Raw genomic sequence first — 72,089 nt, forward strand, 5'->3', positions numbered from 1 at the left:
ATGCTTTACTTTTTGAGAAAACATTTAAACAAATATTGATACCTGCGGATACAAGGGAGGCTTTTCCTTTTATTTTCTCCCGAGTCCGATGACCGATTGAGCCTAAATTTCCACAGGTTTGTTATTTCAAATAAAAGTTTGGGTGGCACGGCTGGCTTGTGCGAAAAGCGCTCGCCTCTCACCAAGGTGACCCCGGTTCGATTCCCGCTCGGGGCCATATGTGAGTTGAGTTGTGTGTTGGTTCTCTGCTGTGCCACAAGGGTTTTCCAGACTATATATCCGGTTTTCCTCCCTCAGGAAAAAATCAAACACTTTCGATCTTGGCTGTGCTCCGTGGTTATAATGGGTTGATGTGGCTGGCAGCTGAATGCGCCCTTGCATGCCTGCTTTTCGAACACGTAGCCGCGTCCTTCGCAATTCAGCTCTAGCTGCGAGTAAGGACGATTAGCCCCTCAAATTATTATATTATTATAAGTTGTGATACACGAAGTGTGGGCCTTGGATAATACTGTTTACCGAAAGTGTCCTATGGCTTTAAAAGGTGTGGTTTTGCTTCTTCAAGCAATGTGAAAGAAAACCCAAGGTTTCCAATCGTGGGGATGGGAAATTTCAGACTTATTAATGTCCTGGTTAGAACTAGCTGTTGATTTCTTCCCTACTCATTGATCTACTACCATAGGAATGTACTGCCCTTGCCTTGGTTCCAAGTCTTTGATTGTGGCTTTTTGGTCGTCCTGATAGCCACTACAAACAGCGCCCTCGTGTGATCTTTCTTGTATTTAGCCTACGATCAACGTTAGATTGCGAGTTAGGGCGCGCGATTAGCTAATAATGTGGGGGCGTTTTGGGGAGATGCTGAAGAATAACCGCAATCTAAGACTTGAATCAAGTCTACCCTTGCCCTCTCATAGATCATGGAGCAATAAACTAGATGCAATACTGTCGGAGCCTGAACTTGACACTGGGCCTGAGACACCGCTCTAGAATTGCACCCGAGTAACATGCCTGTGATATTTTTTTCACAGGACTCGGGGAATAGACTGAGTATACAGTGCTAACACACATCGCTGTATGGGTAAAAACCAAAATGAATATAAAACATAGGCATCGAACTGCCTCTAGCTACCGGGCAACCTCGGTAGTCTAGTTGGTAAGACACTGCTCTAGAATTGCAAGGGTCGTGGGTTCAGCAAATTTGTCGGATAGATGAGACACAATGTTGGCAATAAGGTATGCCACATGACAAATAATAATAATAATAATAAACAGTTCTTATATAGCGCATAATACAAAATAAAGTCTCTAAGCGCTTCTGTGATTGAAGAGATGGGTTTTAAGTCGTGATTTAAATTGTTCTAGTGTGGCACAGTCTTTGAGATTGTTGGGAAGAGAGTTCCATAGTTTAGGTGAAGCATATTGGAAGGAACGTAGACCGTAGAACTTCGTGTGAACTGGAGCTGCTATGAGAAGACCTTTTGAACTGGAACGAAGTTCTCGCGGAGGGTGATAGTGTTGAATTAAACCCTGGAGATAGTCTGGTGCTGATCCGTTTTTGCATATGTAGGTGAGTGTTAGGAGTTTGAAAACTATCCGTGATTTAACTGGTAGCCAGTGGAGATTGCGAAGGATCGGAGTGATGGGTTCAAGTGATCGGGTTCTAGTGATGAGTCTGGCTGCTGAATTTTGAACGCGTTGGAGTTTATGAAGTTGACATTCTGGTAATCTGTATGCAACTCATCACAAAAGCATGAATCAATTTTTCCGTTGTCGATTGGTCAAGATATTGTCTGATTTTTCCGATTTTGTGCAAACCAAAAGAAGATGCTCGGCACAAATTACTGACATGCTTTGCCATGGTGAGTTGATCATCGATGATGACACCCAGGTCCCGTGCATGTGAAGTTGGATCAAGAGATGAATCTACTATGGTTATAGGTTGGAGTGAACTCTTGCTTCTGAATTTGGATGAAAGATGGAGAAACTCAGTTTTTGTTGATTTAACTTTAAGCCATTTCTTGAAGATCACACTTTGACGTCATTTAAGCAAGCTTCAAGTTTTGGTATGATAGTCGACTGAGTGTTGTGATTGAGAATGGTGTAAACCTGGGTGTCATCAGCGTACATGGTGTATGACATTCCATGGGACTTGATCACATCTTCCAGGGGTGAGGAATAGAGCGTGCCTGGTAATGCCTGGTAAGGATATTAAATGGAGCGTTGTAAAATTCAGCATATTGACTTTAAGAACACAAGCAAGCAGTTTACGCACGGTAGTTCTCTCTGTGCCCCATTCATTAGGCGCTTACTTTCACATTGGTGAACCTATAGACCGTATTGAATAACCCCTTTTTGCTGTGAAAAGTCTCCATCTTGTAGGGCAAACCGTATGCGCGTCCAAACGCGTACATCATCGAAGCACGCAGTATGCACGATTCCCGGTTTGATTTGCACACACACACACACACGCACAGACGCCATCATATAGGTCAGATATTTGAGCCGTGTGACGTCATATTCAATACGGTCTATACAGATGGCAATTTTGTGTTCAATACTGTAGCGTTAACCGGGGGTTGCAATGCACACAGTTTAATGACACAAGAAGGTACAATTAACTGGCTTTCCTGTCCTCGTTTCAGAGCTTTATTTACACTCCACAATTAGTAACAGAACTTACACAAGAGAGAAGGCCTAAGCTGGAGAGCGCCCTCTCTGGCGAGCAGATTAAGTGATCGGCCTGCCGGGGGGTCACCAGCAGTGCTGGTGCCCCCTACCGGTCGATCGGCATCGCCGCTACAATACCATATCTTTGAAAAAAGTAATTCATTCAGTCGATGCGGGGCAACGGATGATGGCCCTCCAACCTGTTGGTCCTGTACCCAGCTCCACCTGACGCAGTCCAGAGTCGCGGCACAAGGTGTCCATATAGGTGGTTTGTGGTCTACCTCGGAAACAGTGACCTTGAGTAGGGGCCCATAGCATGCACAGCCTGCTCACTGCCAGCTCAGCATGTCTGAGACAGTGACCTGCTTATCTCAGCCTTCTTGCCCTAATCTGGGTGCTAACTCTAGGTAGTCCACCGTAGAGTTCCAGGTTTGTGACATGCCTCTCCCAATGAAGCTGTTCAACACAACGAAGCATTCTTTTGTAGCAGCCATCCAGTCGCTTCTCTAGACGACTGGTTAGTGTCCATGACTCACATCCCTACAGCAGTACTGATTCCACAGTGGCAGTAAAGAACTTCACCTTCAGGGACATCTGACCTGACCATGCTCTTCATGGGGGTCGAGTGCCTTCCAGACAAGAGTGATACGACATTTCACATCTTTCTCGGTGTCGTTAACCTACGAGCCCATGTATTTGAAATCTGTCACCCGGTTCAGCTCTGAACTGATGGTTGTCTTTAAGGGGGTTGTAGTGGTGCAGCTAAATATCATGTACTTTGTCTTCCTGGTATGGAGAAATAGCCCCACTCCGGCACATTCGTTCTCTGTTCTTTGCAGAATCAGCTGAGCTTGCTCAATCTCATTAGATATCAGAACGATGTCATCTGCAAAATCAAGGTCTGTGATCATGACAGGAGCCACTCGTCTGCTCCTCCTCCCGTCAATGGCGAAGCCAAGCTCCTCCTGTCGCCCATCAATTGCCTGTCTGAGTGCTTAGTTAGCACCACAATGAAGAGATATGGTGCCAGAGTATCACCCTGTAACACCCCTGCTGATATTGGGAACTCATCTGTTTCTCCATTTGGTGATTACCTTATCTCTGGTGTTGTTGTAACTAATGCTGAAAAGTAATAACTCGTGTAAAATTTCAAGTACACCGATATGCGATCAGTTACAGGACTGCAATGGCAGACTTTTAGACGGTCCTTTTCTCAGTATTGACAGGCTCAGACCTACGCGCGCAATACTGAGCATGAGCGCGCATGCTCAGAGCCGCAAACAAGAACCGTTATGTCTGCTGCCGCCAGCGTCTCAAAAGTCTCTTATTGGACAGCTGTTGTGACTCTGAGAATGCTTAGGTTGCAGCAGCAATGTCAGGTATATTGCCATAATTAGTTCCCAGCATGTGCACGTTTTTTTCAAACGATGGGTTCCCGGCCAAGTCTGCTGCCACCTTGTGTTTTAAAAAGTCTTCTGTTGGTAATGTAAAAAGACAAAATGAAGCAACAGAAACTGTAATAAATTTATGTTAATGGTGTTAATCCAACCTAAAAAAAAGAAGGAAAAAAACCCCAGAAGTACTCTGTTAGAGCGGAAAACCTAGGTGCAACATATTTTTACAAATTATATACATGTACATATCAAAAATAACAATCCAACAATTGAGACTGGAATCTGGCGTTTCAAATGGTGTTTGGAAATTTGCTTCAGTTTGTCCAACCAATCTTTAATACAAATTTTGGTGTCTGAACAAAAAACCACCAACATATTCTTACCAATTCAAATCAACAGATCTTTATCCAATTGTAATTAAACTGACAGAAATTCTCTGATTTGCAACATTTTCATTGATGGCCAGTTTAAGTTTTAGGCCCAGATTGCAAAGCAATTTTCATCTACACTGATTGGCATAATTTGTAAATGGATTTTTCATTCTGGTTTCAAGTTGGGCAAAACTTGCGTTAAGTTGGGCAAAACTTGCGTTAATCTGCGAAGTTGAACAATGACAACCCCCAAATGGTTTGATGTTGAGACTACGTCCTAACCGTCAGAAATCATAACATTTCAGCTTCACGGTAATCCAGAACTACATTAATTTCATTTAAAATTTAATCACATGTCTGTAAGTTGTTATGTCATACAAACAATTAATGGACATGTTCTAGATTTGTTTTTCTCTGCAAAACCACTTGAAAGCAGGTTGTGATTTTGGTAATTATCACAGACCAGTATCCTCACTTGGTGTATTTAAACATATGCATAAAATATCAACCTGTAAATATTTCGGCTCAATTAGTCATCAAAATTGAAAGAAAACACTGAAAGAAAAAAACACCCTTGTTGCATAGTATTGTCTACTTTAAGATTCACATTTTCAAAGGAAAAATTACCTCATTCCATTCCTTCAAAAGGGGTGATTTATAGGAAATGTTTTATACCATCAACAGCTCTCAACTCTTTACCAAGTAATTTTGTTATGGTAATTAATTTGAGGAGTATATATCAAAAGTAGAACATGCCTTTAAAAGCAGAGGGTAAAAAAAACCTAGTTCTCTCTTTCACATTCATTAAACATATTGGAGCCCCTTCAAAAGAAAACAGGGGACAAAATGGTGATGAAAAAAGTTCAACAAATGGTTAATGTCATGTTGAGAAGGGAATGTGGCAAGCAACTCCATCAACCTTCCCAATAAATAATAAAAATAACAAACTCTTATAAAGCGCATTTCACAATAGTCGATGCATTTTACATTAGTGCCCCGGTCATTGGGCCAATAACATCTCTTTCATCTTTCTCAGCTCCCTGGGGAGTATACAGCCCCGAGCTGCTGCGGCGCTCCGAAGGCTTTTTCATGCACAATATCAACCTTTACTGTTGCAGGTACCAATTTGTACCTGGGTGAAGAGAAGCAATTATATTAAAGCATCTTGCTCAAGTACACAAGTGCCACAACCATGATTCGAACCCACACTCCGGTGACTTAACCACCAGAACTTGAATACCGTTGCAGGTACCAATTTGTACCTGGGTGAAGAGAAGCAATTATATTAAAGCATCTTGCTCAATAACACAAGTTTCATGAAAAGGATTCGAACCCACACTCCGGTGACTTAACCACCAGAACTTGAATTCCATGCTCTCAACCATTACACTCCACAGATAAGCAAATAAATGGATTTAAAAAAACAACAACTATAGCTTCAAATATTCATGTTTCATTAGGGGCACTGTGGATAATGATCTAAGTTTGCAAAATTTAATTTGCCTTTGGTAATGTCCGAAAATTTCATATGGAAATATGTGTGGGTGTCCCATGGATTTCTGTCCAACGAAGATTCCGTCACCCATATAGGAAATTAACACTGGCTGAAAGAGGATGTTTCAGAAGAGGGCGCTATCAAAAGAAGTTGCCACTGTCTCCTGACGATGACTAAAGCAAGCTAGTAGAAACGTCGAGACCAATTCAGAACTGACTCCGCGGTAGTACAGTTAATTACAATCCCTTAAGCTAAAGTAGTAGTCCCAGCCTATTTCTTTACCATCCGCCCAGGTAGTAGTTAATAAGCAGGACAGTTCTTTTCAGAACTGAGAAGTCTCCCGAACACCAGAAAAATCTACTCCGCGGTAGTAGAATTAAGCAAGACATTTCTCTAAGAACAAACTCTACCTGGCAAGTAGATACACAGATGGTGTTACCGCAAACCAAATATATATGAAGTTTGTACACAGTTTGCCATATGGGGGAAACGAATCTGTAAAGGAGGACAGAGTCTCTTGCTAAGGAAAACAATTATCTTTATCTGTGGGAGTTATGTGTCCCTTTCTCATTGCAGAATTTAATATAACACAATCTCTTTAACTTCTGCTATTTTTGTAAATGATATTATCAGGGCAAAACGCATGGTGACAGTTTCCCAAATTAGTCGGAAAAAAAATCAGTAAATGTTAGTATTTTTATTTACATTTTTAAGAAAAAGAAAAAAAAGCCAGGCAGTTATTACATTATTTTTCTCTGATATTAATATGTTTTTTTTTATGAACTTTGCGATTGCTTTCCCAACGAATTCCCTGCAGAATTACTTCTCAGTAATTATAACCATTATTTCATCTTTGTCTGGTTAAATATTAAAAGTTTTTTCATGAAATAGTGGTAACTATAAACATTGTGCAAAAAGATTTTCATCAAAGGTTATTATTTCTTAGTCTCAGCAAACTTTCAGGTTTGCCTTAACCCTCATTAAATGAAATACTTCATTGATAAAAATGTCCAGTGGACTTCTTGCTCATAGGGCCTGGTTCTGATGAAGTTTGCGCAACACTGTGAAGACAAGCTCTCGTAATGTCTGCAGAGTAAGAAGAAAGAAACAAGAAAAAGGAACATAAAAAAGAAGAATCGTGACTCATAAATGGAAATGCAGCTGGGGATTAAGTCTAACATTCAGTGCATAATATAAAAAACATTGAACACTTGGCCCAGATGTTAGAGCACTGGACTCAAGCGTTAGTGTTTCTGATAAAAAAAAAAGAGAGTTTGTGTCCCGGTCGCAAAATTGATATCTTTAAAGGAACATTACAAAATTGATTTTTGCTAGAAACAAGTTGCTGGTAGTGTAAGCACTTTATGTAATCCACCATATACATCAACTGACAAACCTGTAAAAGTTTAAGATCGATCGGCCATCTGGGTCATGAGAGAATAGTGAAAAACTGATTACAAACTTTGCATTTTATCGCTGCCAAAACAAAAATGAATAAAGCGCTCACTGAGCGATAAACTCGAGACGCGAAATTAGATTTTTTTTTTTCTCATCAAGTATGAAAATTCAGACAGAAATATTTCAAGGGATGTTTTCTACTATAGGTTTTCTCGGTCAAATTCAGCAAATGAGCAGTCAATTTCATTTTCATGCTTTCGAATTAAAGCTATTTTGCCTCTTCGGTTGTTACTGCGTTTCAAATTCAGAATTCGGCCAAAATTGACCGAGAAAACCTATATCATCATTATAAGACTGTGTAAGTTTTATGTAAATCTATGGTTTTCACAATTTTTGTTTCTTACCAATTCTGTAACATTCCTTTCAACAAGACACACTTTACCATTTGCAGTGCAAAAGTCAGTCAAACACAAAGGAAATGCATTCAACTACCACATCTGCGGTATGTCTTGTCTTTACTGCACAAACCGCCGCCACTGGCTATAACCGTGCAGACTCTCATGCATGCATGCTCCCTACTCAAATTTTATATTAACAAGGAGGGACTTAAAATTACTTGTCTTGTTGTTGTTGTCATGGTATGCCTACGATCTACGTAAGGCATATTTGGCTTGGCTATCTATTCCTCCAAAAAGAATTTACACAAATTTATGGACAATTATAGACTAGGTATGTCTAGCGTCATCCAATAGTTTACAAATATTGAGTGGCTCCGAGTGAAATGGGAAGAATATTATCGTAAGATAAGATTTTACCTAGCGATAATATCATTCCACGAATTAAAGCCACTCAATATTTGTTTTATATAACTGACATATAGATCCTTGTCATTTGATGTATTTTAAAAGTAAAACATTATGAAAAATCACGAACTTTTACATGACAAGATCGACGTCTGAAACCAAGGCGCTCCAGAGTCGTTCTGAAGGACTGCAACAGTCGATCTTCTGACTTCTAGCATGTCTAGTCACTCCTAACTGTTTCAGACGCCAAACTTTTTATGTATTTTTATGTGGCACGTCTCTAAAACGGTATTTCATCTGATAGATACAATGAAGACTGTAGTAGCCAAGTGTTATTACATCTTTCTTTGTTTTAGCTTCGTCCATTATACAGTTTGATTTTTAAGCACATAGAATTTACATGTACTTATATGCAGTATGACCATAGCAAGCCCAACCTTGTTCTTAACTGACAGGCCTGTGATACTTCATGGAGGCAATGAAGGCGATTGCCTCCATGCCTTCATTGCCTTGTTGCCCTTGAAATGTTCCAGTAGAAGTTTCCTCATAGGGTGCCCTTTACCAAGGAGAACATGCCTTGGTGCCCTTGCCCTTTTAAAAAGGAAGCATACAGGCCTGAACTGAACCTACCTGGGGTTTGCAATACTCCTCCAGCCAGCTGAAGACGCACTTTGATAACTCGGCAAAGTTGGCCACTGAGATAGACTCATTGAAAGACTGGAACTGAGAATCCATGATGGCACGGAACTACAGGTAAAGAAGCATCTCTTAACTTAGTTTGCAGTAAGAGTACTATTTACACAACACTCTAAATTTAGAGTTCTGTCAGCCCGGGCCCAATTTCATAGAGCTGCTAACCACAAAAAAAAATGCTTAGCATGAAATTTCTGTCTTGATGAAAACAGGATTACCAACCATATTATTTACATATGATTTTCTGGATAAGCAAACAACAGCTGATTACCACTAAAAAGCAATATGCAGCAAATTATAATTTGGTTGGTAAGCCTGTTGTTATCAAGGAAATTTGTTCATGCTAAGCAAATTTGTGTGCTTAGCAGCTCTATGAAACTGGGCCCTGATCAGCCAGACTGCACTGCCAATCCTCTGTATACATTGTACACCTCATGATCCACCTCCTTTTGTTGTATGTGCTCTATGATGTAATGAAGGCAAAGCTCGCTAAACAGCGCTTTATTTAATTTGCACAAGGCGCATTATACTTTTGCTGCATTCCTTTCATTACAAAAAGTTTTTGTGGAGAGTAGCAAAAGTACTATAAGTCTGCTGGTATCCGTTAATGTACAATATGGTGCAGTGCGGTAGCTCCCTGTCGGCATATTTTGGCGTATTTGAGGCATAGGGTGGAGAGGCAAATTTGTCCGAATTCATTAGCACCTTATAAAATGGAGATTATCAGCTGCCACAAGGTTAAATCTATTTAATTAAGGCTGGATGGCCTAATATCATGACTGTCCTTTTGTTTAGATTGTGTACATAATTCAATTTGCTGCCAATAAATTAATTAACTGGAACTTCAACCACTGAACTCTGACTACCATTAGTAGCCTACCAACTCGATTCCATACTCACCACATTAAACTTGATCTGATCAGAGACTTGGTTTTGTCCTTGTCCAGGTGTATTCTGATGAGCCTTAACAATTTGCTCGTAATTACTGAAAAAAAAAAAGAGAGAATAATTTGCCATTAAAAGTCTGGCTATTAAAAGGGTACCGTAAAGTTTCTCTCAATGGTATAAATTTTACATTCACTGAACAATATTTGGAATACTCATTTTAACCATTTGAATTTTTTATAACATGCAAGGAAATAATTGGTGGCTCGAAATAAATAACTAAAAATTAACAATAGGGCTAAAATAAAGGAGCAAATGGATGGATTAAAGCACCCTAACAGCCAACCACACAAAAAGTTGGAGATTCAAAATATGAATTAGAGAATACAAGAAGCCCCCCCCCCCCTCCCCCACAATAAATTATTTACAAGCCAACATCCTCGGCAAAACACAGGAGAACGAAGACATAATCAGCCGTTTGCAATAGCAATTTCTATATCTCAATTTATAACATGGCAGACAATGTTCGTCCGATAAATAAAACAAGGAAGGTAGCGGTAACACTTTGAGACTAAATAAATTCTGCCACTACCTTCGTCAATTAATAGATAGATAGATACGGTTATTCAACGTGCAAATAGTGTATAATACAGAGTAATATGGTCAAAATTATAGTAAATATAAAAGAGATATAAAGTGAAAAAAAAGCAACATCTAGGTCAAGGGAGAAGCAGAGCTTTTGTTCCCCAACCTATGAACAGACAGACCATAAAAAAACAGACAGACATTAAAATACAGGACAAAACAAGTGTAAGACAGAAAATAAAAGCGTGTTTTATTTCCACAAACACAAAAAATACATCAGTATCTTAGTATTCATTTAGAAAACGAGTTTTTAGTTTTAAGTTGAGAAAACACAATGATTTAAAAGAGTCGTCCAAACTATTCCATAGTAAAGTGCCATGCTGGACAACACCATTTTTAGACAACGTGATTCTATGATGATTAACATAAAGATTTTTCTAAGCAGTGCTGTGAATTTAAAGGCAGTGGACACCATTGGTAATTACTCAAAATAATTGTTAGCATAAAACTTTACTTGGTAAAGAGTAATGGGAAGAGGTTGGTAGTATAAAACATTGTGAGAAGCGGCTCCCTCTGAAGTGGAGTAGTTTTTGAGAAAGAAGTAATTTTCCACAAATTTGATTTCGAGACCTCAAGTTCAGAATTTGAGGTCTCGAAATCAAGCATCTGAAAGCACACAACTTCGTGTGACAAGGGTGTGTTTTTCTTTCATAGTTATCTCGCCACTCTGACGACTAGGCCTGGGCGAATTATTCGAATATCCGGTTAATGGCGAATAGGTTTTCCTATCCGTAACCGCGAATGCCTTTTTTTTCTTAACCGGATATCCGCAATGGGCGCGAATACCTATTTATAAACCGGATAGTTCTGTAATAACAACCAAGTAACCGGATATTCTTTAATATCCGAATATCCGCGGACGTCGGGCGACAACTGATAGGAATGTTTTGTCCGGTATCCGAATAACAAAATTTCACTATTCGCCCAGCACTAGAGTTGTTTACCCGAGGGCAGCGGAGGGCTTTACCATTTCATAGCTGGAGGGGTGTTGTGTTGAAAGAAATCATTTAACAATTTAATTGTTCCCATTTTTTTGACTTTTTGACCAAAAAAGTGATGATGTTTTTAACCGAACAGGTTTTTATGAATGGGAATCAAAGTGTGTTGAATCGGTTTTCAACTAGTGGTTTAAACCCCCCCCCCCGAGGCCTGGTTCTTGATAATTTACCTCGACTCCGTCTCTGTAAAATTTTCAAGAACCAGGCCTCATTGGGATTAAACCACTAGTTGAAAACCTCTTCACCACACATTGATTCCCTTTCAATAAAAGAACTATCGCCTTTATTGAATGTCTGATTTGGGGTTTTGAGTGATCTACCTTTTCATGATCTCCAGTGCCATGACCTCCTTCCTTAGATTCTTCACTTCCTGTTCTTGCTTCTTCTTCTGCTGCACCAAATATTGGATATAGTCAATAGCTGTTGGCGAGGTAACGTAAAAACACATTCTTTGTAAACCAATAGAATCAATCACAACGAGGAAGATTTTGTTTGGTACACTATGTTCCGGTAAAGGTTCAACAAGAGCGACGTGATATTCCCGCAGGAGTTTAAATCTTTAATTGAAAACTCCTAATGGAAAATAAAGTCACTCCGAAACAGAACATGTTCGTAATAATAGGTTAAGCCCAGTTCATACTTCCCCTGTAGTGCCTGAAGCCTTTTAACAATTTTGTAGGCATCTGAAAGCACACAACTTTGTGCAACAAGGGCTGTTTTTCTTTCATTATTCTCTTGCAACTTTGATGACCAATTGAGTCCAAATTTTCACAGATTTGTTATTTTGTGCATATGTTGAGATACAGCAAGTAAGAAGACTGGTATTTGACAATTACCAATAGTGTCCAGTGTCTTTAAAAGTAGAATCCCACTTACATCTTTGAAGGATGGTGGCTTTACTGAGTTTCTGTGAACCAACGCTGTCAACCTGTTGGCATGTTGGAACAATCATCTGCAACTCCTCATAACCTTTCTGTCATTAATAAAGACAAAGGAAACAATCAGTAATAGCCATCATTCTAAATGTGAGAAGTACATGTAACTTACACGGGAACAATACATAGGTAAACGTAAAAATATAAATGTTCACAGATTTAAACACAACTGATGGTCATGGTGAGAATCTACCCTTGAAATTTGTTTGCTTGAAATGCATTAAAGGGTGGCTGCAATGTTTTTTTTATTCATTAAAACAATGCCCCTTATTTTTGACCGCGCGAGGGCGCTATAAATAGTATTTTGATCACTTCCGGGGGTACACGCGATTCGCCCTGCACAAATTAATAGGCGTTCTGTCACTTTTGTTGCGCTGTAGTTTCAATTTGCTTTAGAGGTGGATTATAACGGCTCCTTTAAAAGTCTTATTGTCTGTGATGGATTAGATGTCTGTGGTTATAATGTGTTCCAATCTTTAAAAACTGTTTTGGGTATGAATGAATATACCCCCGGAAGTGATTGAGAGCGCCCTCACACGGTCAAAAATATGGCCCATTGAACAGGACTTTTTAAACCTAACTTTTTTTAATAATTTTTTTTATTAAATGCGCAAGTATTTTAAAAACGGTTTTAAAGAGATTAGGGGAACCCGCCACGCCCCTAAAAGGGAGCCTTCATTTGCATAAACGTGACGTCATGTCGGTAACCCGAGCTGTACGTCCGTGTGCATAGTACATGTACACCTGTGTGCAGTGTGTGGCCTGGTACCTAGGCACGTGTATAGGGACCAGACTTTTTTGCCGTTGATTTTGTTTGTATTCCCGACATGACGTTGATGGTAGGGGGGGGGGGGGCGGTAACAATCCACAAAACTTTTTCGCTAAGTACACAAGTTAGATATATCGGGAATAAACAAAACACATTTTATTGATGTTCAAAACATATTTCAGAAGTAAATGACAGCAAAATTAACTGTTTTATTTGATTTCACTGCAGCATCCCTTTAAGTTTTGAGAAATCCAATGTTTGAAACTCACAATGTTCTCGCAACTCCAATGACCGATTAAGCTTAAACTTTCACAGGTTTGTGAATTCATGTATATGATGGGTCACATCAAGTGTGGAAACTGGGCCCAATTTCATGGCTCTGCTTACCGCTGAATTCTGCGCTTACGATCAACATTTTCCGCTTTCTGTGCAAGCGCCAAATTTCTGTGCTAGCCTTGTAAGCGTAGAATGCCTAGTCAAGTGGAGTACGTGCGTAGAATGCCTAGTCTAGTGGAGTACGTACGAACAGAAGCCAAATTTCCTGCTAACCCGTAAAATACGCTTGCCCAAAACAGAGAATTTCCCTGCTTACGTAAGCGGAAATTCCTTGCTTATGGAAAGCAGGCTGTGGCATTGTGCTCTGGTCTTTAACAATAACCAATGTGACAGATTTGCTTTAATGGTTGCAGTGATTGCTGGCTGATTGTCAATGTCTAAATTAAAAGACAGTCAATTGGTGCTGCTACTGTAACCAATGTGACAGATTTGCTTAAATGGTTGCAGTGATTGCTGGCTGATTGTCAATGTCTAAATTAAAAGACAGTCAATTGGTGCTGCTAATCAATTCATTCATAAATGGTGATATCCAAACCTATATCAAACTCTGCGTTTTGACACCGTTGGATATGGAACGCAGAAGCGCTATATTTGTCCGTATTCCACTCATGCTTGTGTGATAACTTATAATGTCCACCCTCAAACCATGTTATTATAAGTTATCACACAAGCACGAGTGGAATACAAAAAAATACAGAGCTTTGTATTCCACCCGCAAGAATGTGATATTGAATTTATCTTCCATCTTCATTATAAAGTCAACCTCATAAAGAAACAAACCAACTTTAACAGCATGTAAATTTTGCACTGACCGAATGCGGAGCGTGGCGCATAGACACTCACAATATACAGAGTGAAATATCAAAACGGGGAGTAGGTTATGGCTCAATATCACACTCCGGTTCGAGCATCTGATTGGAGGATTTGCGTGTATTCAAAGTTACAATTTGTATGCTAAGAATCAGTGTTGCGTTATTCCTGACTACATCCTCAGGTTCTATAAAAGTTATAATAATGGGAGACTTTCCAACGCTAGGTGGCAGCAGACATACCGGGTAAATTTCCATTGTTTACGTAGTTCTGAACATGCGCATAATTCTGAGAACAATGGATTTACCCGGTAAGTCTGCTGCCCTCTATCGTCCCAGAAAGTCTCCCATTACAACATTCACAGAGTGCTAAATATGGACATTTCTAAGCGCTCTGACCAGATGGACATGTTTTGGAAGTGTCCAATGAAGGATCTGCTTGAATGTGGGTGGGTAACATGTTCCAAAGTGTTTGAGCTATGATTGAAAGGGCGAGATCGCCATAGCGTGTCATGGTGCAGGGTCCCGGTGAAAGCTGGAAATGAGCGATTGAAGAAGAGCAAAGGCGTCGGGTAGCTGATGAAAGTGAAGAAGAACGAAGGGCTATGAGGTCATGGAGATATACAGGAGCCAAATTATGAAGAACTTTATACACAAGAAGAATAATTTTGGAGTGGATGTGTTGGTGAATTGGATGCCAATGAAGAGGTCGAATGATGGGGTGTTATGTGGGTACATACCTTAATGGCGTCTCTTCTCTTCTGTTCAGCAGCAGTGTGTGCATTCCTTCGTCTATCTTTGTAATTCTTAAATGCATCTTGTGTATCATCATCATCATCTACAAAACAAAACAAAACATTCCAGATTTCAATCATAAAATAAGCAAAGGGCGCTATCATTGGAATATTGATTGTCTAAACTGGAACTTCTTGTAGTGAAAGGTATGGGCAAAGACGTATTGAATATATTATTGGCAGGTATCAATCTTAAAGGCACTGCACACGTTTGGTAATTGTCAAAGACCAGTGTTCTCACTTGGTAGTTGGTGTATCCCATCATAAGCACAGTATAACAAGCCTGTGCAAATTTGGGCTCAATCAGTCATCGAAGTTGCGAGAAAATGATGAAAGAAAAAGCACCCTTGTTGGACGAATTTGTGTGCTTTCAGATAGGAATAAAAGACTTCCACGTGAGAAATTACCTCTTTTTCAAAAAGCTACGTTACTTCAGAGGGAGTCCTTTCCCACAATGTTTTATACTATCAACAGCTCTCCAATGCTTGTTACCAAGTACGCTTTTAAGTTAATATTTGTTTTGAGTAATTACCAATAGTGCACCTTCCATTTAGGAGTTTATCAAGACTGGTTCAATCAATGTAGCACAAAGCAAATGCCTGAACAATTGGAATTAATGATTAATACATGCAATATTGCGGAGACTAAGTGCTTTTGTATTTTTAAAGTAATGTTTAATTTTTAGTGTCCTTCCCTTTATAGATTAACGTTTATATAGTTTTAAAAATAAATGTATTATTTACTGAAATGGATCCTTTTCATTTTTTGTAATTCTTAGGTATCCAAAAATAGCTGTGTTAGTCTGCTAGATACATTTAGTGATAGCACTTAAAAAACTAACTAATTACATTCAAAACTGCATGAGCTTTTCTTCGATAAAATAGTTATTGCTAAGAAAGCTTGTGCATTTTTTAAAAAATGTAATTAGTTAGTATTATAACACACCTCTTGGTTGTTCTGTATTCTGGTTGGATGAAACACGGTCACGTTGGATGAACTATATATATAGTCTAGTGATCCCGAGCGGGCACTAGTCTTTGAAAATAGTGCCTGGTTACAGCGCCCTCTCTTGACTTGAACCGTGAACAGCAACTACAAAACTTCCTTTCTTTTAGTACAGATTTCTGTTCTTATTTCACTTTTATGACTGAGCTGTGTCATAAAACATAATTCGGTAACTGGTGTACGTCTATTCCCCCTCGGGCCTTTGAGTGACCAGAAGAGGGACCTATTTCCCTTGGTCACTCAAAGTCCCCTCAGGGGAATAGATGTACACTAGTTACCTCATTGCCAGTCAATATGTGTATACTATGCCTTACCGGTCAGCTGAAGACCTCCATTAATACCAGGGAGAGAGGATGCACTGTTCTGTCTTGAAGTGGTTCTAGATAGAGGACCATCATCATCTTGAAAACCTTAGTAAGAAATGTATCATTATATTGTAATGAGTAGGGTAGATGGCTTTAGCTTTCGATCGAAACCGGACCTTCTTCAGAAGCATAAACAAGTACAAACAAATACATCCATTTATTATATTGTAATGAGTAGGGTAGATATACTACCCCGGAGTCAGTTCTTAAATTGGTCTCAACGTTACGATTAGCTTGCTGTACTGAGTACTAAATTAATAGCTTACTCTAGTCATCGTCAGGAGACTCATTATTGATATTATTAACATTTAGTAGTTACCTGTTAAATGCTGGGCGAATAGTGAAATTTTGGTATTCGGTAACTGCTGACCAACTATCCGAAATTAACCAGATATTCGAATAGTTTTTTTCTTCGCGAGAGGGCGCTATAAAAATGTTTTAAAAAATTAAAAATAATAACAACAAAAATTTTGCCGCTAGAGGGCGCTGTTCATTTGTGAATGAGATCTTATGGGCGGATTGATATTAGTTTTAGACAGTGGCACTCGGTTCATTCATAAAAATAACCGGATCTAATTTAAAGATGGCGATTTTCTAATTCTTTTGATCGTGATGGACTCTACGTGAAGGAAAACTTTCGTAATCTTTGAACAAAGTACGTCAGAAATGTCATCGTTTTAACTCTTCACGGAGGTGAGCATAGTTAATTACTTAAATACTTAATTTATGCTGTTTTATGCTGTCTTAATAGAAGTTTCTTAAGGATTCAGACAAAACATTCCAATCAGTTGTCGCCCGACGTCTGCGGATATTCGGAAATTAAAGAATATCCGGTTACTTGGTTGTAATTACAGGACTATCCGGTTTATAAATAGGTATTCGCACCCATTGCGGATATCCGGTTAAGAAAAAAAAGGCATTCGCGGTTACGGATAGGAAAACCTACTCGCCATTAACCGGATATTCAAATTATTCGCCCTGGCCTAAACCTGTTTCATTGGGTTATATTTTATACTAAATTCACATAATATAGAATTTGGAAAATCCTATCAAGAAAAGACATACTTTGGTCAAAGCTGGAATCCTCAAAACTGGAAACATTCATATCCGTCATGTCTGTAAGATCGGTAGTTGACATCTTGATGCTAACCTTGCTCTAAGATGCAAGCAAAGCTTCTTTCCTGTGTTCAAATGAGAAATGGTTCATTATTTGAGACTATTTAACTACAACTAAGTTATGAAGACCACTAATGGCGATGGCATATTTACAGCAAGAAACTTACATTGAGACAGTCCCTTAACTATGTGTAGACTGTAGGTCTGCTTTAGAGCTAAAGGTCTGCTTAAAAGATAGCTCTATCGTTATCGTTTGATCTTGTTTGTTGTGATATTCACAACCCTCCATCCTTCCCGATGGGTCTGTGAGCATTGGGAGGATAGAGGGTTACGATATAGCAACTTCTAAGATCCAATGGCCTGATGGTAAGACTGCCAATTGCCTTGCACTAGCAGAGTGCTTCACAAGTGCTTCATACTGCTTATGTGGCTGAACCTTTGGCTACAGTTCGCCACTCTGCTATCTGCACCTGAGGCAAATTTTTATGCCATTGCTCTGGTTGACCGTAACCAAAGGTAAAGAATCAGTGTTTGCGGAAGCAGGGAATTCTGCGCTTACTTAGGCAGGTAGCCATTCAAGGCTTAGCCTTTTGCCCTTACCCTTACCCTTACCATGGCCTTACAACAACAACGGTACACAGCACAGTTGCGATAACGTAACCCTCCTGCCGACGGCGTAGCCCACGGGTTACGAAGCATGCTCGAATGTAAAGGGCGAAATGGTCAAACACGTACAATTTAGACAGCTAGTCAAAAGATTTGCTCTATTTTTACCACTTTCGAAAATCATGACACAAATTATAGAACACGAACTTAACCCTCAATGTCTAATGAATAACACTCAGAAACACCATTGAGAAAATATTTTGAAAAAAAGGACAAAAACTTACCAGATCCCGGAGCTGAACAGTCACAAATGTCCCAGGTTGATATGTCGCATCGCCATTTTGTGACTTCCCGATATGTTCAATGCTTTATTTTTTGGTCAACAAGCGCTGAACTGCAGGGCTTGACAACCTGCCGAGCCGCGGATGTGTTGGACTAAACCATTCTGTTAATGGGGTGTTATAAGGCAGTGCGTGTGTGCTGTCCCTTTACTATGCTTGCCGTTCACTCAAATAGTGCGCACTGCCTTGTAACAGCCCTTTTACAGAATGGTTTAGTCCAACTCAGACGCGGCTCGGCAGTTCGTCAATTCAATTAGTCCTTCAGCGCTTGGTGACCAACAAATAAAGCATTGAACATATCGGGACGTCACAAAATGCCGATGCGACAGGTTCAAAATAGAACCTGGGAAATTTGTGACTGTTTTTTGTCTTTTTTTCCCAAAATATTTTCTCAATTGTGTTTTTGAGTGTTATTCATTAATAGACATCAAGGATCAAGTTCGTGTTCCTAGAATTTGTGTCATGATTTTTGAAAGTGGTAAAAATTGAGCAAATCTGTTGACTAAACTATTTCGCCTTTTTCACTCGAATAAGCTTCATAACCCTCCGGCTCCACCGTCGGCAGGAGGGTTACGTTAGCGCAACTAAGCCATCCATGTCCCATGAAATCGGTCAGCTTTGTTTACCATCAGGCACAAGGCACAAGTCTTACTCTCACCGACAGTGACACTTGACTCTAGACTGCATTGTGACTAAAAGATGACTGAGTGGACTTGGCTATGATTCAGTGACTGCCTGGCCTGCTGAGTAGCCGTAGCGCTTGCCATGCCTGGCCCTGATTATTGACTTGAGCTGAGCTGAGAGAGTGAGGGCAGTGCGTGGGGGTACTGGACACCTCGGCATCTTGCAAACTCGGCACCTGCAAACTTGGCACCTTGCAAACTCGGCACCCACAACCTCGGCACCTTGCAAACTCGGCACCCACAAACTCGGCACATGTACAAATACAAACTCGGCACCCAGTTGAAAAAGCTTGATTTTTACACTGTGTGGTAGGCCTCATTTTATTTTATCAGTCCCACCATCGTAGTCCCATAAAAAGCTTAATTCTGTTGTAAAGTTATTAGTAAAAACATTGCAAATATTATTGGAATAATTTATGATTATCGTAAAAAAAAAATTAGCACTGGAAGGAGTGTGCACACCAAACGATCTAGTGGCGTGTGCGTGCCGTCCATATCACGCACAAGACGGAGCCCTCAGAAAAATTATCCGGCCAGTGCCTTTCCGCAAATCACGCTCTGTTAAAGGATTTGGGCACCTTTTCAAAATGTCCATAGATTTACATTAAACTAATACAGGGTTTGAAGATAATGATAGTGGAAAGCTTCCCTTCAAATTTTACTTACTGAGGTGCTGTAGTTTTTGAGAAATGAGTAAAACAATGTCATGAAAATACGTTTGTAAATGATTAAAATAATTTTCGTCTCATGAGACGACAATTATTTTCACGACATTGTTTACTTATTTCCCAAAAACTACAGCACCCCAGCACGTAATATTTTCAGGGAAGCTTTCTACTATCTGTATCTTCAAACTGTGTAAGTTTAGTGTAAATCTGTGGACTTTGTGTTTTTTGTCCTACAAAAGTTACATAGACCCTTTAAGAGGCAAAAATCCATTGAAAATTATTAACCTAACTAAAACAAACCCTTAAAGCCTTATTAAAATTGTTCAGAGCCAAAATCATAAGAAAATGGCACCGCACTTTCACCGGTATGCATTCTACTTGTTGACTAAACACGGCACATGTGGGCGAGACGGTAAACATCCGGGGGCCCAAATGTTCTCGGAAATTCGGAATTGTCATCACCCATAGAATTAGTGATTTAATATAGTTTATAAAGCTACAATTAAAAATACCAAAACATTTTTTATTGTGTAAGTTCACGCACGTTTACTTTATTTGCAACCACTTGTCTTGACTCTTCGAGGTGATATTATTTTTTTGCTTGGTGCCGAGTTTGTTAGTCAAAAAAAGGCCAGTGCCGAGTTTATATGGTGCCGACATTCTTGGTGCCGAGTGGGTGCCGAGTGTGCAAGGTGCTGAGTGTGCAAGGTGCCAAGTTTGCAAGGTGCCGACTTTGCAGGTGCCGACTTTGCGAATTGTCCGGTATTCGTGCGTGGAGTGCATGCAGTGCATGCCCCGAAACAATTGTAATTAATTTCTGTTATCATAATAATAGTTGGATGCCTAAAAAATGTACGTTTATGTCACTGTAATAGAATGTAAATATATTTAAAACTCAAAACAAAAATGGAAAACAAAATTACACAAATTTTTCATCAAGTAACTCACCTCTGGTTTATGTGCACATCATTCTCTTGTTGTTCCTTCAACCATAGAGTAAGGAATGCTTCAACGCGGCGCTTTACGATCTTGTGCTTCTAATTCAACAATCAAGAGATCGATAAGAAATAGCGCAGTGTTTGTGAGCACGGCTATTAACTGCGCGCATTGTGTCTCAGCAATGTCCCGGATAAAGACGACTCGATTCCTTGCATAAATAATAAGTAAAAATAGTCACAATATTAATTATTAAGTTAGTTTAAACTGACAACTTAATTTTGTTACTAAATACAAAAAAATAATAAATGTGATTCAAAATATCATACTGCTTGTGATTTATGAAAGATTTCTTACCGATATAATATATGAAACTAATTGTAACTTTGAGTTCTCCCCTATTGGAATAATGGCTACACCGGCAGTTTCGTGCAAAATTGCGCACAGTATGTTGCACAAAAGCGCATAGTGATGTTGTTTGCTTTGCGCGAACTCATGATATTACTACATCAAAGAGCCGAACCAGGAGAGGGCGCGCGCGCGAACCCCCAAGTTTTAGTTTTGTAATAAAATATCTGTACGGGACGGGCGACGATAATTATACGACGACAATCTGGATGGGATATATGGGGGACGGGAATGGGATGGGACCGCGGATCGCCAGCTGCGGAAAGAGCGGACGACACATGATGCGTTATTGCTTGACGGAAAAACGATGCATGATGTGATCTGGCAGGTACGTGTGTAGCGGACGGAGTGTTAATGTTATTGTTAGGTACTTTTTGTTTTCGTGTTCAATACGGTGGTCGTGTGATATTCATACGGAATACCCACCGAACGTAACATGTGTACACCCACCCACCACGCACCGGAACATTATCCACCGGAACAACCCAATCTAAACCCATATCTGGCCTTTCATGAAGCGAAGAAATTCCAGTCGTCAGCGGACAAATGGCTGCACAATTAATGGTAAAAACATTATTTCAACAGGACGATAATTGTTAAAAACAACCATACTACTACTAGTTTTACTTTAGTTGTGAGTACTTCTACTCTAGAAACTATAACTCAAGGCTCCCCTGTGGCTCCCCTGTGGCTCCCCTGTGCACAGGGGAGCCTTATAGTTTCTAGAAGTAAGTTGTGACATGGAGGAGAACGTCGTAACCCTCCTTCGCCGTCGCGTCGGGACATATATGGAAGGAGGGTAGCCCACGGTGGGTAGCCCACCTTGTTAAGCTGTTAATGGCTCCGCTTTTAACATCGGTCTCATCACTGTCACCATTACAGTGATGAGACCGATGTTAAAAGCGGAGCCATTAACAGCTCATCACTGTCACCATTACAGTGATGAGACCGATGTTAAAAGCGGAGCCATTAACAGCTCATCACTGTCACCATTACAGTGATGAGACCGATGTTAAAAGCGGAGCCATTAACAGCTCATCACTGTCACCATTACAGTGATGAGACCGATGTTAAAAGCGGAGCCATTAACAGCTTAACAAGGTGGGCTAGGAAGAAGGGTTACCGTGGTTATCGCAAACTAGTTTTACTTTTAACTTGAATTCAAAGGGATGTGTTGACCTTTAAAAATGTTACCGTTTGACACTTGTGACTGGGTTGATGTCAGTTTGTGGTTGTTTTGACTTTTGTATTGCAGTTTGTACACATTACCCGACACTAATAGAGGTTTATTTCACTTTTTTAATTTAAGGTGGTCAGATGGAATAGCATGGACCATTTAAGTTAGTGGAAAGTATCAGTAACAACCATGCCTAAGTCACCCTTTAAAAAGAAGCATGTGAAGTTTGCCACTGAGGACGATTATTTAGCCATCGACGGATCATCCAATAAATCAAATGGAGAATCGAGTGAGTCAAGCCTACAGTCACAAAATCAGTTGCAAACATCTGAGAACCAACGTGGCAAGGCAGAGACTCACCACAATTTACGCAGCAGGCCGCCCGGTTCCCAGACTTCTGATATTGAAATCATTGTTGAGAATGAGGATGGTGTGATGCAACCACGCTATCACCACAATCACCAAGATGGCACATCAGAACACTGCAGTGGATGTCACATGTTAGGTCAGACTACTAAACATCGAGAAATCGTTACGGATGATCTCTCCGATGACAATGATGAGGAGAGTTGTGGATACAGCCCTCAGCAAGGCCCTCACATCATCTTGATGACCATCCTGTGTATTCCATTTGTGTTTGTGGTTGCGTTAGTTGTGGCAGGGTATCTGGGGGTGTTAACCTGGTACAACATCTTCCTTTATTACTACGATGAGAGAGGATGGATCCACCGCATCGTCATCTGCCCTCTTCTCATCCTGTCCTTTCCACCGGTCATCTTGGTTGCCGCTCTCTGCATCGCTGTGTACTCCTCCTTCAATCAGATCTCGTGGTACATGACCTCCTGGAGGACATCAGTGACCGACTTGGAGAAAGGATTTTACGCATGGTTGTGTTTTCGAATCGGACTCCAAGAATGTGCTCCGTATGAGGTGATAACGTTGGATGATGAGGAAGAAGATGGATTCGGGAGGACAGTGTCTCATGCTGTCAGTGCTATGTGATGTATTCAGGGCAAACATGTCTTATAAGCCATTGAGCAGAATATGTTGCTAAGCAAATATCTGCTTTACAGCCCTTAAAGGGGCATATTGCCTTGGATCGGGCGAGTTGGTCCTTGAAAAGCATTTGAAACCGCTTATTATATACGGTTGGAAAGATGTTTTAAAAGTAGAATGTAACGATCCACACTAATATGCCTTGAAATTGCATGGTTTTCCTTATATACGCCATGAACTAACACAGTACGCCATTTTGTGGACTCAAGTTTTTGACTCCATAAAATTGCCAACCGTGTTAGTTAGCAAAGTAACAGGAAAACCACACAATTTCAAGGCATGTTTGTGTGCAACATTATACTATTTTTAACACATCTTTCTAACAAACGGTTTCGAACGCTTTTCATGGACCAACTCGACCGATCCAAGGCAACATGTCCCTTTAAATACGTCCCGTACAATATTGTAATCATTGTTTCAAGGGAAAGTACAAAACATTGATGGTCTTGGAAGTTGGAAGAGTAGAATAATTCCACAATCCGATACTAAAAATCCGATCCTTTATCCGATTGAACGGAAATCCCTGACAAAACATTATTCATTGTTTTTCCACAAAACATGAAATCAAACAAGGTGTTGGGGAAAAACAATGGACAAAGTCTTTATGTTTTGCTAGGGATTTTTGTTCATGTTCATGATGGGATTGTGGGATAATCATCATTATTACGATTGTGACAATTGGAATAAATGAAACAGTGATTGATTTTATGGGGTCTTCAAATGTTATCCTTGACTTTGACAGCATTTAAGACTGAGATATTTCTCTAAAGGATTGATACTGGTACCCGTATGTATTTAAAGCTCAATTATAAGCTCCAGGATTTCAAAGTGAAACCAGTCCAAACAATTTTCTTTTCGACAAATACCACTTGAGGTGTTTTTCCAAAAATTGTCTGTTTATAAAGAAGAATTATGCAGGGAACCAGAACAGTTCAATAAACATTCCAATCGGATTTGGCTGTTTAAAGTTGTAGGATTTGGCTGGTTACCAACTGCCTTAATTTATCAAGTAAAACGTTACTAAGTAATACATGTTTCATAAACTCTCTGAATTTGTACCCAGCTTTTAAAAACCCAGCGAATAATGAAACTTTCAACATAAATTTTTTTTTTGTTTTTTTTTGCAAACTTGTAGAATGCTTTGCACTGAATTCTGTGCTTGCTGTGCTGTGCAAGCACTGAATTTCTGCACTAAATGTGTAAGCGAAGAAAGCCTAGTTTCATGGAGTACGCTTACGCACTTGTAAGCAAAACTGTGAAAACTATGAAATATGGCCGCCATTCTTTGTTAAAATGTCAAATATCCACTGTTTTTTCTACTGCTGAAATACACAAAACATAAATGAAACAATTTAGTCGAGGCATTCAGACAAGACATTCAGATTGTTTTTGCTGAGATCATTTAAAATAACCATATTTAAAATAATAATAAATAAATTAAAAAAAATAAAATAAAAAATAAAATAAACAAGGTGGTGGCCTGTAAAAAGGAAGCAGGCGGGGACGCTACACATGCTTTTTTTTTTTTTGGCCTAATGTTGCTGGTGATTTATACAGGCATCAGTGCGTATATAATTTGTTAGAAATATCAAGGCTGAGAAACCTTGGCTGAGGTGCTCCAAAAGCTGACATTCCTTTTTTTCTCAGTGAATATCATTAAATTATTTACCTTGTATTCATTTAAGTATCAATGCAAATGTCAAGCAGCCCCTGTGTACTATTTGTTCACTTAAAGGCACTGAACACGATTGTTATGGTCAAAGACCAGTATTCTCACTTGGTGTATCTCAACAAGATGCATTAAAGAACAAGCCTGTGAAAATTGGGGCTCAATTGGTTTAGTTGCAAGAAAATGATGACCAAAAATACACCCTTGTTGTACAAATAAAAGTGCTTTCAGATAGGAATAAAAGTATTCTTGCCAACCGCCAGAAGCCTTTTATAATTTTACTGAGAAATTACCTATAGAGGAAATTACCTCTTTCTCAAAAACTACTTCAGATGTCAGAGAGAGTCATTCCTCACAATGTGGGATTATACCATTAACAGCTCTCCATTACTCGTTACCAAGGAAGTTCTTATTATAATATAATTTTGAGTAATTACCAAACATGAACAGTGCCTTTAAGTATGGCTGACTTGTACTACCTTCATGTATATAATTTAAGCATGTTAATTAAAGTGCTGCACTTTTCATCGTCATTCACCCGGAAACAGCAGATTTTGTGACCTTGCGATGCAGAAATTTACACGAATGCTATCATGTACAGCCAATAGACTGTCGGAAAACAATTTCATAATTTTTGCAGATTAGATGTTGCAGAGAAAGTTTGACCCCACAAAATTTACAAATTTCAATTTGTTAAATTTTTTAAATTTTAATTATGTATTTACACTGTTATACCAACAGTATTTTTGTGCACAAGCCTACTACATGTATGTAAAAAGCGTTCAAACTGGATTCCAAGACCATGTCAGTTATGGCATGTCAATTGGTCTGTCTGAGATAGAACTGAAAAGGGTTTCACCTGTCTTGGCTAAAAATTGAACGAGTTATTAGGTAAAATATGTATTTGGTCTACTGGCTGCAGACCACGGTAGGGCAGCAGAGAGTTTTATTATTATTATTTATTCGACCAATACAAGGTACAACAAACAAGTTACAGTGGCACAAGACAGAACATTAACGGAGAAAAAAACAATTATAAAAAAGCAAGAAATAAGGAAAATAAATCTAGAATTAAATAAAAGTATAAGTAAGGTTAAATTAAATTAACTTAAATAAGTTATTTGAAAAAGAAAACAAAAGCAAAAAATAAACACAATAAGAGGGCGGCTGAGGGCGGAGCATGCAGGAGGAAAACAGAACCAAATGGGAACGACAACCAGAAGGGATAAAAAACAAGGACAAATCATGCGGGTCAGGGGTAACAAAAGTAAACCAAATTACTGTTGCTCGGAAGCATGCTGCCCCACGCATGACCAGACCAACAAACACAATGAACTCAGAAACAACAAAAGGGAAGGGAAACCAGACAGGGGATCGTTCACGACCTGCATGCAAACAAATTGAACATCTATTACGCTGTGTGGTTTTAAACCAACAACTATTGAAAAGTAAAAATGAAGTCTTTGTAAAATGAAAAATGGGAATGTTTTAATTGCAAGTTAACTTGTAAGATGTAACTAGTGCCCTTTGTAAAAGTCTCAGAAGTATTTCTCACAGAAGTGTCCTTTTTATCTGAAAAATTGCTGTGCCTCTCAGTGTATTAAGTGAAAAGCCTGAATTTCTTGCAACACTCATTTTTAAACAGAGAAAAATGAAGAATTCATGCATCAACAAACTGTTGATAACAGGGTTTGTTGAATAAGACTTGACATGAGTCAACAATACTTGTTATAACTCGATAACAAACAGTGAAGTTTGATTGGTTGAGAACCAATCATGTGACTCGCAACAAAAACGCATGTTACATGGCTCGACAGGCCGGGTAAACATGAAAAGTGATGTACACCGGTGTACATCACCTTGATCGTTCCCAACGTTGGTCGATTTCCAGCGCTGTGTACGAAACAACCGCGGGTTCGAGGGAATTGTTTCTTGTTATTACACAATGAATAGACCGTCGTAATAATGTTTGAAGATGACAAAAGAACTTCGAGAAGAGGAATAACAATTAAACAAAGGTATATAACAAAACAATTGTTGCACGCTATGACTGGGGTTCATGGGTTTTGTACACCCTTGAGGGGAAATGACACCCTCGGCTTCGCCTCGGGTGCCATTTTCCCCCATCGGTGTACAAAACGCTATGGACCCCAGCACAGCGTGCAATAATTGTATAAATGTAAACTAGGAGTCATTACATTGTGCTATTTTTTTTCTGGAATAGGCCTATCTATTGACACTTTGATTTGGGTGTGTCCATCCCCGGCCCCACAAAAAAAAAATAACACCCAAAACAACAACAAAACAGCAACAAATCCATTCTTGATACAAAATAAAACAAACAAAACGACGGTTTGTATAGTTTGCTGAATGTGTACAATGTACAATTCACTCGAAGGGAAAATACAATGTACCTTTACATGTTGATATGTTTTGCCTTAGGCCTCATACAGGTATGTACAGTTTAAAATTATGCAGCAAGATGTAATCTATATTACATGGTGTACTATTACATGGTGTTCTCTGAAACAAACTTAAATGCCTTGGTAAAGTACAATCAATGAGTTATGAATATTAATTGGTGCAATAACAGATTTAATGAGTGCATTATGTGTACAGAATAATTTAGATGTGCATTTACTTATTAATTATACTTTTAAAGACTGAATCATTGTACTCTGTATTTTTGGCTATAATTATAATATAGTGGCTACTATGTGTGTATATTAATTATTCATAAATACCCCAGATAGTTTCGCTACTCCTATTGGTTGAGAGCGCGTCACTTGGGGTCGTACAGTTGATATTGACCAGCTGGAGCTGTTTATAACTGGCTGGCTTCCACGTATAGGGTACGTACGCCAATATTATCACGCAGAACACGCAATTCATAGCTATTACTAACAGTGCGTAATCTACATGTATTTCTAAGCGCATACACGTACACACAAGCCACGCGCATCAAACAGATTCTTCACAAGATACCTCAGTTTTCAATTGTCAAAGTGTCTATTTAATTGTATTTTTTTAACGTTTTTTAACAAACTAGTGACTCGTTCTATACGCCGTTTAAAACCTTGCAGGGTGGTTGCCGTGCTATAAAGGCCCGAGTCGAATATCACTTGGCAATGACCCTGACGGTTTTAAACGGCCGTTTAAGAACTCGTCGCTACCCTTTTATTCCCTTATTAAACAAACATGTGTGACTTTGGAATGGCAAAATAAAGTGTTCTGCATCCAACGCGACCAAAGCCCATTGTTGATGCAGACGCCCTGTGTTTGCCATATTCCATAAACGCGCGTGTGGTAACAACTTAACCTGAATACAAACTTTGATGAGTACGTATGTAAAATAGCGTGTAATGGAACAGCATTTGATATTGGGTCGCTTTAAATATCACACTCTGGTTGCTATGGATCAACCAATCCAAATCGGGAATCCTGAAAGGTGTCCATGAGTGTCTTTAAAGCCATTGGACACTTTCGGTAAACAGTATTGTCTAAAGGCACTTCGTGTCTTACAACTGATATAAAAAATAACAAACCTGTGAAAATTTTGGCTCAATTGGTCGTTGGAGTCGGGAGAAAATAACGAGGGAAACCCACCCTTGTTTCCGCACGTTTCGCCGTGTCATGACATATGTTAAATAAATCCGTAATTCTCGACAACGAGAATTGATAATTGTTATAATATTTTTCGTAAAAGTAAAGCATTTCATGGACTAATATTTCAAGAGCAGTCTTTCACCATTACCTTCTGTAAACCCTGTAAGTTATTTGTAAATCTGGGAACTTTTTTTTTTCTGTTCCGAAAGTGTATAATGGCTTTAAGACGCTAACCAATGGAATGTAATAATCTAATGGTTTTGTTTATTATTGTGGTCACATGCTTCGCTTCAGCTGCAGAAACTTCACCCTTCAAATGTGCTTAAAATGTTTGTTATTGTTTTATCCATTTGAATGCATTATTGTTGAATGTATTGTGTACAGCAAAATGTAGTGTGGTTGGCGACACACTTTTATGCCTTTAAAGATATTTTAACAGAGTATAATATTATAAATAGTGTATACTTGTCATATGTGACATGAAAACAATAAACAAAATCTGAATTTGACACAAAGTTTCCTTTCCTTAATAATTTTAAAAACAAGTTGGAACAAAACTAAATATTGTTATAATTATCACTGACAATTTTACATGACAAGAATTATGTACGTATATATATGTACATAATGTTCCAAAATTGTCATTGTTAAAATTGCCAACTCATTCAACCTGCCAGCAATAGGGCAGGTGAGGACGGGATAGAGTTTACATGCATTTAACCATGGTGTATAAGTACATGTTGATTTGTGCTTGAACATACTAATGTGTATTTCTGTAGGAACATGTTGTTTGCAAACAATCATAAATATAGCTTCGCCAAATTATTCATAATGAATGGCTATAGCTTCACTAGCACTTCAGAGATAAAATTACACACACTACGGTTGTGCCTGAACGTGCAGCTGTCGAGAGGTATCAAGATTGAACTATAAGTATCCTTTGATCAAAATAGAACGAATCCGCTTTACTCTGCTGTGCTCCTGGCACATCTAGCCAGGGAACTGATTGATGTTATGAAATGCGAGACAATTCATAGACCCCACTCGTAGAATGGAGATTTCAGTTTTTTTTTAAATGATTTGTTTTAAAGCCATTGGACACTTTCGGTAAACAGCATTGTCCAAAGGCCCACACTTCGTGTATCACAACTGATATAAAAAATAACAAACCTGTGAAAATTTAGGCGCAATCGGTCATCGGAGTCGGGAGAAAATAACGGGAAAACCCACCCTTGTTTCCGCACGTTTCACGTGTAATGACATGAGTTTAAAATAAATCCGTAATTCTCGACAACGAGAATTGATAATTGTTTTAATGTTCTCTCGAAAAGTAAAGCATTTCATGGAATAATATTTCAAGAGAAGTCTTTCACCATTACCTTCTGTAAACCCTGTAAGTTATTTGTAAATCTGTGAACCTTTTTTTCTTCTTTCTGTGCCGAAAGTGTACAATGGCTTTGAAGGAACTCTGAGTGTGTATAAAATGTAAAACAAAGACCATCATTATGGATTTAGGGTTTACCCCTGAATCGATAACAACTGCATACTAGATGTTAAACTGTATACTAATAACTTTCCAACGCTGTGAAAAAAAAAAATCACAGGCATATTACTCTGGTGAGACTCGAACCCGCAACCTTTGCAATACAGAGCAGGAGCTAACCAACTAGACTTTCCAGGCTGTCTGGTAGCTAGAGACAGTGTGACTCCTTCAATCAATCAATCAATCAATAAAACATTTATTTCCACATTCACATCACATGGAGGCATCATCCTAAAAGCCGAGGCTTGTGGCGGATGTGCCCGTTACAAGATTACAGAACAAAACAGGAATACAGCACTAAAGAGACGAATAAATAAATACATACCACTACGGTAGATAACTACAAATTGCAAGGGTTGTGGGTTCGAATCCCCACTTAAGTAATATGCCTGTGGTTTGTTTTTTTCACAGAGCTCGGGAAAGTACTTGGTATACAGTGCTAAACACACATCGTTGTAAAACCAAAATGAATATTCTTTAACTCTGGCTGGCTCTAGGATGCTGTAAACCCGGTCTGGCTCTTAAAAAATGGTAACAGTGCACAACCTGCGCCTTGAACACCCAGCAGGGTGGAAATGTGCGCATTACACCTCTTATTATTATTATTATTATTATTATTATTATTATTATTATTATTATTATTATTATTATTATTATTATTATTATTATTATTATTATTATTATTATTATTATTATTATTATTATTATTATTATTATTATTATTAACCCTTTCTTTTTCGTTTTTCTTCGCGACTTGCACCGTCGACCAATGACGTCACCAACGCACTATCCCAGTTTAACTTCCTACGTGAGCTTTTTAGGGATTATGATCTAAGACTCAAGATGCAAATTTCCATAAAAAGACCACCGGTATTGACATACTATGAACAAAATTGTAATCTGCTTTGCTGTAGGTCCCACAAACAGGGCATCATCCTCTGAGGACGTAATAGCTACAGCTTGTGGAAAACCATTACACACAACAAATCTTCTTCATTCCCCACAATTTCCCTGAGGGTGAAACGAACCATATCAACCATGCTGTCTTCCATTTTCCTACTGACACTTGCCAGCCGTGGTGAAGCTTAAAAATCGCTCTAAATATCACTACCGTTGGGGGTTTATGGCTACTCGAAAATAGAGCTCGGATTTAAAGGGTCAAAATGATAGTTAAGCCTCTTTAATATATTTATTTTGATACTACATTGTAGTTCATAACCAAGGGAAGATGATAAATTAGACAGGCCATCAAGGCCTACGTTGTGTTCCAAACAAAAATTTGACACTAACATTTGTTTTATAAGTTAACAAAATAATGTTGATCGTGCAGTTCTTTCTATATTTACAAAGCAACAATGTCGGCCAAAATTTCAACTGTTTTGTTCGTTTGATATGTTTGTTTATATGTACTTCCAGCAGCACAATTTGTGGCAATAACAGAATGAATAGGAAGCAAGAAGAAACGTTCAGTTTTAGATGTGGGAAAGAAAAAGCCCAAGGGGTGATAACCTACATGTAGGCAATCGGGTAGGGACTGATAAAGCTTTGGTCTGAGGTGGGATTCGAACCGGGTCCACAAAGGTGAAAGGCAGGGATGGAAACCACTGAGATAACCTGATCCCTATAATAAAGGAAGTATACATGTAGTATAGTATGGTGTTTGTTAAGGCAAGGTCACACAGACCCCGATAACGAGAACGATTAAAACATCCCCTCGATGGGTTGAAATACTCCACGCAGAATACGCCCACGCTCATTCAACCAATCGAGGGCCTGTGTGACCGGGCCTTAAGTGTGCCATTTGGTGCTTTGGGTAGAAAAAAATTAGCAAAAATGCCTGTTTAAAGTGTTTGTGAAGAGCATTGGTGATTTTTTATTTGATGTCCTTTTCTATGTTAACTTCTACTTGATGTAATTTTTTTAACATATTATGATGTTGACATGTGCAATTCAGTTTTTTAACTGCGAGTCATGTTTTAATAAACCATTTTTGAATTGAATTTAATTCATGAAGGAGGGGTAAGGAAGGGGCCGGGAGGGGGTACTCCCTCTTGTTATCCCAATCATATGTTAAACAAATTATTGGGAGGACATGCACTGACGTCCTTAATTAGGATCTCGGTTATTATACACTAGTCAAGGTTTACATCCAGATGGTTCAGAAATGATGAAGAATTTAAAAGGAAACGTGCGTTCCTCGATGGGCTGTGGGTGGAATAAAGGTTAATAGTCACATCCATGCATTGCAATGGCTAAGGATCATATTGAAGACTTGTCAGGTGGAATGAGGGATTCTCACAAAAATGAATGTCGGCTATTAAGATGGGAAATGCCGTGCCTAAATCATGTGTAAGAAAATGTGTGTCTTGAAGGCAGTGGACACTATTGGTAATTACTCTAAATAATTATGGGCACAAAACCTTACTTGGTTACGAGTAATGGGGAGAGGTTGATTGTATATAACATTGTGAGAAATGGCTGCCTCTGAAGTGACGTAGTTTTCAAGAAAGAAGTAATTTTCATCGAATTTGATTTCGAGACCTCGGATTTAGAACTGGAGGTCTCGAAATCAAGCATCTGACAGCGCACAACTCTGTGTGACAAGGGTGTTTTTTCTTTCATTATTATCTCACAACTTTGATGATCGATTGAACTCAAATTATGTGTTGACCTGAGAACATAAGAATACAAGTCCACATATTTAAAGGGACTTCAAACAATATGTGGACATATATATGTCCACACAGTGATATTGACATTGTTGAAGACAATGATTGATGTACAGAACAAGGGGGTGGCCTCACAGTGACCTCACAGTGACTGCAACACAGAGCAAGGAAGCCTGTAGACTTGATGACAAGTCGTTAGGCGCTGCCTATTTGTCTGCCGTTCATGCAACAGTCACAGTGCGATTATACACATGCAACGGTCATAGGTATCTAGCGCGTGGCACACATACTGGGATCGAGGACGAGTGTACCGTCCCCGCAGCTACACAATTACCGTCTTGACTTCAAGACTAGGAATCCTGCAACCATGGAGGATTCTTCCTCCATGCTGCAACACAGAGCTACAGTGAAGTAGTGAAGTAGCTACTTATAACAGATGAGAGTGTGCATGTATGACCGACCATGGAGGAAGTCCTCCATGGTACAACCATAGAGAAATCAGCGGACTAAAATAATCACAGGCAGGGACGCTTGAATGGGAAAACACCTGGTGTGAAATCCTTCAGATTATTGAATCTGCTACAAAGATCTAGTTTGAAAAATTACGAGTTGGGGTAGTAAATTTATCTGGAAACCTCCCTTTACACTATACATATAAAAATGATATAGGGCAATTCAGAGTGGAAAATTTTGTACATGGAATTCTTGGAAATTGCATACAGTCTGCATTAAACATTCGGCATATATTCTACGCGTCCACTTGGCATGTTACTCAGTAATTAGGGATTTCTTTCTACTGCTTCTCGGTACCCACTAGCAGTTTGCATATCCTGATGAAAAGAAAACAGCGATCTCACTGAAGCCAGAAGTCTATATTGGGTGGCAATGAATTCAGCACTTCATTAGACATGTGTCACATGCAATCTTATCTGCCAGGAAAACACAGTCCTTCTCAGTTTTCACCTAGTCCATGCCACTCAACACATTTTAATGAAGCTATGAACTGACAATGTCGCCAAAAGAATGGAAGTAGGGATCTCGTCTGAGAGGAGGCAAGTGTGGGTGAGGGAGGATGCTCTTCTGTCACGTCTAAGGAGATTATTTTAGCAAAGACTTTCCTAAAGTGAGAGGCCAGGTTCATCAAACTTTTCAACACATAATCACTGCCTCAGACATGCTGAGCTGGCAGTGAGCAGGCTGGTGCTATAGGCCTCTACTCGGGGTGACTGTTGGCAGACCACAAATCTATTTGTTTATACCTCAGTAACAAACTGTGAAGTTTGATTGGTCGAGAACCAATCATGTGACGCGCAACAAAAACGCATGTTACATGGCTCGACGGGCCGGGTTACATGAAAAGTGATGTACACCGGTGTACATCACCTTGATCGTTCCCAGCGTTGGTCGATTTCCAGCGCTGTGTACAAAACAACCGCGGGTACGAGGGAATTATTTCTTGTTCGTCTGCTAATTAAACAATAAATAGTTTGTCGTAAAATGTTTGAAGATGACAACAGGACTTACAGAAGAGGAATAACAATATACAAACGTATAACAAAACAATTGTTGCACGCTGTGACTGGGGTCCATGGGTTTTGTATACCCTCGAGGGGAAATGGCACCCTCGGGTTCCATTTGCCCCCTCGAGTGTAAAAAACGCCATGGACCCGTCACAACGTGCAACAATTGTATAGTGGACACCTTGTGCCGTGACTCTGGCCTGTGACGGGAAGAGCTGTGTACAGCAATGGAGGACCAATGTGTTCTTAGGGCCATCATCTGTGCTACGCATAGACTAAATAAAATGAATGAAACACATCAGAATTGATTAGCACATCAAATCTCACCCCATGACTTACAAACTGTATTGAATAAGGGCAAGAGTTTTTCTTTTTGTTTTGTGTGAAGATAATGCCAATAGATTTGTAGAAGTTTAAACTTTTTGATATCTGGGCCCAATTTCCTGGCTTTGCTTACCGCCAAATTCCGCGGTGACGATCATCATTCTCCGCTAAGTGTGCAAGCGCCGAATTTCTGTGCTAGCTGTGTAAGCCACGAATGCCTATAACATGGAATCAATACACTTACAAACAAAAACTCACTGCCTACCAGTGAAATACGCTTGACGTAAGCCCGAAAGACCACAAGCAATCCCTATAAACTGTGCTTCAAATGTTATGGCTTAAACAACATCATAAGTTCTCTTTGGGAATTTGTGGTGTTTTCCTACACTTGTGTCAAGAGAAAATTAAGACAAAAAAACATTTGAACATTTGCATGTTACAACATCAATAAAAGAATGATATATTCAACCGATTTTAAATGGCAACAACTGTTAGGTACCACTTTATTCCTTCAGTTCCATAGTACGCTTAAAATACAACGTAAATATCCTATGTACAAGATTGTCAACAAATGCAAATATTGCCAGTGTAGATTTAAAACAAGCTATTAAAAAAAAACTCAACAAAAAAACAATTTTTTTTTTTCGCATTTCAGTTAAAGTCGATGGGAGTGCAAACAAGAGTAGAAATAAAATAAAGAAAAACACAAAAAGCATCATAGAGCTATAAACAACATCACCTATGTACAAAGATGTTATAAATACACTTTGAAAAAGGAACACTAATGCACGCATATTAATACACAAAGATCAATATTTATATATCATACAGTGGTTTTGAACCAGACAAGTTATAAAACACAATTGTTATTCCTAGATGAAAAACAAACTAATAATATCCAAAGTTATATTTAATTATTAATTTTGTTTAAAAAGCAGCCAAATCAAATATAGGACAGAAAAAAACCTAAACTCATTTTTTCCATGGATTTTTCCAATTTGTTGTCAAGGGACAGTTATATATGGTGTAGCATGAGAGCAGATGTTTATCATGAATTACATGACGATATTAAAGGCAGTGGACATTATTGGTAATTACTCAAAATAACTATTAGCATAAAACCTTTCTTGATTACGTTTCCTTCACAGGTTTAAGCTGTGGATGTTGTGGGATCCCCCCAAAAAATGTTCTAATTAAACCAACACTCAGTTCATATTTTCCTTTAAATGCGAATGCGATGCAAGTTTGACGTAGATTTGACATTACAACTCTGTTTTCGCTGCGATATATTCGCAGGAGAGTTGAGCACAACTCAACTGTTGCGGATTACTCGTTGCGAATTTGTGACGCCAACATTCGTATCTCATTCGTATTCGCAGGAAGTATATATGGGCTTTGGAATTACATCCATGAATATTTTTTTATTTTTTTCTTGACTCCATAAAGCTTCATGCTTGTACCAAAACTACAAGCAATAAAATGGAATTGACAAAACTCTTAGATTGCATTGCATCTTCTGGGTGGGAACTTTAAATCAAATTAGCACCTTGTTTTGCTGTTCTACATTATTGCTATAGGTGGGAGATTTTGGATGGATTCATGGCTGATTGACTACCGGTGGCGCGGAACGATAATTGTAATTGATACATAGGCAAACCAGCCATGCATGGCAATGGGTAACAAGGCATTCTAGTCTCCTTACATGTACATTGATTAGAGGGACACGTTGCCTTGGATCGGTCGAGTTTGTCCATGAAAAGCTTATAAAACCATCGGTTATGAAATTGAAATGGTTAGAAAGATGTATTAAAAGTAGAATATAATCAATCATGCCTCGAAATTACATGGTTTCCCATATACATCATGAATTAACCCAGCACACCATTTTGTGGAGTCCAAGTTTTAAACTCCATAAAATGGCTGACTGTGTTAGTTCGGAAAACCACACAATTTCGAGCATATTTGTGTGGATAGTTATGTTCTACTATTAAAGAATCTTTCGTACCATTTCCATTTTATAACAAACAGTTTCAAATGCTTTTCATGGACCAACTCGACCGATCCAAGGCAGCGTGTCCCTTATTAAGCTTCCCTCTTAAAAATTCAATTTAGCACTAGTTGGTTCTCTATCACTCCATATCCCCCCCCCCCCCAATCAAGAATACAGCTAGGATATTTAGAGAATTTTCCAATTCCCCTTCAACCTCATGCCAGCGTGACTTCCTGAATGTTAACATCATCTGGAATGATAATATGAGCCCAAGGGTTTGGGATGCACTCGGCTGCAGATTAGTCATGAATGGCCTAGACTTGTGGACAAGTCGCTGACAAGTCGTTAATGGTCTGGCATGGTGAGACAGTCAAGTCGTAGGGGGGGGGGGGGGGGGGGGGGGGGGGGGGGGTAATAAATTAGGATTCCGCCATCAAATACTGCTCTTGCGAGACTACTGCACTCGCGCAAACTGCTGGTTGCCAACTTCTACCCCCCATTAACAGGGACCGTAGTGAGAGCAGTAGTCTCACGGGGCCAGCAGTTGTGCGAGAATACCGCTTGAATTGCGGGGAGAGCTGGAATCGTGCATAGAGAGAGAGTCAGACCGCTATCACTGCGACAGACATTTAACGACTTGTCTACAAGTCTATGAATGGCCAGGATGACATCAAGTGGCTGTGTGATGAAACTAATGGACTAGCGGGGCATTATGCAGTTCACTCTCAGACAATGTGACATTCACCGAGGGCATTATCAGGTTTACTCAGGGCAATATCTGTTTTCCAATTTTATCCAGGGCAATAATATAATCAGTTGCCTACCAACAAGTTTGTATACTACAAATATAAAATGGGTGTTGTTTCAGAAATACATGAATTTTAACAGTCACATAATTGTCTACAAGTATGTTTTGTTTAAAAAGTAATCCTTATAGACCAAGGAATTGTTCTCCCTAGATACTTGACAGATATAATAATAATCTTAAACTATAATAATAATTGGCACAGTTACTTCAAGCACTTCTCTGTCAATATCTTACTACAAATGGAAGACAGTTTTTATGCCATTTGAAAACAGGATTTGATGCTCCATAAATGATGAGAGATGGTTGCTATGGGAGACATTAGGGGGTATTTCTGCTACTGAGGCAATTGTTATTACCTTGTTCTATTCAATAACTGATGTTTTGTCTGAGCGCAAATAACAGTCACATAGTGAGGTTATGGCTTTATATTTTTCTGCAGTCAACCTAGCCTGAACATTTGACGTCACAAATTTGGCGTGAGTTACGCCAGAGATCTGCAGTTTAGGCCTACATCCATAATCACCTTTGACCTCCCACCATTTTACATTACCTTTAATCATTGTTCTAAAGATTCCCAGTTAAATCCAATGTACATGTGTACACATACACAATTACCTGTCTTTATCCTATCCTTGCGGATAATATAGTGCATACAAAATAATTATTTGGCAAATTTATTTTTTGTACAAGTTCTGGACGTAGACGTAGGCCTACTCATTGCTGTGTAAATTTTCAGCAAACATGAGAGGACCAAATACAATAAAATAATCTAGCAAAATCCTGTTTCAGATGACAGAAATTTTGGAAAACCTTGCAAGAACCAATGAGGAATTAATCATCTTATTGGTGTAACAATCATGTGTACAAAATGGAAGCTCTGGGTTTCTGCTCTCTGCATTTCTTAGAGATGGTCTAACATCTTTGTCTCATATATTATGAGTAGGGTGGATGGCCTTAGCTTTCGATCCAAATCGGACCTTCTTCAGAGGCATAAACAAGTATAAACAAATATCCATTTATAGGAAAAAAAGGGGAAAGGAATTAAGGGAAGGATACAGAAAAAAGGGGGGAAACTAGAGCCAGCAATGTTTCTATTTCAGAAACAATTGGTGGCTATGGACCAATAGGAGTTAAGTGGTAGATGAAAGGATGGCTTACTGTACCATAAAAGTGGTACATGCATTGTTTGTATACAAATGCAGGGAAACATGAAAGGGTAGGATTAGAGAGCAAGTTGCATGATGATGCAACTTACAATGGGCAATTAAAGATTGACAAGTTCAAATGTATGATGATATGAAAATATCTGTGTCATATACTATATATTAAAAAAGATTCACTTAGAATGAACCATGATCTGGGCCCAATTTCATGACTCTGCACAGAATCGGCGCTTACAGAAGCAGGGAATTCTGTGCTTACGGCAAGCCTATTTCACGGGTTAGAGACGAATTTTATCGTCTGTCGTGCGTACTCCTCGTTACTAGGCATTCTACACTTACAAGGCTTGTGCAGAAATTCGGCGCTTGCAAGTAAGCGGGGAATCGTGATCGTAAGCGCAGAATTCGGCGGTAAGCAGAGCCATGAAATTGGGCCCAGGAGCCATGGATGATACCAAGCTGCCTACAACTAAATGGAAACGCTTTTAAAACACCATTTTCTCAAAACTTAGGAACCACTTACAAAGTTTTTCCAAGTTAGTTTCCTGGTCTGCATCCTATTGACCCCTTGCACGCACGTCACAAGCAGCGACTGTGCCACGCTCACCATTTGGGTGGGCAATAGGTTTACGTTTAACTGCTGCGTCTCCTAACATGCTCACTTCACTGAATAATGCACAGTGACATTGGCCACCAAATGGAGCATCCAAGATTATAGTGATGATGACGTCAGGTGAATTGGGTAAATATGTTCATTGAAAAATAGATAATTAATGAATGCAATCTACCAATGCTGTTCCTTACTTTAAACATGAGATAGATAACAAACGGTTTGAATTACTGTTTCTTTGGTGTGTCTGTCAGGAATAAAATGGAATACTTCCCTAGTAGAATGCAGGATTTGTGTGCTCAATGATGCACTTTCTGCAGTATTTCTTGAGCATTTTATATGATCGCAGAGTAAGTTCCTCACATTCTTGGATGTTCAATTGCTGCAGCTCAGGGCAGTACTGTGACAGGCATTGCATGGTCTCGTCAGTGATATTTACACAGTCTCTCAGACTCAACTTCCTCAAGCCTGAGCAATTCATCGCGATGCTAGCCACTCCTCTATCCGTTATGGCGGGACACTTTCCAACATCTAAGGACCGCAATCTTGGACACCCTCGCGCCAACACATCCATGGATTTATCAGTGACGTGCGCGCATCCTCGCACGTTGAGATACCGTAGTTTAAAGCACAACTTCGCGATGACGTACACTCCGATATCGGTAACGAGTTCACACTTTGCTATGCTCAGATACCTCAAGTGTGATTCGAGTTTTGCAACTTCCCGGACTCCGCAGTCGGTCACCCTGTAACAATCACTGAGGGAAAGCTCCTTGATCATAAAGCAATGAGCTGAGAGATATTGCACGCCAATATCAGTCACCTGATAGCATCGTCGAAGGTAGAGATTCAGAAGGCCAGGACAGTTTGTGGCTATGATCCGGAGTCCGTTATCATCTAACGATCCGCAGTCTGTCAGGTCTAAATGTCTAAGGAGAATTGTCTGACCCTGCAGGGCACTTGCTCTTAAGGCATTGTAGTCTGATGGAAAGTTCATGAAGTTAACTTGCTGGCATCCTGAAAGACAAGTAAATAAGCAAGTTTTAAAAGCTATGGCGATTGTCAATTCAAAGTGTTGTAGCTTTTAGAAAGGAATAATTTAATCTAAGTCTAATCTTTTAGGAGGCTATCGACAATAATAAAATAATAATAATAAAAATAACAATATAAAAATTTATGTTGCGCCCCTTACATACAAAATGATCAAAGGCACAGAGCACATGTTAAAAAGCACAGAGTGGACGAAAAGGACAAAGAAAAAAGACTGGTCACCAGGCCAGTGCCAAAACAAAAGTATGGGGATATGTCTATCCCGCCAACAGAGAACTAATAGTTACTTATAACATAGGCCTATCCCTGCTGGCATCGGTAATGTTTTGACCTTTTCAGGAGACAGACGCCTCTAACCCTATCTATGCTAAAATTCTAAACTAACTGGCAAGGTAACCTGAGAAGAAGACACACTAAAAAGCGGTTTTAAAAAGGTTGGTTTTTATATTACATTTCAAAGAGATGAGTTTCTGTTCGCTACGTATGTGAAACGGTAGCGCATTCCAAAGCTTAGGGGCTGCCCCCCAAAAGCCCTATCACCAAATGTAGTCAACATTTCAGGCCTGTATGCTGCGCTTTTGAAAGGGCAAGGGCACCAAGGCATTTTCTCCTAGGTTAAGGGCACCCTATGAGGAAATTGTAAATTTGTACTGTAGCTTTTCAAGGGCACCAAGGCAATGACCAGGGGCCACGGAGGCAATCGCCTTCGTTGCCTCCATGAAGTATCAGGCCTGACGTTTTACCAGAAGGACCCAAATCAACTGCCACTAGAGGCATGTTGCCACCTACTCAGTGGGCTGAAACAGGGTTACTACAGTCTGACAAGATGAAGGCACATGTACATTAGGTATCATCCACTAGGAGCCTAGCTGGTAGAGCAGAATTCACTACATTTCTAACTTATCAATATAAACCACAAGGGAAACTGACTGGGTAAATTTAGAAATGATTTTTGGGGTTGAACAAAGAATTGACTAGAGTGGGATTCGAACCAACGACCTCCGGATTAACGTGCCAGCGCTCTACCAACTGAGCTATCTAGCCCTATATTGGCGGTGTCCCTATTTTGTCAATATCTTTGTTCAGGGGTGCCAGTCACAAGCCATACAACTGTTAACTGCCGTGTAGCCAGGGATCACACCCAAATTACGATACAACCTGGGAAGCGGCAGGCATGGGATCACCTGAAGGGGATGCGACTTTTTGTTTCAGATATCAATATAAACCACAAGGGAAACTGACTGGGTAAATTTTGAAATGATTTTTGGGGTTGAAGAATTGACTAGAGTGGGATTCGAACCAACGACCTCCGGATTAACATTTCTAACTTCAAACTTAAAGTGAGGGCTACACTTAAATGAGTAGGACTGTTGACCCTATAAACTGCCACCAGGGGCATGTTGCCACCTACTAATGGGGCTGAAACAAGGTTACTCCCTTCACAGTCTGAACCATGTAGGCATGGGTATCATCCAACATGTGCCTGGCTGTTACGAGCCGAATGGAAAACCTTCCCAACTTAACTGATTTCGACTGTCGACAAAATCAACTGTCACCAGAGGCATGTTGCCACCTACTCCTGGGGCTGAAACAGGGTTACCCCCTTCACAGTCCGTAGGGATGTAGGCATGGGTATCATCCACTAGGAGCCACCTACTCCTGGGGCTGAAACAGGGTTACCCCCTTCACAGTCCGTATGGATGTAGGCATGGGTATCATCCACTAGGAGCCACCTACTCATGGGGCTGAAACAGGGTTATCCCCTTCACAGTCCGTATGGATGTAGGCATGGGTATCATCCACTAGGAGCCTGACTGGTAGAGCAGAATGCTTTTCCCAGCGAAGCAATTAATGGTTAAGTGCCTTTCTCAAGGGCACAAGTGTTATAACCGGGATTTGAACTTCGCTCTGCTGCTGATAACACCAGTTGCTAAAGTTTTTGCCAGTATTTCCATCTTGTTTATTTTGGAACCCTCATGTAAAACATATGGTTGAAAAACATTTCAAAAACGACATTATGTCCAAGGTAAAAGTTGTCAGAGCACTGACATGAATACAAAAGCCATATTTCTAATACTTGCCAAAGTGTTTCCTAAATTTAAAGGCACTGGACACTATTGGTAATTGTCAAAGACCAGTCTTCTCACTTGGTGTATCTGAACATACACTATGCATAAAATAACAAACCTGTGAAAATTTGAGCTCAATTGGCGTTGAAGTTGCGAGATAACTATAAAAGAAGAAAAAACCATGTCACACGAAGTTGTGGTTGATTTTGAGACCTCAAATTCTAAATCTGAGGTCTCGAAATCAAATTCATGTAAAACTACTTCTTTCTCGAAAACTATGTCACTTCAGAGGGAGCCGTTTCTCACAATGTTTTAAAACATCAACCTTTGCAAATTACTCGTTACCAAGTAAGGTTTTATGCTAATAATTATTTTGAGTAAAAATTTTACAAATAGTGTCCACTGCCTTTAAGTCTCACAAAACAAATTAAAAGTTAAAAATCAATGTAAAGAGCATTATCAACTTAAAATATACACCCACCTGAGAGATCCATGTAATCCAAACTCGGACATCTCGACACCAATTCAAACATTCCCTCATTGGTGACATTGCTGCAACCTGCCAACTCAATATGCATCAAATCTTGGCAATGTCTAGCAATCATACCCAATCCCCTGTCAGTCAGTTGCTCACAACCGTTCAACATAATCCTCACGACCGAGAGACAAACGTACGGTGTCTCAAGACACAGTCTTCTGATCAGGCATTTCAAAGCGTAATCAACGTCCTTCTGTCTCTTGGACAACACAATTGAAGTCCATAAACAAGGCTGCCAGGCTAGCCGCTGCCAGCGCTTACACACTTGAGAGCAACGACACAAACGCTTCGCTGTCAAGTACGAGAATATATTTGTGATGACTTTATCGGTGAGTTTGTCAAACGGTGACGATTCTTCTATGGTTCTCGGTGGGGCTAGTTTCTTCTTCATTTTGGCCACAGTGTTCGCTGTGACGGGGTGGGTCTCAATGATGTGAGTGGGGCTAGCAGCTGAGGAGGATGCCCCGGAGCTGGTGGCCGTACTTTTGGATTCCTGGGATGGGGACTTCGGCGTGGCATGCTGGTGAGATCCATTCTGCAGCTTAAGCTTCCTCACCACTTGTAAAGAATCTGGGAGCAAAATCAAAACAACAACAGTTCATCAAAAACACATTCAAAAATTTCAATATGTAATGACAGCAAAATACCCACACGTGCGTTAAAGATGCTACTGTCAGATTTTTGGCCCCAAACATTAAAAAATAGATTTTTTTGAGTGAATGGTACTTCAAAGAGTATCACCCGCTATAACAAAAAAAAGTTTAACTTTTACTTTTATTGGTCAGGAACCATGACAAAAATTTAAAACGTTTCTTATAAAACACATACAAATTGGTCATGTGATATCAAAAACTAATTTTGGCAGCCTTTTTCGAGCAATGGCTCAAATGAAAGCTTGTGACTTTCTCAACCCCCATCAAAATACCTATTGAATTTTAAATCCAAATTTTTGGGTAAAATCGACCGAAAATCTGACATAGCATCTTTAATTGTCTTGGGTCTACAAAAGAGTCAACCAATCACCAGTTTCATCTTTATAGTTAATGAAAATTGAAGTGCACTTTTTAGAAGCTTAAAATATTACACAGGCCAGGAATCGCACAAGCCTTTGGGGCAATTGCTTATTGCCCTGGTCAATGGCCTTGGTGCCCTCTCTTCAAAAGTTTTCCTTAGACTTCCAATGGAAGTGCCAGATTCAAAATGAAAATGACCTTGCCCTCTCAAGGATACAAACTCCATGCCTCTATCTCTGATTTGGTTTTCAATCAAGACACACTATTTGGCGCATCCACAGTTGATATCACGTTCATTGCACATGTTTGTGTAATTTATAAAGTAATGGTCTCCAATTTACACCTTCCATTGTTCAACTCTTTGTTTCATTACAAGTCCTCATCAGTTTGAATGTCACTATACATGGTATACTAAGGAACAATGTATTTCATTGTAATGCCTAACCTTAATGATAATCCATACACAAGTTCCGTAACTTCCATCTATTCAATCGAATTAAGCATATAAAGCCTGGTTCAAGCTTCATGCGAAGCAAATTTGACGTCACAACCCTCCTTTCGCAGCAATATTCGCAAGTGAGTCGAGCAGAGAGCAACAGCTGCGAATTATTCATTGCGAATTTGTGACGTTAACATTCGCTTCGCATTCACATTCGCAGGAAGTATGAACCGGGCTTAACAGAACTACTCATCAGACCTTTATGGACAACTTAATCCTATAAGATCAGCTGAAATGACTACACGTACATTTAGCTTACCATGACTCCTCCAGGAGTATCAGCAATTGGTTGTAAAGTGTTAAATGCAGAAAAGTGGTCATTAAATGCAATGTTTTTTTTACTGCCAATTTCATCAAAATTATGTTAATTTTCAGTATCAAATTTCAAAATTCACTTGTAATTCTATCACACTAAACATAGGGCTTCTTGGTTTATAATTGTTTAAACAGCCAATAAAGGATGATCTCAAATATATAGATATTACAGTTTTCTAACAGCTGCAGTCCATCCAGGAAACATAACAAATATGACGAGTCTCTTACCTCACGTTAAAACATGGTAAAAATGGGTTTTTCTCCAAAACGCTCCAAGCCAAATTTCTGAAAAACGTGGGGTCAAACAAACCCGCGCGACAAAGGAATCGTGACGTCAGTGGCGGCTATTTGGTGTGGAAATGCCAGTGCTGGAGAACTGAGTTCAAAACCAATAGGGGAAAATCGTCACTGGCGTTCAGGGTCATTATAATAGATGAGCCGTTTTTGACTCTCGGCTACAAAAAGCCGCGCGGCCGGGCGCATTTTTGACTTGGGTTATTTATTACTAAATGCAAATTTTGAGAGTAAAATGGTTATTAACCGGTATCTGCGATGTCTATTTGGACATAAAGAGGTAATAGTTTACATATTGAGATCATCCTTTATTGGCTCTTTAATTAATTGTTCTTGCACGTAAACAATTAACAAAATGTTTCCAAGATTGGTTCAGTTGTTCTATTAAATGACATATTATGGTCATTGATATTCGATGTTCTTATGCTGGATTTCTACCATCTACTTCCAATTGAATTGAACAGTCGTCAAAGTACATTGTTATACATCGGTAACAAACTGTGAAGTTTGATTGGTCGAGAACTAATCATGTGACGCGCAACAAAAACGCATGTACCATGGCTCGACAGGCCAGGTAACATGAAAAGTGATGTACACCGGTGACATCACATTGATCATCCCGGCGTTGGTCGATTTCCAGCGCTGTGTACGAAACAACCGCGGGTTCGAGGGAATTGTTTATTGTTCGTCTGCTTATTAAACAATGGATCGTCATAATAATGTTTGAAGATGACAACAGAACTTCAAGAAGAGGAATAACAATTATACAAAGGTAATAACAAAACAATTGTTGCACGCTGTGACTGGGGTCACGCTGTGACTGTGACTGTACACCCTCGAGGGTAAAAGGCACCCTCGGCTTCGCCTCGGGTTTCATTTTCCCTCTCAAGTGTACTAAACGCCATGGACCCCGTCACAGCGTGCAACAATTGTATAATTAATAGTATCATATACTAAGCTTGGGCGATATCGATTTTTTTTATTCACGATATATCGCCGACAATATATCGCGATATTCGATATAATCGCGATTAATTAAATTTGACATCATCAGTCTTCAAACTCCAAGTGAAAGTTGTAGAAGAGACAGTCATAGCATAAGAGTAGGTGTTCTAATGACCTATTTGTCTGGTTTTACTCCAAACCTATGGGGTGCAAGATGTCTCAGCTAGCAAACACATCGCGATATATCGCGATTATCGCGATATATTGCGATATATCGATATTTCGATTAAAACCAAATCCATCCGATATCGAAATCGTTTCCAAATTAATATCGCGATATTCGATAATATCGTGATATCGCCCAAGCTTATCATATACTATCTCCTTCATTTTGTTTAATGGGTAATCGACATGTAGCATTTCACTAAAGCTTTGTTTTAAAGACACTGGACACTATTGGTAATTGTCAAAGACTAGCCTTCACAGTTTGGTGTATCTTAACATATGCATAAAATAACAAACCTGTGAAAATTTGAGCTCAATCAGTCATTGAAGTTGCAAGATAATAATGAAAGACAAAAAAAAACCTTGTCACCTGAAGTTGAGTGCTTTCAGATGCTTGATTTCAAGACCTCAAGTTCTAAATCTGAGGTCTCGAAATCAAATTCGTGGAAAATTACTTCTTTCTCGAAAAGTACTCCACTTCAGACTGTTTTTCACAATGTTTTATACTACCAACCTCTCCCCATTACTCGTTACCAAGTAAGGTTTTATGCTAATAGTTTTTTTGCAAAAAATAGTTAATGGCCTGACGTTTCAACCCTAGCAGAGTCTTTCTCGAATAATTACCAAAAGTGTCCACTGCCTTTAACCCTTTAGTCCCTGCACTGCCCGAGTTTGCTGAAAACCAATATTTCTCAAGATTCTTGCAGTAAATTACTGGAATCGTAGTTCGCATTTTAAAAGATAGCCATGGCTTAATACATGTATGTATGCACATTTTTTTACTCTTTAGGTAATATTTGAATAAAAGTACAAATTCTCATGGGAACAATAAATGCCTCTCGTTAAACGGCTACGGTAATTTTTATGGCGAATATTTTTGTGCACAGATGAAATGGACACAATAGATTTTCAAGGCTTTTATCTGGCTCAATGCTCATACTGATTAAATGCGAAGGCGTTAATTTTCGACAATATCATCATAAATGATGAACAATTTCCTGTTTACTAATGAGCGGTTTTTTCGTAAGAGCTCAATTATTTCATTAGCTTCGACAAGTCAACTGTGAAGGGAGAATTAATAATAATCTATAACAACTAGATATATTAACAAATGCGTAGACCTACTAATAACTATCAAGTTTTCTTTTGATGTTCCTTTTTTTCTACAAACACAAGCTAGCGAGGTTTCCTCGTACTGCGAAGAGGCGGCTGGGCGGTACAGTGGCTAAATGGTTAAAGACACTGGATACTATTGGTAATTACCCAAAATAACTGTTAGCATGAAACTTATGGAGAGCTGTTGGTAGTATAAAACATTGTGAAGAGTTAAGTAATTTGTCACTAAAATATTTTAATTGAAATCTAGACCTCAGCTGAGGTCTCAAATTCAAGGCATCTGAAAGCACACAACTTGTGCGACAAGGGTGGTTTTTTTTCTTCCATTATTCTCTCGTAACTTCAACCACCAATCAAGTCCAAATTTTCACAGGTTTGTTATTTTATGCCTATGTTGAGATACACCAAGTGAGAAGACTGGTCTTTGACAATTACCAAAGGTGTCCAGTGCCTCATCAATGTAACTAACTAATTTGTTTACAATTACAGTTGTCATGGCAGTACAGAAATGTACTCAGAGTTCTCTTGAAGGCAGACTGAGACCCTATATTAGCTGTAAATTTATGAAATAATGATTTCTGTTTAATAGCCTACAAATTTCATACAGGGGAAAAAAGAAAGCATCTCAACTGCTGTACTTGTTAAAATTAACTTTAAGTTAAAATCCACATTGGTAGTACCAATTGGTTCATGTACTGACCTACTCCCTTTGCTTTGCTTGTTTTAGCAAACTTCAGCATGACTATAAGTGTTATACTCTCTGACTGAATAATAAAAACAGTAGAACTCTCCAAGCACACAGACTTGCTGATAGTCCTCAAGAAAACACCCGCAGAAAATACACGGCTCATTCTAACAGCTTTGATCCTGTGTTGTCAAGCTCTTAACAGTGACAGTTTCTCAAGTGATTATAAAGTGTGCTTGTAGACACCTTGTTTGGTAACTTCTAAAGAGGGTTGAATCTCGTTGAGTCTCCAGCAATCCAAAAGAAAACCAGACAAGAACAGTTTTACAAAACACTGACAACCTCGTTGATCTGCTACAATTGAAAGTCAGAGGACTTGACAAGTTGAGTGGTCAGGCTTCAGTACATGCAGATCGACGCTGTTTTGAATCTGCTTCAATCTCCAAGATGTGTTCCAGAAGAAAAATATACCAAAATAGGAGTTGAAGACCCATAGAATGCTCATGGACCAGCTGTAAAGTTCCTTCAAAGAAATGTTCAGAACCGATCAGAACTGATCATGATGCATTGAACAATCTTGTTGAATCCAACGGACAGCAATCCAAAAAAGGAAATCCGCCAAACGAGAAAAAACAATGACAGGGGTGCACGTCAAAGCACCAAGAGGGGTGGTTCACTTACACAGTACAGTAAGCACAGTTACATGTTCATTTTCTAAATAGCACATAACACCAACATGTATTTGTCACTTTGTTTTCACAAAAGAGCTCCGAATGCGGCATTGTTGATTCTGGCGAGCAGGGTTGATTCAGCCTCAGAAAAGTAAGGCCTTGAGGAAAAATACACAGGCAGACCAAACAAGTGCCACTACAAAAGAGTAATGCACAATATTGCATAGTCAATTCAATATTGAACCCATGGAGTATTTTTGTTTTTTTGACTGAAAGCACATCACAATGTCTTGTAGGTGAAGCTTGAATGAGTTCACAACAATAAAAATGCGATAAGGTGACGTAATTTATAATGATTCAAGAAGGTCAGAGTCCAGCTTAACATTCAGAGCCCAGCTTCTAAACAAAGTCTAACACCTAAAAAGAATCTGGACTGCAGTAAATCACTGCAGCTATAAATGCACTAGATAGGGGGGGGCAACATGAATATCAATGAGAAGCAAACAGCTGTACTAACGATTGTTGTTGCCGTGTAACAGTAAAAAAAAACAGCAGCTCTAGGACCAGAACTTGGGAGAGATCAGCAGTGCTCCAAGAGAAAGATTACAAGATCTAGCAACGCCGTTTTCTTTGCCGCTTATTTTGAGCCATGAGATGTTTTCTTTGCAAGCGAACCGGTTGATTTTATTTTTCGCCTCTGAAAGGAATACAGAGAGTGATGTATTGGGGCTCAGAAGGATTGAATGCCGGTGCTTTGATGAAAGCTATGGAGAGGAACTCCCTTTATGGCAAAGAAACCATGTCATCTTGAGGTCAACTTAGAGGGCCAATGTTGGCTCATTTTGAGGGTTTTTGTCTAGGAGTTTTCTGAGAGCTTGAAACAGTGTTTTTTCCCTCTTGATTTCTGAGTTTTGTCCCCTCAAAAAAAGCGGGGATATAAGTTTTTATGCCCCCAAAACTTGAATCTGAGAACCATTGCTGTCAGCTCAGTTACTTTTCACAGATTGTGTATTCCAATTATGGATTATTCTCATAACTTGACACCTTTTTTTAAATGAAGTTTTCACATGTTAGTTTTATCGATGTACAAAAAATAATCAAACAGTTCCAAAAACCAAAGGTTTACTTTGCCTTTTATTACGGTATAGGCGCAATATACATCACCTGGTAGAGCTCATATACATTTTAATGGACCTTTATCGAACCAAAATTGTGTATATAATTTCATTTATTTATATATTTCTCATTTATCCCAGGAGACCTCTCAGTAGAAACACTGTTTTTTTTTTCCGAGGTGCCAAGCAACTACTCATAAAATTGTAGGCAACTACTAACATTAAAGCCATTATACACTTTTGGTAAACAGTATTGTCCAAGTCCCACACTTCGTGTATCACAACTTAAATATAAAACAACAAACCTGTGAAAATTTAGGCTCAATCGGTCATTGGAGTCAATAACGGGAAAACCCGCTCTTGTTTCCGCACGTTTCACCATGTCATGACATGGGTTTAAAATAAATCCGTAACTCTCGCTATTGAGAATTGATATTGTTTTAATGTTTTCTCAAAAAGTAATGCATTTCATGGAACAATATTTCAAGAGAATTATTTGCTTAATATACAATAAAGCGGAGGTTAAAAATCTGGGCCAACCAGAACAAGCACTGCATGCCCCACCTATTAAAAATTTAAATTGAGTAGACAGTGGGTAAATATTGCAAGCTGTAAAAGAGCATTAACGAGAAACCTTATGAGGAAAATCTGTCAAAAGACTGACACTAACTACACTGATCATGTAATTGCATTGCAAATAGGCTTTACTGTATCGAGACACACCTCACCCAAACTTCAGTCTCAGTTTAATAATCTGGTCATATGAAGGTGTTAGTTGTTCCACGGGGGTTAAAGGGACACGTTGCCTTGAATCGGTCGAGTTGGTCCACGAAAAGCATTTAAAACCATTTGTAATGAAATGCATATATGATTAGAAAGATTGTTAAAGTAAAATACAATGATCCACACAAACATGCCTCGAAATTGCTTGGTTTTCATTTTACCAGTCGGTCGGCCATTTTTTTTTTAGTCAAAAACTTGACTCCACAAAATGGCTTGCCATGTTAGTTCACGATGTATGAGAAATGCCACGTAATTTCGAGGCATATTTGTGTTTATATCTACTTTGTGTATTATATTCTACTTAATTAAAACATCTTTCTAACCAACGCCTTTTATAACAAACAGTTTCAAACGCTTTTCATAGACCAACTCGTCTGATCCAAGGCAACGTGTTCCTTTAATAATCGGGTCATATGAAGGTGTCACACTTGTTCCTGGGGGGGAGGGGGGGGGGGGGGTAAACTGTCTAATCTTATTAATGACTGGTCTTGTTGACAGACCTTCCGGTGAACATTTAGCTTGTCAGTTGCCTAGCAATACCTCCCTAGTACCAAGGTCTCTTTTAAGTCCATGAATCAGAGACCTTACATAGTGTTAGGGGCAGACCAAAGTTGCTTTATATGCAACAACATGGAGTTGTAAAAAACTTTGTTTATTTCGTACAAGATGTGAAGAGAACAGCACCTGATTTCACAAAGAGCTAAGGTTGATCAATTGTAACTGCTAAGTGCTTAGCGAAAAAGATTTGCTAATCTGTCACAGAACAAATGAGCATGGTAATACTAACAAGCCATCTTTAAAAGATGAATCTACGTACTTTGTGAAACCAAGCACAAGGAACAAATCTGTAATCATTGTATGGTTTGAGCCGTGTGTATCTACTTGCTGGGTAGATTATGTTCTTTTGAGAACTTATCTTGATATATATATTCTACAACTGCGGAGTAGTTTTTTTCTGGAATTCGGGTGACTTCTAAGTCCTGAAAAGAACTGTGCTGTTTATTAACTGGTCTTAATTAGTCTCACCGCTTCAACTAGCTTGCTCAATATGCCATCGTCAGTCTCATGACGATGACTAAAGCAAGCTAGTTGAAAATTAAGAACTCACTCCGCGGTCGTGAAGTTTTAAATAATAACAAGAAGTCCCCTCGATTTACTGACTGCAAGTAGGATTCCCAGCCAATTTCCGCCCAGGCTGAGGCAGGACAGGACTTTTCAGAACTGAGATGACTCCCGAGTCCCATATCTGTTAACATCCATATCATACATGTAGTGTTTATAATAACAGTTTCTTGACTAAAATTATGTAATTATCCGGGCGGAACGGTAACCTTTTCATGCTACAGTTGAGTGGATGTCAACTTTCACTTTCACTTCCCACAAAAATATACATATGGTAGTGCTAGTGTAACAAGCACAGTCCATGTATACCAAGTAAATCAACACAAAGACAAAAAAGTAATTCGATATTTGTTTACAAGTCTTTGTGAGTTGGTTTGTATGCAGCCTACACCAACACGTCTAAACATTGTAACACCTGGCCTGTAGTACGTCACAATTTGGAAAGGGCAAGGGCACCAAGGCATTTTCTCCTTGAAAAGGGGCACCTATGAGGAAATTGTAAATTTCTACTGGAGCATTTCAAGGGCTTCTGTGAAGTATCATATCTGTCACACAACTTAATGCAGTGTACGTTGGTGTACCATTGAGCAAGGCTCTATGCGTGTACATACATGTATACATGTCCTGGATATTTACATTGCATTTCTTTGTCAAGAGAGGGTGCTGTTTAAGTCCACTGCAAAAAGCCAATATCAAACTTCCAATTAATACAGGTGACCTCATGTACATTGTTCATAACTTGACAACTACTTAATTAAGGGTAAAAGCCAACTATAAATACTTGTCTGAGTTTCTTCTAATTTATCAGAAGCTACTAGTTGAAAGCTTAAACAAAATATTTGTCTGAGTCTGAATCTAGAGTTTAAAAAAATAAACACAAGGGAAACTGAATGAGTGAATTTTAGGAAGTCTTTGGTTGAACATGTTTGGTTAAAGACACTGACTGGACACTATTGGTAACTGTCAAAATCCAGTCTTCTCACTTTGTGTATCTCTACAAACGCATAAAATAACAAACCTGTGAAAACTTGAGCTCAATGGTCGTCGAAGTTGCGAGATAACTAAGAAGAAAAACACCCTTGTCACACGAAGTTGTGTGCTTTCAGATGCTTGATTTTGAGACCTCAAATTCTAAACTTGAGGTCTCGAAATCAAATTTGTGGAAAATTACTTCTTTCTCAAAATTAAATTACATTACTTCAGAGGGAGCCGTTTCTCACAATGTTTTATACTATCTACCTCTCCGTAATACTCATTACCAAGTAAGGTTTTATGCTTTAAATAGTTATTTTGAGTAATTACCAATAGTGTCCACTGCCTTTAAATTGTACACATTGGTACAAGGGTAAAAAGCAATATAATATTTAACTGAAGTGAAACAAAAGAAAACCACAGGTGTTTGTACACAATGGTATTAAGAGTAAAAGCAAAATAATACACTTGACTGAAGATGAAAGTGCATGGCTTACAGGGTGTCTCCTGAACAACAAGGCAACTCACAAAGAGCAAGTTCGACCCTATGGTCTATGGTCTATTCATAATAACCATTATTATGGTTTATCAAAAATTAGGCTTGGGGTAATAAGTTTTCCATTGATTTCTTGGATAATTGTTATGAATATTGTATGTAAAAACCTTCCTGATGGTAGTTAGGTTGGGATTTCAAGTTTCAGTGTTTTCTTCATTCAAGAGTACAGTAAAATGAGAAAGGGTGGTTCAACTAACATTGTTGTACCTCAGTAACACACAGTGAAGTTTGATTGGTCAAGAACCAATCATGTGACGCACAACAAAAACGCATGTTACATCACCTTGGTAGTTCCCAGCGTTGGTTGATTTCCAGCGCTGTGTACGAAACAACCGGGGGTTCGAGGGAATTGATTCTTGTTCGACTGCTTATTAAACAATGAATAGTCCGTCATAATAATGTTTGAAGATGACAACAGAACTTCGAGAAGAGAAATGACAATTATACAAAATATGTATAACAAAACAATTGTTGCACGCTGTGACTGGGGTCCATGGGTTTTGTACACCTCGAGTGCCATTTTTCCCCTCCAGTGTACAAAACGCCATGGACCCCGTCACAGCGTGCAACAATTGTATACTGAACAACTTAGCAACTGTGTCCAGGGAAAGTTAAGACGTAAAGTTTGGAAGAAGTCTTACCCAAGAAATTAAAATAGTGTTTCCTTCATGGTTTCACAAGTAAAATGTCCCTCAATCGGACTTCGCAATATTTTATCTGGATATATACAATTCTACATACAATACTCAAGACAATGGAAGTCAGTGATGCATGACCAGGAAAATGGAGACAAAAGCTTTCTACTCTTAGTTTATAAATAATGATAAATCCCATAAAAATTAAATTATGTAGACTCTTTTTATGGAGACTCGTATAATTTGGTGGGGGTTTTCAGCGACACATGGATTAAACACAGTTTCACTTTAAAAATGTTGTTTCCCTTTTCCCATTTCATAACATTCTAAAAGGTAACAACAGTAACATAGGCCACAACAAATGTTCATATATATACACAAACACACTTTGCACAATGAATAAGAACTTACTTACCGAAAGAAAACCACTTGGAGATGGAATTTGTTTTCCTTTTTAAACTTTGAATGGACTTTTCATTTTCATTTGATTGATTGATAAAATCTGTTTAAATGAATGTTTCTTTGTATAGCAAATATTTACTCATCCAGACCACAGTTTCACAATGAAAGCCCAGACATACGGAACACAATGTAGTGGTCACACATTCACTGTACCGGTATTTGAAAATAAAGCTGCATGGGGCCCCAGCTACTACGGTAGTTCACTGCAGACACTTCAGGTTTTTTATGAATTTGTAGGGGTCGTGGCAAGTGCAATGTGTTTAACTACCACCAAGGGGTCCGTGAGTAATACAGACAACCTACTCAACTCCAACAAATAAATGAAACAAACATGTGGAGAATAGTATTTGCTTTGTACCCCATTAACAAGTGACATTGTGTACACTGCTGAGAGAAAGTTGAAATTAATGAAATCTAAACAAATAATCATATAAACAAAAATAAACAAAAATGCCCAAACATTTTTTTTTTTTTCAAAATTAAAAGAATTGGCGCTGGTGCTGAAAAGCTGAACATTGTCGTGTTTTGTCTCTAAAGAATGTAGATTGAAAGAATAATGACGATAGAATATGCTTACAACAATGACGATAGAATAAATGCTCACCAACACATTCACTGTGTTTCCTTTTTTCATGAAGGCCCTACGTACTGTTTTTAGGTAAACAAGTGCATAGTATTCCCAAATCAGCAAATAGCTAAAATGTGTGAATTTTTCAGATCTGTGTATTGAGAGAGTTGCCGCGGCAAGGAGGGACCATCGCAACTCTTTCAACAGTTCTCCCCAGGATTTTTCTTGGGCCTTCTGGACCCAAATTTTTGAAGGTCTTCTTCGGAACATTATCTTCTTGGCGTTTATGCCCTTCGGTGCATTATAGAGCATTATAAATGGTTTTATCTTGATGATTGTTTTTTGTAAAATTAGCAATGACATTTATTTATGGTGCCCTTTACAATCAGTTCTTATCAGGACATTAAAACATTTATCAGAAAAAAAATTAAATGATTTTTTACACATTGGTGCCATGAACCTGCATCTTTATGTACAATTCACCAAAGCGACCTTTGAGTCCATAGCCAGACTTCTCAGAGGGGAATCTCAGTTCAAAGTCACCCACAAACTTGTTGTAGCCCACTGTATTTACATGTACTGTGTACATGTACATTGCCTGGAAAGGAGAGCAAGATGGCTGCTCCATGATAAACTTACATTTTATTAGAAAATACTTAAATTTCCAAGTTTAAGGCACTATTGGCAATTACTTAAAATAATTGTTAGCATAAAAACTTACTTGTTTAAGAGCAACGGAGAGCAGTTGATAGTATAAAACATTGTGAGAAACGGCTCCCTCTGAAGTAACGCAGTTTTTGAAAAAGAAGTAATTTCTCACTCAAATATTGAAATTAGAATTTGAGACCTCAGCTTAGGTCTCAATTCAAGCATCTGAAAGCACACAACTTGTGCGACACAGGTGTTTTTTCGACAACCAATTGAGTTCAAATTTTCACAGGTTTGTTATTTTATGCTTATGTTGAGATACACTAAGTCAGAAGACTGGCCTTTGACAATATTACCAAAGGAAGGTGTTAGAAGTTAGAATTCACTATTTTGTTGACGAAATAATAAAAATGGTTAACACTTTTTTGCTGAAGCAAATTTGTCCGGCATCCAAAAACCATTTCCCATGACAAAACAAAATTGCAATCCATCCTGAACGACTTTGTCTCATTTCAGTTAGTTCCAAACGGGCTATTTTCTATTTGTGCGTTAGGCTGGGATTATACAATTATCCGATGACAGTGATCAATGGTGGCCAGTCGATCCATAACCTAACCTTTCAATAAGAAATCAAATGCACCCTGTGTGTTTGAACTGGCACCTTGACCAAAATGTAAAGGTTCAACAGCCTGCGGTTAACAATACAAAACCCTTAAACCGAACCCAGGGCTCAAAGTTACAGGTGCACTGCTCAAAACAAGCAAAAGGGAATACAATTTCTTTTCTGAAAATCTCATAGTTAGAGATCATGCTTGTGGGTTGGTTCTGAGGGCTAAACATTTAAGTTGGGGGGGGGGGGGGGGGGGGAGAGAAGGGGGGGGCTTGAAAGAAAATAAAGGCTGAAATGAAACATTATTGGTCAGTAATGGTTTTGAACTGTAGATCAAATGTCAACTACTAACAAGCTTCATGTACAATTTAAGATAATTCTTACAAAAAACCTTCATGTATTGAACGAGAAATAAAAGTTACAAGGGGTCTAAACTTTGGTTGACAGCTTTCCGTCTGTGCCATTGAATTTGACTGTTCGACAATATGCAATATTAGAAGTAAAACTTGATGGAGAGAAAATACTCTGACAGGTCTAAAGTTTCTTCGATAGTTGCCCTAACTGGGAACCAAATGAACACAGCCGTTTATTGACTGTTACCAAAATTCCTGTTTGCTCAGGTCTGCCATGAGTTCCGTTTGTAGGGTAGGTAAACACTGGTGGTAAACAAGAAGTGTGAGTTCGGTTGTGACAGAGAATTGAGTATCGTTCATTTCAATGCACGTCCGACTACCAGCAGATTGTCGACTAAATATGTGAAATTCCAGAAACAAAAACTTTTATGGTGGAATTGCTGAGGACAAAAAACTGCCTAATTGGCAGATGAAATCTCACAAATGTGCAAATTGAAAAATTGTCAGACACACCTTGAGAATGTAAATTGCTATCATGGTAAGTCTCCCACATACCATACAATTATTACTAGACACACCTCGTCTGTAGTAAAGTAACAAATGCGCAAACATGGCAATGTTCAGACAGCATACTTAAAGACCCTGGACACTATTGGTAATTTGTCAAAGACCAGTCCTCTCACTTGCTGTATCTCAAGATATGCATACAATAACAAACCTGGGAAAATTTGAGCTCAATCGATCATCGAAGTTGCAAGATAATAATCAAAGAAAATACACCCTTGTCACAATGGTCACACGAAGTTGTGTGCTTTCAGATGCTTGATTTTGAGACCTCAAATTCTAGATCTGAGGTCTTGAAATCAAATTCGTGGAAAATTACTTCTTTCTCAAAAACTACGTTGCTTCAGAGGGAGCCGTTTCTCACAATGTTTTATGCTATCAACTTCTCCCCATTACTCGTTACCAAGCAAGGTTCTATGCTAATAATTATTTTGAGTAATTACCAACAGTGTCCACTGCCTTAAAGTTAGACCCTCGGGAACTGGTTTAACTTTACCAGCAATGGGGAAGGTGGGTCGTTAATGGTTATCGCTTAACTGCCAACACCGACCGATTTAACTCATTCGGGTTCAACGTGATTCGGTTAAGTTTCAAGAGTGTTCAGTTACTTTAGACACCCGAAGTTAAACCCAAAAAAGAGTTAAAACTTTTAAGACCAACTTTAGGACTGTGTCTAAAAGATCTACAGCATCATTGAATTACCTGTGATAATACACCACAATACATGCATTCCTCAATAACCAATTATACAATAGAGAAATCCGTAATCTACAGAAACACAAACAGAATGTATCCTCTCTCTACAACCAGTACATAAATTATTCATCAGAATATAACTGAATAATTAACAAGTATCATTTATTAAACGCATTTGGCAACCTACCAACAAGTTTTACCTGGTGGTAACCCTGTTTAAATTCCTTCTATTAGTATGGTAATAAGATGCCTCCGGCAGTCTATCCATCCATCCCAACAAATAAGTGTTGTAATAAAAGCCCAGACAACAACTTACATTAGTCCTACCTAACAAATGAAAAACCTGCAAGACCAACCACATGTTGTGTCCACACAGATCCATAGTGTTAACACTTACAGCCAGCTCTGAAGGAACATAAGCGATGCATACAGTCTTTTGTAAGCTTCTTACTTTAGCTTGCCGATTTAAGATTAAGTCCTCCAACCACCCTCGGGCCTCTCACAGATAAAATAAGAAAGTGGGTCAGCTATTTCTTTCCCGGGGACGTGGCGAGGTGACTTGATGAAGGGATTGTGGAAAGTTTGTCCCCAAAAGGGATATTTAGTTGTGTAAACTTCAAACAGTGGTTAGTAAAAATGACATGTATGTCTAGAGGGCGGGGGAGTAATTTGTTCGTAATCATGAAGAATCCAACTGAGCAACAGAATAACTTGAGGGAAAGGTTTTTTTGTGTCAAAGCAAGGACTTGATGGATTCTTGTCAAGGTCAATTATTGACTCTATAGTCCCTTCATAATTTAGGCTGGCATGCTCCCAGTGAGAAGCCTTTTAGCTTCAAAAAGCTAACAATTTAAAGTTGAAGGTTTACCTTGAAGGCCTATAAATCACTGTTTTTCTAACCCGATATGATAAGCTGAGTAGTGGGACTGCAATAATAATTACTGTTAACTTTATTTTAACTCTGTGATTGACTAACTCTCTTAAAGCCATTGGACCCTTTCGGTACAGACAAAAAAAGTTCACAGATTTACAAATAATTTACAGGGTTTACAGAAAGTAATGGTGAAAGACTTCTCTTGAAATAATAGTCCATGAAATGCTTTACTTTTTGAGAAAACGGTAAAACAATATAAATTCTCGTTAGCGAGAATTACGGATTTGTTATAAACACATGTCATGACACGGCGAAACGCGCGAAAACAGGAGTGGGTTTTCCCGTTATTTTCTCCCGACTCCGATGTCCGATTGAGCCTAAATTTCCACAGGATTGTTATTTTATATATAAGTTGTGATACACGAAGTGTGGGACTTGGACAGTACTGTTTACCGAAAGTGTATAATGGCTTTAAAGCAATCGCACAACATCGGTAAACAGTATTGTCCAATGGCCCACACTTCGTGTATCACAACTTATATATAAAATAACAAACCTGTGAAAATTTAGGCTCAATCGGTCATCGGAGTCGGGAGAAAATAACGGGAAAACCCACCCTTGTTTCCGCAGGTTTCGCCGTGTCATGCCATGTGTTTAAAACAAATCCGTTATTCTCGATATCGAGAAGTGATGATTGTTATGTGTTCTCAAAAAGTAAAGCATTTCATGGAATACTATTTCAAGGGAAGTCTTTCACTATTACCTTCTGTAAACCCTGTAAGTTATTTGTAAATCTGTGAACTTTTAATTTTTGTTCTGTTTAGGAAGTGTCCAATGGCTTTAATGTAAAAGAGTGAAAAACCACTTGTTTTGTCCGCCATAACACTCTTGCAAAGAGCCATGTGGTGGACAACTCTTTTTAGAGTGAAATACGGGTACTCTCAACTCGATTTACAGTGAAGTTTCATTCCAATTTCACTCAAAAAGAGTGACACAGATTGACTTTCACTCTCAAAAGAGCAAAACTGGCACCACTCGGACTAGAGAGTGAATTTTTCACTCGTTAGTACATTAAGTGGTTAAAGTTTGGCAATTTTAGTTCTGGACATTATAATACAGGGTTAGGATTAAAGAAAATACCCACTATGACCACAGGACTTCAGAACATCCACAAGACTGGCGCCCAATTTCATAAAGTAGGCTGTTGCTTATAAGTCGCCCTCGTGTTATGTTCTGTTCTGATTTTTTTTAAGTGTGCTTTTTACTTGAATAACTATTGTATTCGTTACTATTTTGATTGGTTCGTTGTGTTATCGTTTAACTTTTGCTGTGCTTTTTGATGTACTTGTATTTGTTGAGGTCAAATAAATAATAATAATACAATTTATATAATATTTTGGCTGGTAACCTTAATTCCGGAAGGCATATTGTTGTTGTGCTTACATGTGGCTAGTTTTTGTACCTAAGCAGCTCTATGACATTTGGTCCAGACAGAAGTCCAAAAATAAGAACAGACCTATTTATAGTATTTGCTCACATTCTTCAAATTTGATTATTTACAGGTAATGAAAAGGGTGCAAAATGCCAACATTCACACAACCATTTGATCACGTTCCCAGCACACACCCAAATTGCTCCAAAACGACCTTAAAAAAAAACCAATGATTCAAAAAATGTATAACTTTAAAAAAACACCACAATGCCAAAGCATAAGGAACTTTACAGAGCAAAAACAGTTCTACCATACATAAACTGACAAACCTGTACAAGTTTAAAATCAATCAGCCATGGGTCACAAGAAAATACTGAACAACCGATATTAACACATTTTTTATGTCATCGATAAGTTAAAATATATTTTTTTAAATGCTCACTGAGCGATAAACTCCAAACGGGACATTAGTTTTATATATTTCTCATAAAATATGACATTTTAGACAGAAATATTTCAAGGGAACTTTTCTACCATCGTCATCATAAGACCATGTTACTTGTATGCAAAGTTTATCTTACCAATTCTGTAATGTTATTTTAACTGACACTGTATGTAGATGCAGTTTAGTACACTTACTTTATTGCCCTTTTTATTTTGCAAAGTATAGCACCAATAACACGTTGAGTAAGAAATAAGAGTTAAGAAAATGTTCAGATTTATATTTGGGAGGGATTAAACCACACTGGGGAAAACTTCGTAATCAGGTAGGGACTGTAAACAAATCCCTCAAATTTGAAAGGCAGGGAAAGAACCCAATGAGCAAACCTGATCCCCACTTGTTGCATTTTCACACGAAAACATGGCATTAGAATTGAAAAGCTTACAATTTCAAAAAAACTCACCCAGCAAATCTTCACCTGTTCCTCTCATCCTAACGAGACTAAGAAATCCACACCAAAGTAAGAAGTGTATCCTGTAAATTAAATCCACTCTTGTAATCTGTATTAATACTTCCTCATCAGCAGTTAACAAGAGAAGCAACATCTCCAAACAACATTGTTACAGAAGTGACACTGACAGACAGTAAGCGCCAAACTCTTCAGACAGTTGTGTACAAGCCAAAATCTGTGCACTCAAGCAGGAAGAAAACAGCCCATTTTGGAACCATTCAAGGATGGCGCTGACCTGACACATACCAACACCATACACAAATGTCATCCTAGGGTTCCTTGAGTCATCATCAGGTAACACCCACCTCAATTCCCACAAGGATGTGACAATTCTTTCACTGAGCCTACTTGTGGTACATTACAAGGAGGAAATGCTGATACTGAACATCATGTAACCACATGTACCTCTCTCTCAACAGGTTGCCCTCCTCTTCTATTCACACAGTGGGTTACATTACAAGTTGCTGTTGCTAATAACAAAAGCCCAAACCACTGGATCCCTTAAATGACTTCAAGGTATCCTACCTAGCCACCCCCCCCCCCAAACCCTCCCCCAAGGTTGGTTTACATTCAATACATCTGTTTGTACACACCAACCTTTCATAGGTCCCCTGCTGGATCATGGAAGAAGGCCAAGAAAACACAAGGGTGGCTTCACCTAGACTTGTGTCAAGTCATTAATGGTCTGCCGCGGTGAGATGGTCGAGTCGTGGTGGTGTCGTAAATGATTCAGGTTTCCGCGACCGAATACTGCTCTCACGACATCACTGCTCAAGCACGAACTACTGGTTGCCGACTTCTACTCCCCATTAACCAAGGGCCAGCCGTCTCACGGGAATACCTAGGGAAGCGATGGGAGATTCGGAATCGTGCCGGAGAGAGAGCCAGAACGCTATCAGGACAACAGACGTTTAACGACTTGTCCACAAGTCTAGGCTTCGCACCACACCACAGTTATCCTCTGTGACATATCCTCATGCTTTATCATGCCACATGATCGCACAGCCCTATCACCCTTCAGTTTTCAGCTCCAATCACCCCTTGGTAGGCGTAATTCCATCCCCACATCAAGGGCAGTTTACATCTTAGCTGCTCAGTAATAACAACATTCCAGGCTAAGGCTTCATTTGGCTTCGCTTCAGTGCAACAGGAATTTGTATTCTGATACCATTTTTGTTTCTAACCAAGGTTCTAACCCAGGAAAGTTCAGATGTCAAACTTTCTAGCCAAAAAATAGGTTTGAAGTTACATGTATAGTACATTTTTTATAACACCTACAATACATGATCTTACAAAGTCAACATTTTGGAATGTGTGACACTCCTATGTGCCCCCCCCCCAGATGAAAACAAGGCCTTTTGATATTAAAAGGAAGATCTAACAAAGTGATATTTCATGGTAAACTTTTGGCCTCAAAATACAAAATACTTAAAGTCACCTGGAAGTGGTATTTTGTCAAAATAAAGCTTGTGTCACTAAAAAATGTGTTTTGATGAGTGGAATTTGAATTTATAAACAATTAACTAAGGTTAAAACAAATTAGTTTCCATTATTTACAAATTTGACAAAAAGCCCGACCCGAGAGAGCGCTGTTTGGACGTCAATCGAGGCGCGATGAATCGCATGCAGTGCCTACACAAGATAGTGACACTTGGCGCAAGCTAAAAACATGCCCCCAAAGTTGAAACAATACCTGATTTTTTTCACGTTAGGCAAATGCTCCTTTCAGGTTCCTTCTTCGACTTCCCCACTAGCTGGACTAATTGTTGGGATGGCGTCATGTTTTAGAAAAGAAATTTACTCTTCATGTCAAAATGTGTAGTGTATTCCGGATTCTCGAAGCACGACGGCTCGAAGTGTTTGCTGCACAGCGCTGGAAAAGACGTCGGACCAGACCACTTTGCAAACTGACCCCATCTTTAGTTGTTTTGCTGCATCCAGCAGCAATACACTAGTCGACATTGCCGGAAAAATGCAAGAAAAAAACTTTTTCGAAACGTACAAACTCACGACTAGGACTTGAATGTACTTGCACGTACGTGTGTTCGATGTTCGATCGAGGCAAAGTCTGCCTCGATTGACGTCACAAAAGGGGTAGGGGGAGTCACCCCCCACTCAACTTTAATTATTTTGTTAAACATATAAATCGTTAAAAACAATTACTCAATAATTGTTTTTATTGTTCAGAAACATACACTCTAATGTTAGAAGAAAACAAAATTCTATTTCCAGGTGACTTTAATATTGCACTTCTTGACACAGGCAGACAATAGACAGACTTATTATGTAGGCACCAAATCATAATGCACACGCACATTCCTGACAATTCAGCTCTGGCACTGCAGCTCAGTCCTCTTGCCGTGGCCAGGCATCCTGCCAGGCTCATGTGGATGAAAAAGAGCAAACCCAGCCACGCTACAGCTTTCCCCCACCATGTTTAAAATGTTGCCGCCACTCTTTAAAAATATCAGCCACAATATTTAAAAGGTTTGAATAAATTGTTTAGATTTAGTCCTTTCTTTGAATAAATGTCTTGAATTACAGCTTGGTTGTTACCACGCTAAAATTAAGCAAGGGAACCCAGTTAAAGTGCTGTCGTGTGAGTAGAGCTTAACAAGTTGCAGCCTTCAGCCCACATCTACCATACTCGACATGCGTGTGCTTTAATTTTAACCATGATAGATTTCACAGGATAATAATAATAATAGTATCAAAATCTTATATAGAGCAAGTGTCTACCAAAAAGGTACTCAAGGCGCTTAGTTATACAAACTTTCTGAAAGATAAGTTTGGGAAGTGATGGATTATGAGACCCAAACATGTAGGTCTATTACCTTAGGGTTTACAAGAGCAAACTTGTTGTAAGTTATATATTCAAATTCAATCAGGGAGGTCAAGGAAAAAGAAGAGCAAAATTGAGTTTTCAGAACTTTGGAGTCGGTTGGTGGAGAGCAACACAATCATTTTTTTCTTTTTTTTTGGGGGGGGGAGGGGGGGTGGCTTATTAATGGACAATAGATAACCAGAGTGTTCTGAATAGGATTTGCTGCTTGTCTGGTAACATGAATGCAATGCGCTAGTGCAAATCAATCAATTGATTTTTGTTCCTGCCGAATTCAAGGCGGCATGGCGGAGGCGCTCACACCATGTCAACACTGAATGTACTATAGCACTTTACATGTACATGCACTGTTCAAAAGAAGTTTAGTGCATTTATCTGGTTTAATGCATGAATTACATGTGAAGCACGCATAGATAGAATGTTAAGACAGACCTTGAGATTACAACGGACAAGGGATAAGCCCTTTTATACATCCATACAATCAAATGGGGAATTCAGTTGGAAAAAAAAGTTGCACAAACTGGAGTTTGATTCATGCACAAACATCCACATTGGTTTTAACTGTTCCAAGTATCAATACCAGATCAAGGATTTGTCAGTAAGCTGCATTGAATTGAATATGGGAAATAAAAGAAAAAAGAAACCTCTACGATCCACGCCAAGTGGTTTAAATGAACCTGTGCACATACATTTTTACAATGCCAGACCAATGTTTACGGTAGGTCAGTACCTAGTACTACAACATTTCACATTGTTTGGGAAAATTGTAAGAATGCAAGAAAATGCTGTCATTTCACGCAAAGCTCATTTTGTAATAATTCACAAACATTGGGAATATTTTTCCAAGAATGTTTTTTCTTTTCTTCCTGTTGTGTGAAAAGGGCTAGACACTTGTAGAACTTTTACCAAAATGAAAGGAACTGCATAACACTGAGACATGAGAAACCACATTTTGAACACCCACAGATCCAGAAAAACTACAAGCAACAAGTTATTTCTTTAGTCCATAAATTTACTTGAAACTTACCCAAATGAAAAGTGCAAGGAATGGTATTGTCATTGTCACCAAAATATAGTCATCCAATTGCTCAATTTTTAATCTTGATTGGTATGCCTGATCGTGAAATAACTCTGTGTACACTTCCAGCTAAATAAAACACGCATTTTCCAGAATTCTGACCTTTGGTTTGTTAGTTGCTCTTTTGAACCTGAGACAGCCAAGCGAACAGAAATGCTTTAATGAAATTCAACAGCGGAATGTTCACGGAGACTAGTAGTTATTTTCCCAGAGAATGCAAAATGGAAAAACCTGTTCAAACAAGCCTGTTTCAAGAGGACATGGTAAACTTTTTCAATAACCCTGAGATGAGTTCTACACAATATGACAGGGTTGCTAAATTTGGTTAAAATTGACAAATGGTTTTAATTATTTTACTTTGGATTAAGATTTGAGTTCAAAGTCACAACAAGTGAGTCGATAAGACACAAAGACAAGGAGGCCCCAACTTTCAATCCCATATTTCATACAAAATTGCTTTAAAGGCACTGTACACTATTGGTAAATATCTAAAATAATTTTAAAAACCTGTGAAAACTTTAAATCAATTGGTCATCGAAGTTGCAAAATAATAATTGAGAAAAAACACTCTCGTCACATGAAGTTGTGTGCTTTCAGATACTTGAATTGGAGACCTCATAATCAAATTCAGAGGTCTCAAAATCAAATTCATAAAATTAAGTGAGAAACTACTTCTTTCTCAAAAACTACACTACTTCAGAGTGAGCCGTTTCTCACAATGTTTTATACTTACTATCAACATCTCTCCATTGCTTGTTACCAAGACAGTTGTAATGCAAACAATTATTTTGAGTAATTACCAATAGTGTCCATTGCCTTTATGCAATCATACGTACTACAGGTGATCTTAAGTACAAATATGTAAAAATTATATACTTGTTTCATCACCACTTTGGTCCCTGCTATCCCGTGGGTGACTTAAGCACCTCTGGGCCCCTCTAGGGGACCCACCAGGTACCTTGATGTCAGACAAGCAGACTCAAGATCAAGGGTGGTTTCAGGGTCAGGAAAGGAGTGAAGTGACTACATGTATACATCTTGTATCAGACACACAAGGATACCTGGCAGGTAAAATAAACATTAATTCCCCTGTGCTGTATGCATCTTGGAAACAAATAGCTGTTTAAATACCTACAAATGACTAGCTTAAACCTCTGATATGATTTATATATATGTTCACAATAGATTAAAGGGACAGTACAACTAAAAGAGAGTTCATATTCCTGGGTTTGGAATTACAGAGGTGGATACAGATGAACAGAAACCCTGTTGAGTGTTGCCATAGCATTCCCATAGACTTAATAATGAATTACAATTACTATACTGCAATAAAATAAAATAAAAAAACAGGCAGTATTCAAACATGGAGGAATTTTTCCTCCATGCTCCAACCAAAAGGGAAACTGACTGTGTAAGTTTTTAAAAAAACTTCAGGCTAAACAAAGACAAATTGACTTTTGTAGAGTGAGATTTGAACCTGTGACCTCCGGATCAATGTGTCGGCGCTCTACCAACTGAGCTATTCAGCCTTTATCTTGGTGGTCTCCCTATTTTGTCAATATCTTTGTTCAGGGTGCCAGTCAGAAGCTATTCAACCATTATGTAACTGCTGTATAGCCAAGGATCTCAAGTGGCAGGAGAGGGATCACCTTTAAGGGATGTAACTTTTCATTTCAAATATCAAGTAATAAACCACAAGGGAAACAGACTGGGTATATTTTGAATAACTTATAAGGTAGAAAAAAGACAAAGATTGCTCTGTTTACTTCATTAGAAGTCTGCAGCCGATTTCACAAAACGCTAGGATTAATCCTATTTCGAGTTAGGACGAACCCGTCCTAACTTAGGATGGGTTCAATGCGTCCTAATGTCTTCGGATGCGGAAGTGAACTCGTCCTAAGTCCTAAGATTAATCATAAGTCAGGAAGAGTTTGGTGAAATCGATGGCAGGAAAGCTATTTCTTTTAAACATGTGAATCTTGAACCAGTTTGAATGGAGATAGTGAGAAAAATTCAATAGTTTTATTATTCCCAATAAATGCCAATCAATTTTCTCAAAGTCATAGCATTTCAGTCGGAAACAAATTCTCACCACTAACTCTGTTCAGTAGTATGTAGGTTCGAATCCCGGTTGTGACACTTGTGTCCCTGAGAAAGACACTTACTATAATTGCTTCTCTCCACCCAGGGGTAACTGGGTAAATGTGAGGGCAGAGATGTTCTTGTGATTGGTTTAGGGTATATACTCCACTCCAAGGGAGCTGAGATTGTTTACGGAATGATTTAAAGCCATTGGACACTTTCGGTACAGAAAAAAAAAAGTTCACAGATTTACAAATAATTTACAGGGTTTACAGAAGGTAATGGTGAAAGACTGCTTTACTTTTTGAGAAAACATTTAAACAATATCAACTCTCGATAGCGAGAATTACGGATTTATTTTAAACACATGTCATGACACGGCGAAACGCGCGGAAACAAGAGTGGGTTTTTCCCCGTTATTTTCTCCCGACTATGATGACCGATTGAGCCTAAATTTTCACAGGTTTGTTATTTTACATATAAGTTGTGATACACGAAGTGTGGGACTTGGACAATACTGTTTACCGAAAGTGTATAATGGCTTTAAGGCCAAGTGACCCTGGGGTAATAATGTCAGAAGCGCTTTGATACACCCCTCGGGCGCGCACAGTGCTATATAAAAACAGTTAGAATTATTATTATTGTTATACATAATATCATTGAGCTGTCAAATAGAAACTAAAAAACAATTTGTTGATGGTAGGCAATGACCATCTTTAAACTCTAAACTCTGACAATTTGTAGTGCAACTAAGAGCATTGCTGGAACACATTTTAAATTCTTTTTTAAACCCAGTTAATCTTGATAAAGAACTTTGTGGTTTCAACTTTCATCAAGTTTTTGAGTATATGTAGTTCATCAAAGTTCCGACTACCCTTGACAGCCCAGACTGAAAAATGCTACTTGTATGGTAATAAACAAAATAATGTTCAAACCATAGAGCAATGAATCTGTGGTTTAACAACCAACAGTTAACCCTTTATTCAAGAAAGTTTGAAGTTTAAGAGTACTTCATCAAAGTTCCGACCACCCTACAGCCCAGACTGAAAAATGCTCCAGACTGTGTGGTAAAGTACACAAAATGTTCAACTTTAAATACTCAACTTGTAAATTATGCTGACATGTTTTGTGGCCACATAGGATTAGCAATTTCCCATGCCAGAGGCCTACTGTAATCATCATGAACCACAGATGGTAACAAGTTTATCATAATTGGTACCGACAACATAACCAGGAGCAGGTGTAACCGCTCAGTAATGTTGACAAGAAGAACTTGACACTGCTTTGTGTCCACTAAATTGAAATCCATTGCCATTCACAGAACACAAGTGATATGATACCATACAAACCGGCATGTCAAAGCACGGTCATCACTTTGGCCAATACACACTAGAAAAAGTACATTTGTGACATGCAGACTTTAACAGATTCAGGCATGTGAGTGACTATCCATGAAAAACAAAGAGGAAAAGAGAAAACCGGGCAAGAAAAAAAGGGAGGGAACAGATAATACTCGTATACTTTCGTACACAGAAAGTTAAGAAAACAAAGAGGAAAATTAAAACCAAATACGAGGAAAATCAGCTGAAAAGAGGAAGTCTCACATGCCTGCAGATTACAAAACGAATTCCTTGTTTAAAAACTTCACTTGTTGGATGGGAAAATGAGGGAGCAAATGGAGACCGCAAACAGAGAGGAGTTTGGCCAATCCCCCATTTTTTTTAAAATGGTTCCAGATGTAACTTTGACCATAACCGTTCCCAGATGTAACTTTGACCATAACCGTTCCATGTATTTGTATCCACTTTGAAGTTTCAAATCCTGACCTTAATTGCAAAAATGATTGCTTTGCTTTGCTTTTAAAAACAATAACAGTTTTTAAAATCAATTTACTGGGACGCTGGGTGGTGGTCTATTTGTCCGATGTGCTTCCATGCGATACAAGACAACCTGTTTGAACAATTTTAGAACTTGCAGTATTGGATCTTAACAAAGACCAAGAAATAAGAAAAGCCTGGATTTGGAGACGTCGACGACGGCACATCCAACTGGGTTTTCATTAAAAACCTTCATGGTTTGCGTCGTGGAAACATAATTAACAATATATTGAATCTAAACCATAACCACAAAAAAAAAGCATAACAACATCCTTATTGCAATTTTTTTTTCATAGCTGGATGCCAAAGTAAATGTTTGACAAAACAGATGCTAACAAACCATTCTATGAACAAACTAAAGCACAGAACAAAGATCGAACACAAAGACATCAGAATTCACATATTAGAGCTAGAAGTTTACACCTTACCAAAGTCTCGAGACCAGTGATTTTACCATTAGGCAAGTAAACATAGGACCAAACAAGTCCAGCGGTCTTGTGTTTTACAATTGAATAATAATACCCCACTGTGTAATATCTTTAATTTAAAAACTGGTTTTCAAATGTTGATTTTGAGTTTGAGTTTTTAAAATCTTTCAATTCTGTGTTGAGCATCGAAGTATACTTGTAAGACAACTGACATGTCTCAAGTTAGGACCAGTCCTACATGTATCTCTTTTTGAAATCGACCCCCGGTCTTGTCAAAATAAATTCTGGACCAGCACAATATTTGAGTCACAAGCCCTACGGTCTTTGAGCCCTGCATTACGTTGTAATTCCTGAAATTATCAAGAATTCTACATGTTTGCATAACAATCAGTGTTTACTTAAACTGTTGGTTTTTGACCCCTCTTATATTTATCATCGGACACAAATCACCCTTGTCTACAGTTTCCTCTCAATGTAAATGAGTGACATTTTGGTTTAAAAAAATATTCTTTATGTAATGTAAATGAGCCTAGGCAGTCATCAGCTTCCATGCATGTCTTTGGCTGACAACACAAATATCATATTTTGATAACAACCCTGTCATCTGATGAACTGAACTGTCATGGTTTATTTGGGTAATGGATTTTTGCTAGTGTAAATTAAGAGGAGCTGTCAATGACGATACCATTGAAATATGAAACATTTGTAACGCTAAACAGGCCTGACACTTCACGGAGGCAACGAAGGCGATTGCCTCTGTTGCCCTTTGCCATTGCCTTGGTGCCATTAAAATGCTCCAGTAGAAATTTAGAATTTCCTCATAGGGTGCCCTTTGCCAAAGAGAAAATGCCTTGGTGCCCTTGCCCTTTCAAAAACGAAGCATACGGGCCTGGCTAAATGTCTGCAAAAAGTTAGACATGTGAACAGTGACAGTTTCAACTTTGTGTATTTGCTATTCAGATTGCAAAGCATTGGACCAAATTCACGGCTCTGCTTACCGTAAGAACAAAATAAACGCTGACAAGTTAAGTTCCCTATCCGAAGCCGTAGGACGCATTGAACCCATCCTAAGTTAGGAGGGGTTACTTGTCCTAACTCCAGATAGGATTAATCCTAGGGTTTCGTAAAATCAGCTACAGCGGTGTCTGCTGACATGCTAGCACAGAAATTCAGAGTTTGTCCCCATGCATGATAATTGTCCTTGGGGAAAAGGTTTCAAATGTAGGAACAATTTAAGGAGTACAAGGGCCGAAATGTGTGTCCACATGGTGTATATATCTAGGTACTTTTCAGGCATTATTAATAACAGTAAACAGACTAAAGGAGGAAGAATATATAATGCCTGCATGCCCTGTACAGCGAAGAATAGTGATCGCAAGCGCAGAATTCGGCGGGAACAAAAGGGGCCATGAAATTGGGGTCTGTCAGCCTGTTGTTGTATACAGAGAGGTCACCACTTGTCATCAGATCAATGTCTTATCTGATATGATTGATTTGTTCCATTCATAAAGTAGGCCAATGATCTGATTGCATTCTTCATAATCGCCACAACAAATTGTGTCCAAGCATTTCTTGCATACTTCTTTAAAAGTAAACAATGAAGTCCACTTTTCAATAGATATTTGATGTATCCAGAAAACAAAATTCGGTTGAGTAAGCTTTTGAGTGTAAACTAGACATCCTGCATTCAGGCATGCGACTGTAACTTCACCAAAAAAAGAGGAAATTACAAAATGTCAATGATTTTGTTTATTATTTTTCAATTTTGAATGGTAAAGCTGTGATTAAAAAAAGAGGAAATCAGCTGGTCCGAGGAAAAGTTGCATGCCTGTTTATTGGGTGCAGTAACCCATTTTGTAGTGCAATGCAACAGGAAAGGTCTCATACATACTTCAAAACTGAGATCAGCATCCCTTGCTAGAAAAATACTGAATGCTGAAGCACCATGAGCTCACTGAGTGACTGATTGAGCGGTAATAAGAAGCCATTTTTAATATTGACTCATTTTTAATTGGACAAAGTCCTCACCAAAATGGAAACAATGTTACGAGGCTCTCTCCTGACATTATAACAGAGTAAAATACCATTGTATTTTATACGCTTCCAGTGAGAAATGTGTAAAAACTATCAAACTACCTCACTTTTAAAATAATAGGTTAGTACTTTTGTGGTTTTTTTTTTAAGGTAACATTTGTGTTAATTCCTTAATCTCCACAATATTCAATCAAAAAGGCTTTAAATTTAAGTTTAACTGTCAAATGTATGAACAAATTCCCTGTGTGGACTTTACAGACCCATTGGTGACATCTAATGATCCAATGATCCAAATACACGTATGTTTTCCAATTTCACTCTGAAAGTAAAAGACTATCAAATAAAACAACATCTTACACCATTTAAACACTATGTTCGAGACTTCTCTGTCTGTCCTACGATGAGTGCACCACAAAACTGAATTTGACCTCACAAGTCTAGTTCAATCAAAGAAATACTAATGACAGTGACAAAGATGTGACAAAGTCAGCTTTAAATATAACCTTGGATTTCAGATGATGAAGTGATTGCATATGAGCTCTATTCATGATACGGCTTTCATACCAAAATAAAAGAACAAATTTAAAAAAAAACCTTTGCATTTACCGGAGTGCAACCACATGTGACAAAAAAGTGAAAAGGCACAATTGAAGAGTGAAACAGGCATGGGTTCAAAAACCTCATTTGACTTGCTATAACAAAAGATAATACTCCTGTTGACATTTTCCGTTGTTGT

At 38.7% G+C, this 72,089-nt stretch overlaps 3 protein-coding genes across 4 annotated transcripts; 1 reads left to right on the forward strand and 2 right to left on the reverse strand.

The window, feature by feature from the left end:
• Positions 1-6,445: 6,445 nt before the first annotated feature.
• LOC117288192 (max-like protein X) lies at positions 6,446-20,825 on the reverse strand. The gene is made up of 9 exons (XM_033768937.1): positions 20,722-20,825; positions 17,425-17,540; positions 16,309-16,404; positions 14,936-15,033; positions 12,223-12,319; positions 11,667-11,766; positions 9,719-9,803; positions 8,756-8,872; positions 6,446-7,010 (listed from the first exon to the last, which is right to left on the reverse strand). The coding sequence occupies exons 2-9, from the start codon at positions 17,495-17,497 to the stop codon at positions 6,951-6,953; spliced, it is 726 nt and encodes a 241-aa protein (XP_033624828.1). The 5' UTR covers positions 17,498-17,540; positions 20,722-20,825; the 3' UTR covers positions 6,446-6,950.
• Positions 20,826-21,275: 450 nt separating this feature from the next.
• On the forward strand, positions 21,276-23,450 carry LOC117287741 (transmembrane protein 169-like). Of its 2 annotated transcripts, none has more exons than XM_033768244.1 (2): positions 21,276-21,445; positions 22,427-23,450. In XM_033768244.1, exon 2 carries the CDS (start codon positions 22,484-22,486, stop codon positions 23,294-23,296), a length of 813 nt encoding a protein of 270 aa, XP_033624135.1. In that variant the 5' UTR covers positions 21,276-21,445; positions 22,427-22,483; the 3' UTR covers positions 23,297-23,450. The 2 variants fall into 2 exon arrangements, with proteins under 2 accessions (XP_033624135.1, XP_033624136.1); XM_033768245.1 differs by lacking the exon at positions 21,276-21,445 and adding an exon at positions 21,464-21,681.
• A 13,647-nt stretch (positions 23,451-37,097) lies between these two features.
• LOC117288397 (F-box/LRR-repeat protein 7-like) lies at positions 37,098-48,585 on the reverse strand. The gene is made up of 3 exons (XM_033769242.1): positions 48,014-48,585; positions 42,850-43,476; positions 37,098-40,266 (listed from the first exon to the last, which is right to left on the reverse strand). Exons 1-3 carry the CDS (start codon positions 48,162-48,164, stop codon positions 39,524-39,526), a joined length of 1,521 nt encoding a protein of 506 aa, XP_033625133.1. The 5' UTR covers positions 48,165-48,585; the 3' UTR covers positions 37,098-39,523.
• Between the last annotated feature and the right edge of the window lie 23,504 nt (positions 48,586-72,089).

Source organism: Asterias rubens, chromosome 3 (assembly GCF_902459465.1).
Source record: "Asterias rubens chromosome 3, eAstRub1.3, whole genome shotgun sequence".
NCBI classification, from domain to species: Eukaryota; Metazoa; Echinodermata; class Asteroidea; order Forcipulatida; family Asteriidae; genus Asterias; species Asterias rubens.

Bases quoted from the DNA above. Each gene is read 5' to 3' on its own strand.
- LOC117288397 (XM_033769242.1), bottom strand. From the start codon at position 48,164: ATGAGCCGTGTATTTTCTGCGGGTGTTTTCTTGAGGACTATCAGCAAG. The intron at 43,477-48,013 runs GTCAGTACATGA...TTTTGCTCCCAG, and splicing joins AAGCAAAGCAAAGGGAGTAG to ATTCTTTACAAGTGGTGAGG. The intron at 40,267-42,849 runs GTGGGTGTATAT...CTTGTCTTTCAG, and splicing joins GGATTACATGGATCTCTCAG to GATGCCAGCAAGTTAACTTC.
- LOC117287741 (XM_033768244.1), top strand. From the start codon at position 22,484: ATGCCTAAGTCACCCTTTAAAAAGAAGCATGTGAAGTTTGCCACTGAG.
- LOC117288192 (XM_033768937.1), bottom strand. From the start codon at position 17,497: ATGTCAACTACCGATCTTACAGACATGACGGATATGAATGTTTCCAGT. The intron at 15,034-16,308 runs GTAAGGCATAGT...TTTGTTTTGTAG, and splicing joins TGGAGGTCTTCAGCTGACCG to ATGATGATGATGATACACAA. The intron at 9,804-11,666 runs GTAGATCACTCA...TTTTTTTTTCAG, and splicing joins GCACTGGAGATCATGAAAAG to TAATTACGAGCAAATTGTTA.